Here is a 70,843-nt window from a genome sequence, read left to right as displayed (position 1 = left end):
GTCTCTAAAAATCCAACTAAAAGACAGTAACACTTCTGAAAAAATATTAAGTATAAATTATATATATTTTAATCTAATAATGAATATTTTTTTAAAAAAATACTTAAAAATAGAAACTAGATCATAAGAGCTGCTAACCCCAAATCCTCTGATATATGAAAGATGGGTTTTTCTCTTGTTCTTTAATTAACATGATATAAGCATACACTTGCAAATAACAAGTTAGAACCACAGTGAAGTTTGATCTTAACCTGGCAATAGCGAAATAATTTGAAGTTCACCTTTACATCACCTGTTGAGCAAAGGTACCAAGAAAGAAATGTTTTTTGTCATCGGCCCTTAAATTTACAGACCAGGGTATTGCTCCAACTCCCGTGGAAGTCAGTAGAAAGGTTTATAGTGCCAATGTGAGCTGTAATGCCTAGCCACTGCAGAGTGTGTTACAGAGAAATGTTCACATCCACCTTGAATCTGAAGATTTCAGTCAGAGCCATAACATAAATGGGCCTATCCTCAGGCAAAACTCCCCTTGAAGCCGCATCAGGCCTTTTGTTTAATTCTGCATGCGTGCAAATTTACTTTGACCAAACAAATAATTAATGTATTAAAAGGCTCTATGGGACATTGGAAAAGTTGTGTAAAATCATTGCCAAGGCAGTGCTGAGACACTGCTTTATAGAATTAGACCATAAAATAGTATCACATGTAATTGCATTCATGTTGTCTTTGCCTTTTTGTAAATCTCTAGAGATTTACAGCACCATAGATTGAAGCAATACTGCTAATACTTATAATGTTTCATTATTTTTGTCTGCTTGGAACAAAACCTATAGATTTATATAAAATCCAGCATGATGTGTCAGGAATAGCAGTGTCCACTTGCAGGATTTATAGCGGTTCACAAAACGCAGGCAGACACAATACCACAGTAATTGCAAGCTCCCAAACAGCTGCATGGCATTTACTCAAAACACTTTATGCATTTAGCACACTTAGCAAGTGGAACTTGAAATAGTCTCATTGTTTTTGGGGGAGGGAGGGTAAAGGGGGAATTTTATTTCTTTACTAGAATTGCAGAAAAATATATACAGGTCTAAAGTTATGAACTCCTTGCATTGTTCTTACATCAGTAAAAATGTGGTCAAAATCAAAAAGAGCTGAGGAGGGATTAAGGACTTTAGGAGTTTGTCTATAGAGACCGTATTTAAAAGTTATTTTTGTAACTAGTCCAATTGCAGTTGAATAGCTTTCATATCAGAAGTGAATTCTTTCCAGGCTTTCAATAGATTTATGCATCTTGACGTTTTGTAATGTATTCCTAGGAATACAAAAAGCATGGATGTTTATGACAGTTACTGGAACACAGAATCCAAATACTGCACAGACAGTGAAACATGTTCTCCTTACAGCTGGTGTCATTCTAAAATGCGGGTCCATGCTTTCTGAAGAGCAAGGTATTGATGCCAATGGGAGTCAGGCCACAGTAAGAAAGGGATTTTGCCCAGACTGAAAACACTGGACAATACTGTGATATTACCATTTCTAAATAAAATGCGTTAGTGGCATTCTTAAATGTACAGTAGTATATTTAATAGTAGTATATTTAATACCGCTTATTTGTGGTACTGAGTTCTGGAACCTGTCCTGAAACTGCATTTGTAAAGAATGAGAAGGCCAAATGCTCTCAATATCTTTCTGTTTTAAAATTAAAAATTACATTTAGGGTAAACCTCAATGTATAGGGAAGCTCTTCTGATAAAACCAGAAAGATCAAAAGCAGCTCTACTTTATGGCAGCTTTATTACAGTCAAACGGTCTGATTTTGCTTTCATGAAAACATTGTTCTTCCTCCAGTGCAAAGAGGATCAGGCCCAGAGCTAGCACACATGAAGAGAAATATCCAAATTGCTGTACAAGTGTTTACTGCATGTAAATTTTCATTTGACAAAGCACCAGTCTCACCATCAAATCCCAACATTAATAGGGAGTTAGCAGGATATATTTAGAAAAGACAGGTATAAGAATATTTTGCTCATATCTGCTAATCCTTGACATACGAAAGCAGCTGTAGTAATCTGGTGAATTTCCAACTTTTAGTCATAGGGCTGCAAGGGGCATCATAGTGGAAAGGACTAGAGCAGCTCTGGTAGTTATTTGCCATGTTTACTGAATATATATTCAAAGGCATCTTTGTGAACTAAAGATACATGTTTTCTCTGAAATTAATCATTAATCTTTAATCTAGTCCAAGAAACTAATTTATTTAAATTAACATGCAAATAATTTCCCATAACTAAAAACTACCACAAAACAGACAAAAATGCTCCACCTGTAAAATCATTTATATTGGTCTGCAGTTTACTATTAATTGAGGGCCTGATCCAACTCTCACTGAAATCAGCAGGAGCCTCCCATTGATTTCAAAGTGTGTTGGATTAAGTCCTTATTTCAGAACTCGTTCATTTCATAGTAAATGTAGTTACATCCCCTGCAAATCTTTTTCCATAGTGGCTAGCAGGAATAGTCAATAATTTGGTATCTGAGAAAAATACTTACGTGAGAAAATACAAACCATTTCATACAAAGCCTGAATATACTGAGTAATTACCAGAAGTATTACACTAGGAAGATAGTCTAAGTCAGAAATGTGGGAGGTTGCCCCTCCCCCCCAAAAAACTAAACTAACGCATACAAGAAAAGAAACTAGACAGGTGCTGAACTATGGTACCAACAATGTTCAATTTAGTAAAAGTCTTGTAAGCAAACTATTGTGAATAAAAAATAAATAACAAGAACCACACTGATTTTATAATGTGGCTGTCAGTAAAAGCGCTGTAAGTTGTAAGTAAGCATTGCAACTATCGTTCATTCACTCACAAAAAAGACTATGCTTTTGATTTAAACTAAGGCTCTAGAATTATGCATGTAATTGTTTGCATTCTGACTCCACATGCGGAATCTGAGATGCCTGTAATAAGAAGCCTAAAGGTTTCGGTCTTTTGAATAGTTTACCACAAACTGTAAATTCAAGACAAGTACAGAAAATTTGTTATGTTAAATAAAAGTTATGTTGATACAAAGAAACATTTTAAGTTAAATGATGTTGATAATACAGTATAGGGTATTTACAAACTATTGGTATAACAATTAAGCCTACAATGTGTCTGATTGGAACCGCAGACTTGGTAGAAATGTATTTGTATACAATGAACTATATATACGCATACAATACAACATACGATATATTATGCAATCTATGTTTGGTTTTAAGACATTTATTAAATTCCACTTCCTTTAGATAATAAATGAAAATATTCTTGTTCTCTTAGCAATATAAAACTGCACAATATTTTCTCATTTATAGTTCCAGTATGGTCTTCCTTCTTCGTACAGTTTAGTAAAAGAGTGAAATAAATGCAAGTCCTTCAAGTGTCAAACAACCTTAATATTCTAAGCAAGAGCCTTTTTGTTAAGAATAAGCAATATAAAATATCTAGGACATATTCTAACTACTTCTTTTAAAATAGTATTTCCAATTCAAGTGTGTGTCTTGTGTGATCAATTTAAAAGTCCCACTGAACAGCACCCTCTGAGAGTCACCACCCTCATTCCATCCAGACAGTGATTATTAGCAAAAATGTCTTGAAATTAGCTGTAGATGTTGGGCCTTATACTGCTGAAGGAAAGTTGGGCCTTATACAGCATTCAGAGCCTTACACCATTATACTTTATATATTTTCTGAATTACTGTTAAACATCTGAAGCATCGCTCATCTGTCCTTCTGTGTAGAGTGGAGTACCTGAAAACCTCTGCACAAACATGAAGAAGAAAATGAACCATTCCCAGAGTTCCTGGATCATATCTTCCTTACAGATAGGAAAGTTTCTGAGGGCACAGCCCAGGACTGAGCAGCTGAGGAAGAAGAGGGGGGTGGACTGTAGAAAGGCATATTTTTGCCCTTCTACTGGTTTTATTCAAATGATAACCAGCTTGGGAGAACAGCCACCTACAGCACATTAAAGGTCAGATGATTCAGTGAAATGTATAGCTGGAATCTGGCTTCTGAAATACATGTAAATGAGGGAAGGGGTGTGTGGGTGTGCATATATTTCATGAACATACACGTTTTTCATTGATAATATTATTAATTCCAGAGGAATAATTTCCTGACAAAGGTATAATATTAGAGCAAATTTTACTAAGCCATGAAATTGAGCAAATAAATAAAGAGTCAAATTCTATTGCCTCTCAGCTCACTGGCAAGACTCTTATTAGGTTCAGTAGAAGCAGAATCCAGCCCATAATTTATTATCAGAGATGGCTGATTAGAAACAGCGAGGCTGCTCTGCCTTGAGAGCCAAGCTTGCTTCTGCTGGAAGTTTCACCTGAGCAAGGAGAGCTGCTGGGGCCCTTGTGCCTGCCCCTTCCTCCACGCTGCAGGAAAGGACATTTCTGCTCACGTTTAGCTAGTCAAAATAATGCCCGCCACTGGAAGCTGTGTGCTTAATATATCAGGCACCATCCTCTTGAAAGCAGCAGCCTCCTGCTCTGCACTGGATAAGCTGGGACTAGTTTTATCAGACACATGATGTATTAAAAACTGAGCGCCTGCTTTCCCTTCCTTTTGACAACAAATTCAAGACGACAGACCAGCTCCAAAGCTGCCGGTGCCTGGCACCTGAGCTGTAAGCCCTGCACAACTTAACAAGAGAAACTTTGACAAGCTCCTAGAGCACGGTGGGGGCGATCGTTGCCTCTATGCCGACTTCCCCTAGGACTGGAACTAGCCTCTGTGTAATGTATGCTTCATCCCCCAGACAGTTGGGCACTCAGATTACTGCATCACCTCAAGGAATTTCAATAAAACTCTCTAAATAGCATAGCTATTATGGATAGCTGCATAGACACACAGGCATGGATGCATGTCTCTCTAGTAAATATTTAGGGATGCGTAGATTGACCTCACCCTCCCACCTCCAACATCCCAAGCTCAGTGTAGGTCCTGAACAGCGGTTGATTATTTTCTCCAAATGATGCCATTCCTTTTTTTGGGTAGGGCTCAGCTATTTAAGAACCCTGCATGTTTTGCAGCTCTGGAAATGCCAAAATAAGAACCAGCCACACCAAGATAAGATCACTCACAACTGGCTTTCCCGTGCAGGAAGGCACGAGCCCAACCCTCCCAGGCTGAGCTCAGCCTGCACCGCGAGCCAATTCCGCTTGGATGTAAAGAAGGGGGGAAAAAAGTGTAACCCTAGCTTTTGATCTCTTTTAAGACTTTGCAGCTTTGTAGTTGTTGTGCACGATGCGCAACACCCCCCAGCTTTACTAGAGAGTGAAACAGCAACACTTGTTAGCAGAGCTGGGACGCTAGTTTCACACGCTTGCTCGGCTCTGGGGTTTCGAAGAACTGAATTCATTAGGACGCGAGGATTGGGCTTATTTATAACCAGCCCCGAGTGCCAAGGTGCCAGCTCCGAGAACCGACAAACGCCATGAAGTCCCGGGTGCGGAACCACTCACTCCAGGGCCCGAAGGGCGAGGGACCCGCTCCCCCCGCGCCGCCCCCCTCCCCCCCTTCCTGCTGCTGCTCCTCTGCCCTCAGCCTCGTTCAACTTCCCGGCCCCCAGGGACAACTGCCTCTCTGCCTGCACTGGGATCTGGACCCTGGGGCTCCCTTTGCTCTGCTCGCTCACAGGGTATCATTTAACAGCCCCAACTCCCTAGCAGCCTCCTGCTAAACGGTGGCAACCCGAGACGCCCCCACCTCGCCCCCAGCGGAATCGGGACGGGCGCGTTCCCAGAGGCCGGCGGCTTCGGAGCCCCTGGTGCTGAGCGCTGAGGCGCCGGCAGACCGCGGAGTGGCATCGGGGCGTCTGCAACACGGGCGGGGGGCGGCGGGAAAGCATCGCTGACTGTGGAGAAAAGCCCTGGCGGCAGCTGCCTGCTCTGGGTGCTTCACTGCGGGCTGCTGTGCCATGTCAGAGCCGAGCCCGGGCTCCGAGCCGCCGCCCCCGCTCCCCGGCAGGCCGGACAGAGGGGGCCGCTCCGCAGTCCTCAAGGGAGGCCACGAGCGCGGCCCCGACGGCGCTGCTGGACGGGGGCGCGGGCGGGCGGGCGCGGGGAGCCGAGCGGGCCGAGGCGGCGATGGAGAAACGCGGCACTTACCGGGCCCGGGAGCTATTGCGGGGGACGCTGCCGTGAGCTCTGAGCAGGGGACTGAAGGGAAGCGCAAAAGGCAGAAAGTTGGAGGAGAGGATTTAGGGGGGAGGGGGGGAGCAGAAGCACAGCCGCTGCCTTCTCCCCGGCCGCCACCGAAACAAAGGTCCCGGAGTGCGGGAGCCCGGCTCTGCGGGGCCGGAGCCCCGCTCCCCCCCGCCAGGGTGGCTGCGGCTGGCCCGCGGGGGCGGGGGCGGGGGCACGGCGGTGCGGGGCCGAGAGCCCGGGGAGGCCGGGCCGCGAGCGGCGGGGGGCCGTGTCTCCGTGTCGGGCTGGGCACGTGACGCAGGTGTGCGGGGGCCCCTGCGGCCGCCGCCCGAGCCCGCCTGGGGCTCTCCCGTGCTGCTGCGGGGCCAGGCCGCCGGGGTGGGATTAGCGCTGATGCAGCGCCCTGCGCAGCCCGGCCTGCTCTGGCACCTCGGAGGTGTCTGGCTCGCGCAGCGGCGTCTAGCAGGGGGGAAGAGTCCCCCGGCGGGCGTTTGTTTCAGCAGATCCCAGACTCCCCCCTCATCGCCCCCCGCTGGGCTGGGGGATTTCGGCTCAGCCCAGCCCGGCCCTCCTGCTCCCTCGGCAGCGGACGCCAGTCGCAGCAGCTTGAGGGCTGAGGCCAGGCAGCGAGAAACCTGGCCGCAAGGCGCAGGTGTCGCAGGCGCCATTGGAGGGGCTCCGCGGGGGATCGGGCCTAGGAGGCTGCCACGCGCGGGGCGCAGGGAGATCGCAGCGGCGCTGCTGGGCCGGCCCGGTCCTCTAACCTGCTCTGTGGTGCTGCTCTCGTAAAAAAGGCTGAAAAAATCCCTGGGCGCCTAGGAGCGGTGCAGGCTGCAAATGGTGCCGCGGTTGCAGCTGCAAATGGACTCCATGCCCAGGCCGCGTGGGTGACTGGCACGCACGTGGTGAGGTGGGCAGCTCTGGCCCGGGCCCGGCGACGCCGGAGACGGGCTTCGGGGAAGAAATGCAGGAATCCACTCCCAAACCCCGCTCCCTTCTCGAGGCACTGCACTTCCTCGGGGGCTCCGCCACGTCCCCTGTGCCACATAGCGCCACGGAGAGCCACGCGGCTAGCGAACACCTGATCTGAAAATGATTAGTACTGAAGGATCCGGCGATTTGCTAAAGTATCCGTTAAATTAAATAGGTTGTATCAGTGCAGCCCGCCGTGGGGAGGGGAGGGAGGACACACGGATGCATGGCGTGCGGAGGGGAAGTCCTTCAAAAGCTCAAATGCCAGTGAACCGTTTCCAGAGGGATACGGATCCATGTAGGTAAATACTGGCTTCCTTTCAAGTGGGCAAGAACGTGAATGGGACTTGGAGCTCGGGACCTGCCGTGAAATAGTACCCGGTCTGTGACATGAGAAAGGGGGGAAGCCAAGCCCTCTCCGCTCCGCCGTATATCTCCTTCTTAAGCAATTACACGTAGACAAATCCAGGGCTCGCTTGATATAAACTAATCAAATTATTGCTCGGCTGCATGTAGAGCCCGTGCAGCACCAGCCAGACGCTGCTTATTAGAAACTCTGTTGATGCGCAAAACGCTTGAGCTTGCTACATTGTCTGTTTATCCGGGTGTCTCGTAGTCAAGGTTTATGACCCTGCTTTGCCTTATATTATGATCTTACTTAAACCATCGATGTCTGAAAACAAACACGTGCATATTCCCTACCAAACTATTTTGGGAGCAAAGCCAGCGGTTTTCAGATGATTTAGGCTCTGTGTGGTTACCTTCTCTAGACAGTTAGGAGGTGGTGAGAGTCATAAATATTCAACAGCACGTGGAGCCAGTGCCCAAGGCCGGGAAGTGCGCAGGCGCAGGAGGCTACATCTAAAGCCGAAGCACTGTGTGTACTTAAAAAGAGAGCAGCCTGTTTCATGTGTGGCATTAGAAACTCTTTCAGAAACACTGGCAGCCTGATGCAGCAGGCAAATGCAGACTCTTCAAAATATGGTCGTTTCTTGTTTTCTAGGAATCATCCTTAGTAAAGCAGCACCCATCACCTATCTCCAAATTCCCAACTCCTTCTTCCTGAAAGAGGCAGTATCGAAAAGAAAACACATGTCTGTGCAGCTTGAAAAAAACGTGTTTTTCAGCTTTCTGTGTTTCCAATGGGATTTTGCAAATGAGAAAGATCCAAAAAAATGGGGTTACGAAGCCTTAACCTGCGTTAATGCAGAACTTCCAGGTGCTACTAAAACTGCACCGGGAAAAAGCCACACAAACACACACAGACGTACACGTGTTTGTGAGTCGGTGTGTATTGCTGATCATGTGGTCTGGTTGGAGATCTACAACTAACGTTTTGTGGGGCCGGGGGTTGTGTGCGTGTGTGTGTGTTTACATTTTCAAACACACAAACTCACACATGTACACACGGACAGTTATAAAAAATATTAGCCGTTTCATAGGGAGCCAGTATGATCGCATGTATCCAAAAGGTAGTTAATTTGATTTATTATACTTGAAAAATCCTGTCTACAGTACGGGCGTCATCTGGAAACTTCATGCTATTTTATACTATCATTCTAAAGCCGAAATAAATGTTACGAATTGATGACAGCTTCCAGCTGCATGGTAAAAATAGCCCCCCTGGTTTCACATGATCGTGTTTCTTGTTATCGAAGATGAACCAAACCTGACCTAGAGAGTTCAGCAGGGGGAAAAATAAAATAAAAAACTTGGGCTGTGCTTTGTATATAACACACCCCATGGTTACAGTATGCTTGGGATAAAATGGAATAACTTAAAACAGTCACCAAAATTGAAGAATTTCTCACTATTTCTAGTCTGGAATTAGTCGCCCAATTACTAATCCCATTTTATACATTAAAATAAATATTAACTGTGTAAATATAATTAATTTATACTCATATCTACTGTATTAATCGCGCCTATGGAAAGACACCCCTACACTAACACAGCCAAATAGATCTGTTTTAGTTTAGGCCACAACTCAATATTTAAAACAAATAAAAACACGAATGGAAATCTCAATTGTAGTCCTTTTCTGTATCTGTAATAATGTGTGTATATATGCATCTGTGCGCGCGAGCACTTAGGTTTATATACACAAAATATACGCAGGATAGATATGCACCGTAAATCCAGCAACGTTAGTAGCATGTACAATTATGTATGGATATAGGTACTCAAACAAAATAGATCCCATAGCGAGATCAGATAGAAATCTGTGCATCGAATCGCTGCCTGGAATCATGGAACCGAAAAACATTTATTTTCTCACGTTTTTCTAAATGAGAATTTTTCTTGCCTACTCGAAGATCTCTGCTAATTTCAGCATCTCTGAGTGTGCGTTTTGCATGGAGCTGCCCATGAAACGGTTTCCGGGCGTTTTAGTGCGTTGCTCCATTCATTCAACAATAATGGAGTCACAAGAGTATTTTTGTATTTTAATGAAAATGTAGCACTTTCCTGTTTATACATCCTGGCGAAATGTCTGCGATTGGTTAATACGGCAGGATCGATATCCAATTCCGAAAGTTAAGTACCCGGCCCCCACGTGTGTGTGCGCCTTCCGCACACACATAAACACACCCACGCCTATATGTATAAAGGTGGAATAAGCATATGCATGTGTCTGTTATTTATGTATAGTATCGTATTAGATGTGCAGGTATAAAATATGTTTGTGTATGTGTGTGTGTGTATACACACACACACACATACACACCCAGACAGACATCTATGTATGTCTATGCACAGCGCACACACACATGCGAGCACACATGTATACATTTCGCCAATAGTTTACACCGTGGTAGCTATCAGTAGAGTACACTTCGATTCATTTACACCAAAAGACATCAGCTGCACTTTTCTTACTAAAAATTAGTTTGTTACCCATAGATTTAAATTTTTACAAGTCTCCCTTTTGGACATTTTACATTTAATAATTATTTGCAATTATTTCCCAGATGAAAGAGAACTTGGACTGATCACAGTGACAGCCAGTATGCTTTTTATAGTCTGCTATACACAAATAATACCCATTACTATCATTTGCAGAGAATTAACCGCTAAAAAGGGACTCTTGAAAAATGAACAAGTGCTTCGTACGTGTCAAAAACGTACACGGTTGTGACAATTTACCAAAGTAACCAAGATCTCAGCAAAAATAAATAAACAAACAAAATCCAAGTGGCATGCCCAGCAGTGGCGTGACTGCTATTTTTACTTCCAGTTAAAGCAAGAAAAAGGATAAGTAGGCAAGGCCAATTCGAAGCTTATATCTTTATTTCGGACGTGGCTCGCTTTCTGCAGGCTAACTTGTCTCATGAATGGTCTCGACTTTTTAAAAAAATGCAAACGATCATTCACAAGCGATTAAAGCGATTTGAAAGGCGATTCTTGAAGGGACAGAAGCGACCGATTGCTCTTCTGCCTTGATGTGTGTGCGTGCATATAACACAAAAGTGTGTATCTATGCTGTGAGAGGGTGTGCGCGCGCACACACACAATCTCTCACACGAGCACACATCACACAAGCATAATGGCACAGGCGGGGTGTGTGCGTATGTGCACACGCATCGAGGCACCATTTGACAAATCCTGCTGTCTTGCTGGATATCTTCACAGGTTTCATATTGACACTAGGGAACTTATCAATAACTTCTCGGAGGCAGAACGACCGAGCAGCGGTTTAAGCCCCAGCACATTGGCTCAATCAAAATACACAACTACGTACGAAACCAGTCATTTTCAGCACACTCTTCCGTTTCTGCTAAATAGAGTCTCTCAATATATTTCGCTCCTAACATTCATGTATTTCGAAACCTAATAGCCCATGAAGAAAAGTATGAAAAATACATTTCAAGAAGCAGACGTTAAAGGTAGGGACAAAATCACAGGCTACGTGTAAGTTTGAAACCTCTAGCGTTAATATTGTTCTTCTCGAGTCTTTGTTGTTAAGAGATCACCGTCAACTGTTAATTTCTAGTGTAAAGTTGCTCCAGTGATTAGCTAACCAGGTTAAACATCCGAAAGAATAATCACAATCTTCCTCGGAAAAATACCCCTGTGCCCTGAGGTTTCCAAACACTATCCTCGTCTCGACAACCAAAGAGACCACAGCAACTGGGAAGTGGATTTGAATTCATCATTAGCGATTAGTTATTTATTTATTTATTTCCACCAATATCCCCTAATTCTGACCACCGCTGCTGGAGCCATCGTTCATTATTTCACGGCCGTCACCGTGTCCAGAGCACCCATCCACATACACAACAACAAAAATGAAATCTCAGCCGTTTAGGATGCTGAAACAATTCTCAGAGAAAAAGCCTAAAAGAATAATCGTTAGCCATGTGTTCAGATGCATGTAAGTAATAGGTCCGCGCTAAGTGACCACTAGGGACTAGAATATAAGCTCAGAGAAACTTGCAAATGTTTTCTTCCAACTATTTAGCCCAACCTGGATTTCTGTGTCTCCTCTTTTAATTTACACTGCTGGCGATTTACATCTCCCACTATATCCTTCCTCTAAGTTATTTTTAAACGCCTTCCCGATCAAATTGATGGGACACCTACCCTCCGACCATTCGGAGTGTCCAACACTTTAGACCTATTCATCGATTCTGCTCCGTTATTTTTGTCTTATTAAATACATTTCTGCAAGTTGCAACAATTCCTGGTTAGGTCCCAGTGGTCTTGAACTTCTTTAAATCTCGCAAAACCCTGCAAGGTGGCGCTCTTTTCATTGAGAACTGATATTAGGCTTATAATAAGAATAACATTTTGTAGAAAGTGAAGTTAAACTATAGCATTTCTCTCGAGGTCTTTAGAGGCCAGGACTGTGTGCACAACTAGCTGCAGATTTTTCCCTCCAGTTTGACCAATTAAGACTTATTATTCTGATAGCTCGGGGACAGCAATATAAAAAGGTTCAGGGAGGCCCAAAATGCATTTTAAAAAAATAAATAAATCTCTCGGTGATATGCTCTGGATAGTTTACAGATCCACTGAAATTGTGAACGCATTAATATGAGCACAGGCTCAGTTTCCTCCTGCACTTCTAGCAGTTAATATGCCTATTGACTTGCTGTACACATAATATTTCTTTAAAGAAGCTGTTAAAGTGTCATCTTGGTCTACTGGAAGGTCAGTTTGTGCAATTCACTCTATGACATATCACAAGCACTCGCAGCTTTAGCCAAGCTCATGATTTGTGTTGTCTGTTGATATGTTGTCTGCTTAATGGGGCGATCATGCAAGCTACAACAAGGAACAAAGCCCAACAGTTCCAACAACCGTAGCTAAGTTAGTGGAAGCAGTACAGCCTGCAAATCTATCAAACTAAACTGCAAGAAAGACAATCTGATTTAGAGAAAAGGCGTTCTGCTACAGTCATTAAGCACAAGTAATTTAGATTTTTTATATTGTCTTCGCATTTACAAATTTACTGTATCAACGCCAGCCAATGGAACGAATTTCTTAAGTAAATGAGAAATAAATAAAAGAGATAGAAAGATAATCAAATTACATAAAATAATTCTTAGCCCCTAGATTTATTTTTTTTAGAAAGCTATTAACACTGGCAAAATTATAGTAATAATAATAGCACAGCATACGAAGTAATTGATTTAAATTAACATCACGTTTTAAAGAATATCAGCAAAAAACTGCCTTTCTGAACCTAGTGCTGTACTTCCAGGGAGAAAGGGGAGGGGGGTGGAGGGTGGGAGGGGAAGGCCCTTGGAAAGCCATGAATCTACAGCAGGAGAATTAGTTATGGTCATAAATGCTTTAAATTAAAATAGCAACTAAAATATCCTCTGTTTTAAATCTCCTAATATGTGTTATCCGAATTAATTTAATTTAGGGACATAGTATAGGCAGATTCATTGGTGGAGAGCGAGGCACTCCCTAGCACAATTCCCCCACATTAATATTTATGTAGCATATGCAATCTATTTCTGTTATTTTTATGGTTGTTATTCTGTGTCTGCAAAGGTCATTTAAATTATACTGCGGCCGAAAATTTGTTTCATAAATTTTGATATAAATACTAATTACACACTATACTAATGCCAGCAGGGATCCGTTCATTTATCACATTTATATCACCGTCGCTGCTTTAGTGATGACATAATGGAAAGCAGTGAAAAACTGGTACAGTTTTATTTTAATATCCTAAAGCTGGCTGAAGTTGCAGCAGGTTGGCTGAATGAATAAGACTTCCTACCACAATGGATGGGATTTAAGAATCTTTAATAAGGTACGAAATGTTACCAAACAGTTCTGTAAACTAAATTTTACATACCAATTCTTCTAGCCATAAATATTGAATATCTGTAACATGTATAACCGGACCTTTACATGCGGATAAATATGGAAATTAGGATTTATATACATTATGTTCTGGTATTTGCCAAAAGCAACGGACAGATATAGTTTATAGCTTTTTTTTAATATCACTTTACATAAACAAATGTAACAGTTTGACACGCAGATCCAGGCTTTCACTATACGAATTGCTTGACAGGACGTGGAACAACATTTTACTGCACTACTTAGACTGGACTTTGGGACGAAATGTTTGCACTTTATACAAAAAAAGCACATTAATACCAATAATATTCTGTTAGATCGACGTTTAGACTGTAATAATACAAAGTAATTCACATTTTGGTACACATTTACTAGAACATTCTTGCCATTCAGTACAAATAGTTGAATTTCTACCTCCTCCCTCTTCCCCCCTCCTCCCCCCACCCGGCACCTCGCCCTCCCTCCCCCTCCCCCCACATAAATGCAAAGACCACAATTCCACAGATTCCCCTTATTCAACTTGCGATATAACTATTTACAAAATCAAACAGTACATTTTAAGCTAATAATTCTGTATTTACAGAAAAAAGGCCGCTGCCCAAGGAGACATGCAGTTGGAGACCTCTAATCAGTGGTTCCAGCAAAGCCCTACACAGTTGGCATCTGGCCTGGTAACCTTGTCCTCTCATGCATCGCACTAACCCCTTGCCTACCAAGCCTCTCAACAAAACAAAACAAAACAAAAAAGATTCTTCATTTGAGTCAGTCCTGGGTCTACTGGCAGCTTTTTTTTTTTTTTTTTTATTAATTTTGATTTCAAAGTGTTCATTAATTTTGGAGTCTTTTAAATAGGGTTGGTTGGTTGTTATTTTTGTGGGATTGTAAAATTCTTTTGTTTGTATTGGGTTTTAAACGTACCATTCGTTAAAATTTGATGTAAGCGTGCTGTGGCTGGACGTGTGATGGACTGCTGAGGAAGAGGGGGATAAGGAGCTTGTGGTCTGGTTTTCTGTAGATGGAGACACGATTGTTGGGGGGGTCGAGGATTCGTAGCCTGAACTGGCGGCGGGAGAAGGCTGGGACCCCTGGGAGGATGACTCATGGACCTGCAAAATAAATACGGACATAAATAGATAACAGAGTAGAAAAGGGGGTGAGGGGCAGATATAGAAAATAGGAATACAGACTTCTAATCCCCCACCCCCACCCTGCGAGCTCCCCCATCCCCCCTCCTCCCCCACAGGGATCCTCTAGGCTGAATTCCCAACTTCGCCTCGGAAATGTTACGGACCGTTTTGCTGGGCCAAAGTCTGGGGACACATTGCATTGCTGGGAATGCAGGTTGCTGGGCGCATAGAAACGCGCGACTCGAGCTGTTTGCATAAACAACCTGCTTCCCAGGCTCCCGCAGGGCACTCCCATGTGAGCTGCACCCGGGCCTGGCACACAAAAGGGAGCGGATCTGCTGCAAGCCCCGAGCTGCCCCGCTCGCCGAGCCCGGCTCGCCGCGGCGAGAGCCCGGAGCCTGCTCCTCCATTGTGAGCCCGCACGTTCCGCTCGGGAGCACGCCTGCCCTTGAGCCAACTAAACAGCGCTTGTTTAAACCTTTCTGGAAGAAACCCAGCCCTGGCCAGGTTGCCCTTGTCTCTCCCAATTTTCTGGCCACTGAGCACTTCTCCCAAACGCTGCCTTACACCGCCACAGCCAGACGGAGAGCCAAACACAGGGCACTTCTTCTTCTTCTTCTTTTTTTTTTTTTGCAAGTCTCCCAGCCTTAGCTAGTTAAATAGCAGCGTTGTAAATCGCCAGGAAAGCGTCGGAGAGAAAGGCTGGGGAAGAGCACATAAAAGAATTCAACGTCCATTACCTTCATGTGTTTTCTGAGGGAGCTGGGGTGCGTGTAGGATTTATCGCACATTTTGCAGAGATACGGTTTGTCAGAAGTGTGCACATGCATATGCTTTTTACGGTCGCTGCTGTTTGCAAAGCGCCTGTCACAGCCCTCGAATTCACACTTAAATGGCTTTTCACCTAGTGCAGAAAAAAAGGGGGAGCCGATTAGAAAGCCGCATTGGCACCCTTCGGGTGGAAGAGGCAGGAAATCGCCCCCGCGGCGCGGAGCCGTGAGACGCCTGCAACTTCCCAACTCGCGATGCTGGCTCTCAGCACCCGGACCCACGCCCGGGCTTCACCTCCCCTCGCCGTCCCTTCCACGACCCCCTCCCCCGCCCCAGAAGAAGAGCTTTATTTTAATTTCCCAGCCCCTGGCATGTCCTGCTCATCACAATGCTCCAAGCGATACACGAGGCGCTACAGCGCTCAGACACAAGCCTCGGTGTCTAGGTTCCGCTCTTCTGACTCATTCTCGTGATATTTAGCCTGCCCAGCCCACACATTTTCATACAATATTGAAAATTATTCTGGCCGGGACCTGCTTTCCCCTTCATGCCTTCAAAGCTGCCGACATCGTTGGGAATAATCTAGGAAATCCCTGCCCGCTCCCTGGCAATGGCAAGATATGGAGAGCTGCAAAAGCAGGCAGCGAAGTCTATAGCTTTATATATCCTGCGATTTGGAAAAGTTTGTGCCCATCTCCAGGGCTCATTTTAATGCTACGATCAGAAAGGAACACCTTCGGCTCGGATTTTTTCAAATTACCCCTCGCAATTAAATATTAACCAACGCCGGATTTACAAAAGGGGATAGAAACTGGCTGCCTGGATATTTAGCCCAGTTTCTCATTGTGATACAGTCAAATCTGCCTGCGACCGATTAATTAAAACCTATAAATTTACCCAGGCAGGATGCTGCTATTTTTTTCTTTCACTCCCCTCCTCCTGCACAGTCGTTCTCCCTCTCTTTTCATTAACGTGAGGGGGGGGGAATATTTCTTTTATTTCATTTTATTTTGCTTCCGAGCCGCTCTGGAAATTGTTTCCACTCCCTTTCCCCCCTGCTCCAAAGGCATCTCGCACAGCTCCCATCCACATTTGCAGAAAGCAAGTGCCCCTTGCCAATGCTTTCCCCTCCCATTTTTCCCCTGACTCCCAGCCAAGACTCTTTTGGGAAAGCTCAGCTCTGCTAGCTGCAGAAAGAAAGCTACAGAGAAGGGTACTGTACCTGTGTGAGTTCTTTTGTGTATTTTGAGGTTCTCTGATCTGGCAAACACTTTCCCACAGCCTGGGAACGGGCAAGGGAAGGGCTTTTCACCTGTGTGGACTCGGATGTGATTTACAAGTTTATATTTGGCCTTGAAAGGCTTCCCCTCTCGCGGACACTCTTCCCAGAAACAGATGTGATTGGACTGCTCGGGTCCTCCAACGTGCTCCACGGTGACATGAGTCACCAGCTCGTGCATCGTGCTGAAAGTTTTGTTGCAGGACTTTTTGGGGTTTGACAATTGCTCGGGCTCAATCCACTTACAGATGAGTTCCTGTTTGATGGGCTGCCTCATGTAGCGGAAGAAGGCCCCTGCCCCATGGTGGGCTGCCATGTTCATGTTCATGTGGCCATAGCCGTGCAGCTGGGTCGATGCATAGTGCTCGGATCGGGGGCTCGTGACCTGGCCGTACTGATCGGGTCTCCCGTACATGTCTCCGGAGAAGCCCAGGCGCATCTGCCCGTTCACCACGTTGGGAGACGCGTGGCTCGTGGCTTGCTCGTGCAGCCCCGGGAAAAGGATGTGTCCCGCGGCATCGGTGTGGCCGTGGGGTCCGGCGAAGCTGCCGGCGGCGGAGGCGAAGAGGCTGTGCTGGGCGCTGGCCGCGGCCGCCTCGCCGAAGCCCCGGTTGCGGAACAGAAAGTCCCGGGTGGAGTTGAAGGCTGCGCTGGAGTAGGAGCTGACATGGGTCGGGTGGTGGTGGTGCCCCAGCGCCGCCGCCGCGTAGCCGGGCGCCTGCGAGGTGAAGGCGGTCTGGCCGGCCGAGGCCAGCTCGTGGGTGCTGGGGTTAATTTTAAAGGCGCCCATGCCATCGGCGAAGGGGTTGATCCCCAGCCCCACTTCTCTGTCCGTCACATCGCCCGTGGAGTGGTGGCGAGACGATCCGAAGGTAGTGACTCCTATGGCGGGATACTGCGGTCCAGCATCCAGAAGCATCTTCCCACTCTCGGCGCAGCGACCAAAAGCACACAACACGGAGGAGAAGCAGCAGCCAGCAGCAGCAGCGGCGGCAAAAAAACCCTCTCTGGAAAGTCAGCGACAATCACCACCAAAGCGACCACATCAAAAACACCCCCCTCGGCATCGGCGCGCCGGAAAAAAAAGGGGGGGAGGGGGGGAGAAGCAGAAGGAGGAGAGGGGGAAAGACCTCGCAGTTGCAAATAATAATAATAAAAAGTATTCACCACAAAAATCACTGTCTCTGCTCTGGCTTTGCCGGGGCTGCACGGGGAGGGGGTAGGGGGCTCGGCAGAAGCGGGTCGCGGATAACAATGCTGGAGAGAGATCAAGGCGCGCAGCAAAAACAAAAAACAAAACAAAACAAAAATAAACTTCCTTCAGTTCGCTTTGGGCTCTGGGAAGGCAGCGGAGTGGCCGAGAGATTTTTCTCTGCTCCTCGCCTTCCCGCACTCTCCCCGAGCTTTTTTTTTTTTTTTCCTCTTTTTTTTGGGGGGCCTTTTTTTTTTCGCTTTGCAAAAAAAGGCGCAAATCATGCACAATATTGTCTTTTGCGGTTTATCTTCCTGGGGAGAAACTTTCACCTCCTCAGCCGGGCGGTGAACGCGAGACTGATAGCGGCAATCATTCCTGCAGATAAATGAATTGAAAAGACGACACCGTCCCCCCCCTTGATGAATGGGAGAAAGGGGAGGAGCGACGTCAAGGCGGACGTGGGAGATCATTGGTGCCTGGCGGCTCCCCCCTTCCCTCGCGGCTCCCCCCTTCCTCGCCAACTAAGGGCGCGCAAAGCCTCCTCTCGCTCCTGATTGGCCCGCCCGGCTCATCAATCCCAGGTATTGTGCAGCGCGTTGACATCCCTTTTGACAAACAGGGCTTCCAGGAGTAGCAACTTTTTTTTTTTTATAAAGCCAAATTTTTTTTTTTGCACGAAAATATTTCAAACGCATCTTTTTGCGTGTGTGTGCGCGCGCGCGCTCCAAAACCCTGATCCATATTATTACTGGTATTTTTCCCCCCTCTCTTCACAATCATACTCTTAATGATGGTAATGATGATTGCCTGGAGATCAAGAATTTTTAACCACCCTGAGCAACTTTTTAGGGTGTGAAAAGGGAAGCCCTTTTGTGCCTGGCTTCTTTTGAAGTTGTGTTTTCTCCTTGTTTCAAACTGCAGCACTCCAGAGCATATGCCGATTGCGTTTGATTTTATCTTTAAACAACAAGCGTGATTTCTCGGGGTAACTGACTCTAGCCCTCGATCAGTTTTCTGAAATAAATCTTGTTTTCTGCACCCATCAAAACGCAGGTGGGTGAGAGCTCTTAACTTTCTAGTTTCTGTTGTTGTTGTTTCCCCCCTTTTTGTTATTGTGGTTTTTTCCCCTCCCCCTCCCCCCTTCCTTTTTTTCTTTTTTTTTTTCCACGAGATCCCTTTCATTCAGGTAAATTTCTCAAAGCTACTTTGTTTCCTCTCTGCTGCATGAAGCTCCCGGGTACTTTCTTTTTTCTACTTTTTTTTCTTTTTTTGGTGGTGGTGGTGGGGGGAGGGTAAAATTTATTTAAAATCCTCGATAGATCGGAGCAATGTAAATTTTCTGACATTCAAACCTTTTCTAGTTCACAAATCAGTCACCCTTGTCACAGTTATTGAAATTCCTCAACTTGCCACACCAGGACGGTGGAAAAAGCAGGCGGTGTCTTTGTTGCTGACCAAGCTTTTGATCGCCAGAGAAAATTTACTTACCTTCAGATGAGTGAGCAGAAAAAGAAATAACACTCCCTTTGATTTAGTTAGGAAAATGCAGACATTTGGATTCAGTGCAAACATACAACACTTGGTTGTTTTCTAGATGCAACCCTCGATTAACCTGTCTTTCCCCAGCTCAAAGTCTATTGAAAAACTGCGGATAGTTCCTTTTTGTTCTTGCTACAAAGCGCCATTGACTATATATTAAAATGATTGTTGAAAGGTATAAGTATAGCACTTAAAAGAAGAAAATCTTTGTGACTCAATCAATTAAGCTAAGTAACATTGGCACATTAATTTTAAATGATGCTCCGGCTTTTAAAAAAACTTACCAGATTTGCCTTTTACTGAGAATATTTAAAAAAAAAAAAATCCTGCAGGCTATTTATTTACTCAGTAGGCTGCATATTTATTAGGTCTAATTATTTTCTGCTAACGAAAACACAAAAAGCTAGCTAAGAGTCGGAATCCTTCAATTTTCCCTTTTTTTCAGCTCTCCACTTGGTTTCTTCGCAAGTAAATCTTACCCCTTCAAACTCTTCTTCCTAAATAAAGAAACTTTTAGCTCATCCTTTCAAATGAAAGGCATGAGGAAACAATCACCATCTCAGGTACTGGTGAATCGGACATGGGATCGGTTGAATAGTTCTCATTTTAGAACTACCTTTTTTTAAAGGGGATACAGAACTGCCTTTTTAAAGGGGATAAAGTGCGATTACAAAACAACATCTTCCAAAATGCATTAATAAATGTATCGCTGTATATTAGCTAGCTGGGCAGTTTGCATCTCTTTCATAGGTGAAGATGATTTTCAGTGCAGCCTTGTCGAATGATTACTCCTGCTCATTATGAATACCTGGCACAACATTTTTTAGCCTGTTTTGTGAAGCAAGCGTGAAAAAAATACAATTACAATATCTTAGAGCAACAGGTATAAACTATGTATGGTGGGTGTGTGTGTGTGTGGCGGGGGGAGGTCAGTGACTGCTTGCCTATCTTTTACTGGATGTTATATTACTGTTTATGCCTCCTGCTAAAAATACCAGGGTAAAGTGCATGGTTCTCACACCCTAATAATGAGAAACCTACAAGGCAGTGACACTGGGAGTGCAATAAACTCGACTGTCCACTCTTAGACTTCCTCCAAAATGCAGGGGGAACCCACTCCTCTGCAACCCGCGGGCAATCGAGGAGGAAGGTTGGCGAGAGGATAGTTTAAGGCAGCGCGTCTAAGTCTACAGAGTAAGAGGGGATGTGAAAAAAAAAAAGTTGTGGGTTGTAGAAGTTATCAAGTGGGATTTGCGGCGCGCGCTCTGCAGGGAACGAAAGCTGCTCCAGTTCAAAGCCACATGCACCAACGTGACATATAAGCCATTAAAATATCATCCTGACGGCTCATTTCTGCTTCATCATACATTCCCCAACTGCTTCCAGAAAGCCAGAAAAGAAGAAATGAAGGATGACCGCCTCGCTGGAACCGCCAGAGAGGTGGTGGGTTTTTGTTCCTACCCCCTCCTTTTTTTGTCAGTTCAGAAATGATGGGCAGAACTGAGGGAGCATCTTCAACAGGTCGAGTGGGGTAAGTGAGTGCGGGGCGGGGGGCACCGGCGGGCAGACAGGGACCTAGCACCCGCTACCCCCAGCCTGCCTGGGTCCTTGGCACCCCTTGGCTGACAGGAGAGGGGCCTGGCACCCCAAGGCGAGGGGGCAGGGCACCCATGCCCGCTCTGAGGAAGTGGCTTGGCATCCCGGCCCCCCACGTGGGGAAGGCTTGGCGCACCTTGGCTGGGAGAGGTCTGGCCACCAGCTGGGGCTGGCATGGAGGCTGTGGAGCAGGGCGGCTTCCCCTCGGGGGCTCCTGTCCCCCCGCCCCTGCCTCCCCTCACAGAGGGAAGGGGCTGCGTCTGCCCCAGGGCTCGGCTCCCCTGCGCCAAGGGGAAGGGGCTCCTCAGCCCTCGCTCCACCACAGCAGCGACATCCCCCCAGTCTGCCGAGGGGGCAGGGAGGGGCACGGGCTGCGCGCACCCCCGGGGGCAGGGGGAAGAGGCTTCTCCGCCCCCACTGGGACGGCCCAGGGTGTCTCCGCCCCACTGGGACCGGGGCACAGGCACCCAGGGCTGCCCCCTCCCCCGAGGCGCGGGCAGAGACCCGGGCCAGGGGGCCACCAGGGCAGCGGCTCGGGGCCACGCGTCGCTGCGCCCGCGGGCGCCGGGGGGGGCGGGGGACGGTCCCGGGGGTCCTCACAGAGCAGAGCATCTCTGCCCGGGGCTGCGGCCCGCGGCCGCCGGGGGGGTGGTCTCGGGGATCCGTCCCGCGAAGCTGCTTTCCTTCCCGAGAGGCGCTTCACGGGTTAACCGCTCCCCGCGCCGCGGCAGCGGCAGCGGCAGCGGCAGCGGCCGAGCCGGGGGGTCGCTAGCTCGGCCGGCGGCGGCCCCAGGGCCGGGGGCTCGGCCACTGCCCTGCTCCAGCCGTCGGGCCGCCGCCAAGCGCAGGCGGTGCCCTTCCCCGCACCCGCGCGCCGGCGCGCAGCGTGTGTCCGCACATGCTCCGGGGCCGGGGCAGACCCCGCGCGGGCCCGCAGGCGAAGCCGCGAGACGGCGAGAGCTCCGGGGCATCCCGGGAACACGCACAGGGAGACCCAGCAGCCCCAGCTCCCCCTCGCCGCGCAGCCAGAGCGGCGTGGACCATCTCCCCCTCTTTACAGCGGGGCTTGAATGCCCGTGAAATAACAAGCCTGTGGCTCCTGGGGGAGAGTGCAGCAGCCGGGGCTTGTGGCTGTTCTGAGCCTTACAGGTGAACTTTATTTAAAGAAAAAATAGAGCCTAGCTTCAAGGCAAACCATAAACCTTCTCCCACTTCCCTGAAGGGGTGCGGAAAGTAAGGGCTGACCTGGGCAGGAGCGGGGCTCGGGAGCGGTGCCCTTGATGCTGGTCCTGCCCGCGGCAAGGCAGGGATGACATGCGGGGGGAGCCGCCTGTCACCTGGGGCCCAGGGACGCGCCGGGGCAGCCGCAGCCGCAGCCTCCCGCGCAGCCCGGGTCCTGGTTCCAACAACATTCGCTTCCCCTCGCTGTGTTGAGTGTGGACCTGGAGGGTCAGCACCTTTGACCTGCAGCAGAAGTCAAAGTTTTCTAGGGGCAAACACCACCCACACACAGAAGCACCTTTCACGTTCACCGCTTGTCTTCCAGGTGCTGAACAGGTTCGCGCAAGAGTAAAAATTGTTGCTCACATTTCGCCATCGCTTGAGCATCTATTAGATTAGCACTGGGTCTTCACTGTTGCTGCCATGTGGATGGAGAGCTCTGGAAAGGTTAGTGTCGTCCAGCAGAAACTCTCCTTCCTCAGGCAGGAGGACTATTTACGTGACAGAGGCGTGAGAGATTTGCCCCGTGCCTTATACCCAAGACTTCTTTCCAGCCAGAGTCCTTCACCTTCGCTTTTGCCACCTGACGATCGTTTCCTATTCTAAATACGACACTGGGATTTTTGTCAGGTTTCAACAAGTTAAACTCGACGTTTTATGCATCGCCGAGCGCTAGCTATTACGGCACCCACAATCTTGAAAATTAACAAGTTAAAAATATAAAATAATAGTCTAGGTAAAGGAGAAGATATTGTTGATCTATCTAAATAATCAGCATTTGTCAAAGTTTAGACGTGTTATATTAAGTTTCGTGAGTAGACGCATACTTCTCTTTACTCCCGCACAAATTTTCCGTCATTGTGGTAAAAATGCTGAAGTGCATGTCAAATTATTTTTAAGAGAATGTCAGCATATATTCATTATATTTTTATGAGGGGTCATAATTAACAAACCTGTTATTTGTATTTGTAAATTCCTGGAGGACAAAAGAAAAAAATCCCATATACACAGGTTGATCTCAGATTTCCCTCTTTTTTAGTATATATAAAAAATCAGCTGCTGTTTAATTTTTGAAAAATCGGATTAAAATATTTCAATAAAAATCAAGTCTGCAGGAAGACCTCGTGTTTCCTAGAGCTAAAAGGGATATCTCCGAAGGCACCAAAGAGTACCATCTTCAGCAGGGAGAATGGTGTGTCTGGTACAGCGAGCAAGCTGATATCCACAGCCAAGAGTGTCAGCTTTGTAATGTTAATCTATGTTGATGAAATATGATTAAAAACTCGACAGCAACTCGGGTTGGGGTGTTGCAAGCAGTACGAAATTTAATTTTAGGAGGGAGAGGTCTGTATACAATATATTCAAGTTGGTAGAAACTCGCCTTACAATACACTGCCAGAAGGTGAATGCCAGATCAAAGCAGAGATGAAAAGATGTCCTTTCATAATTCCCCCCCAGCCCGAATCAACCATGGAAACTCCATTACTCTATAAAAGACGTGCAAGCTTCTTTTTGGTGGGGAGGGGGAACCTCCATTTTTCTCTTCAGTTTTGGAAAGGTTAAAGAAAGACTGAGTTCAACAAGCTTTAGATGGGTTCATTCTTTTTTCTTTTTTAATACCTCGTTGCATGATTCTCGAATCATATCCCTCCTCATCATTTAATAACTCAGGAAAATGGTTTTACTCTTTAACTTTCCACCCCTCTCCCCAAACAGGAACAAAGTCAGGAAATGAGACCCAAGACTTCCCTTGTAATGAGGAAAAGAAAACGACTTTACAGAAACATCCTGGAAAAGTCAAGTAAGTTAAAATATGTCTTTCTTGAAGTTCAAAGGAGACAATATTTTTTTCAGCTTAGTGTTTAACGTACTTGCATAAACACAAATCAGTGACACAACGCCCCACCAGCAGCTGCTTAATCCCGCTCAATGCCTATTCATTTGGAGGTTCTAGAATTAATATTTGACGACTCTCTCATTGAAACAACAACCCCTGACCCTATGTGATTGCACTGTCACATTATTCTATGACATATTCATCTTGAATTCATTTACGGACGATTTGATTGGAATGAGGTTTGACATGTATTGGATCCTATTAAAGAAGAAGACTTTGATCTTGTTGATGGGGTTTACATGATATGTATCATCTTTACCAGGGATACCAGGCTTTCACAATGTGGTGGCTACCAAGCTTCCACAATGTGGTGTCTAAGTAGTTAGTGACTGACATCTTATCTGACAGGAATACCTTAATCTTGAGGTCTTGAATGGAATATTCTATTTAAAATAAGCATATGATTTGGTTTATCTTGGGTACCCCTGGTTCCTAAAGAGCGGGAAAACAAAGTGCCATCACTTACTGGTTTGACTTCTGACTTTCCCTTTATTCTAGAACCCCGAAGCAAACTTATCTGACTAACAGGGCAAAAAGAAATAGCAGCAGAGAAAGAGTCTAATTTGATTAAATCCCCACCTTTCCTTTTTTTCTAGGAAAAAAATACCTAAAACTTCTCTCTAAGCTACAGTTCCCAGCGTTTATTCTGGCGGTGCATCAAAATATTATTTTGCTGCAATTATAGCTACAGGTCAATGCCATTTGAATCGGTGGCTAGTTTTAGTGCTTATTTCAAACAGATTCCTTCCTCTTCAGGCTCAGCCTACTTACATGTGTAGCCAAAAGCGAGGTTGATGGTTCAAGGATAGGTTATGGTGCCTTTTTTTTGGTAAACTGTGCTTGCATTTCTTGACCTTCCCATTTCCATAGTAAACACTGCAGTTAGGATTTTCAAGATCAAGAATAATAATCCTTATTGACCTGCTCGAGCCCTGAGATTTGAAATTTAAAGGTTATCTTTTAAATCTGTTATATGAGCATTCTAGTTCCTTACTCTCATTTCTGTCATAGTAATTCTCTCATTTCTGTCAGTATAATTCATAGAGGCAACTCAAAAGTTTCTAGCTACTTAACAGAGAATTGAATTGTCTAGAGAAATGTGGATGACTTAACAAAAAACCACACGCCAGAGTCTGCGTCCAAATGCAGCCGGACAAGTCCCAGTGAACAGGACGAGGGAAACTCCTCGCGGTTGCACTTAGTGTATGTATGAGGAGAATTCGGCCCTAATTTAGATCTCACAGTCCCAGTGTCCAGTAGGTTACGTGGGGAAGCTGGCAAACACACGAGGGAGGGTCATTATGCATGGAGAATACAGTTACATTTCCTAGCTAATGCGTTGCTGTTCGCGTATGTTTACACTAAGATTAAACTGAAATAGTGATGTAAAGCTGTAGTGCAAGTAGTGGAAATATTGTGGCTTAGATCCCTAGGTTTTTTTGCAAACTAGTAGATAGTGTATTTAAGATCCCGTATAGCCACGGCAGGTAGACATGGTTAGTTTAATGTGTGGGATGAGATGAGTTTTTTTGTGGGGGGAGTTCATTCCCCCCCTCCTCTGATTGCAAAGAAAACTGAAGCTACATTGATTCTAAGCGAGATTAAGAAAGCTAAAATGCCTAGGCTGTTTATGGTTACAAATGTTAACTCCATCTGCTTTTCCTGTACATTGTGAGGCGTGGGGCCTATGGGGGAATCACACAAAATACCACCGATTTCTAATAGGTTAGCAAATATATTCTTCTGCCCGTGAATTCTTTTTTTCATATCTTTAGCATAAGTCTAAAAGAAAAAGCTGATGCTCTTGTCCACAGCCGACTCCCAACGTACTGCACTCGAGGTGGGAGCCGGGTGGCTTCTGCACCCCCAACCGCACACCAGGGTCTTTATTCGGGATCTTATTTTTCTTAAGCCTGCAGAACTGCCCCTATCTCCTTCTGTGGCAGGTTAAGCGTCTGCTGTCTCCTACCCCTCTGGCCTCGTGATAAATCAGCTTATTCGTGTCTTGATCAAAATCCAGTGGAAGGTTGAGTCTCTGGTTTGACTGCAGAAAGATTCCGCGGCCACTTCATCTGCAAACGTGAACTTTCCATTGCTTTCTTGCAAGCCAGGAGGGAGTCCGGCTTAGACCCCTGGGAAGTAGGGGACCTCCCTACTCAGCCTCCGGGGGTGCTGATTCCTGCCCTTGCCACTGCCGAAGCCCCAGCTCTCCCTGCACACCCTCGGAGGCCTGGGCCCTAAGGAGATGGGAGGAAAGCAGCAGCATGGCTCTTCACGTGCCAGTCCCCGTTTATAAACAGCCCCCAGCCAGCGAAAGCACTGCCCTGGTCCCCCCACATCTTGTGATCTCTCTGGGGCAGGACATAACCAGAGTTACGCGGTCATGCTTGTCCCAGCAGACCCTCTTGAAAGGCAGTCCATGAGCTCCAGCGCTGGGACAGAAGAGGAAGTCCCCTGCAATGGCAGAAGTGGTTTATATTATAAACAGATACATGGGCAGAGGGGCCCTACAGTATCTGCTGTTGACAAGGGAGGAGTTTAAGAACTCGCCCAGGCTTTATCTGGCAAAAAGTTGGCTCATCTTGAGGCCATGATGAATGGGACCTAAGTGATCATTGGAGTGCTGGTCAGACAAGCTCCAAGTGCCAAAGGGCTTCATGAGCAGGCGTGCAAGTTCTCAAAACATTCTGCAAGAAATGTGTAACTCCGCTGGTTTTGGCCAGGTCCTCCCTCCTCCTTTCTAATTCTCCGCCTTCCTGAAGTCATGCGCGCGGCTCTTCTCCCCCTCCCTCTCCTGCACACACACGGAGACGCCTCCGAGGTACACAACAAATTCTAGGAGAGAAAATGCTAACTTCACCTACTATAATGAGAGACACCGAGGGCCACTTTTTCATTTATTTCAAAGCGAGCAGGAGCGAGAGAGTCCCTTAAGGAAGGGCCGAATAGAGCCATTAGCGTTTGACAAGAAACATCACAATATTTTAAACTAGCTTAGGCAAACTGGTGATAACATTTCTAATTGATAACCTGTTCCAGATGTTTTCTCCCTTGACTGAGAAGTGTCAGGATTAATGGATAACGAGTATGTAGAGATGAAGTGTTTTAAGGAGGGATGAGGAAACAGCTTTATTGGGAAGTCACACTCAGTGTCTTTGTAAGTAACAAATTCCTAATTCCTAACGTCTGTCTCTTTCGTGCCCTCCGGTCAGGGCGGCCAGGACTCGGGAATGTCCCAGCCAGTCGTGACTGAGAATAGACTGGGAAGTTCAGATATGGTGAAGCCCAGGGCCGGTGTGGGGTTTAAAATGCTGACCTAAACATGTTATGTAAGGAGGGAGACTAATTGCATCATTTGTCACTTTTCATCATCTGCACCCAGAAAGACGTACACAATAACTGATCTAAATTCTCTAGCTAAATATTGGCTTTATATTAAGGAACAAATAGGCCAAGCCAGCCATATAACCGGAACACCCAGCTATAGCCAATCATGGCTATGCAAAAGAGTAATACAAATGTGCCGTATATTTAGTGTACACTTTGAAGTTACGAGCACGCATCATGTGCTTGTAGCCTCTGTTATGATAATAACTCGATTTGGGTATTAAAATGCCAAACGACTTCTTGTTTTACTACTTAACATAAAATTGATCGATTGTAGCTTTAGCCAGGTACTGTTAAACTTTAATGGAAATGCAAAACGATGCGTCTAAACCTTTTTTAAAGTCCCAGGAAATTGCATTTCGGGGTTCTGACTTCACGTCTGGATAAATAGGATAAAGACGCCATAGACATTTCTATAAGTAATTGTTGCTTTGTTTTAATAGCTCTGTTTACTGATGGAACCGTGTTTGTGACCGGATTTGCATTTTGCTGTAACCCTGTTGGCGGGTGTTTACACTTGTGTTCTCCTTTCTCGACGCAGGTCTTCCTTCACTTTTTGTTTTTTAAAACCAGAGCTCAAAACTTCCGCTTTCTTCCGTGCGGAATCTCTCAGCTTCACTCAGCTTGTAAGGCCTGAGCGCGCAAAGCCAGACAGCGTGCACTAGGCGTCCGTCATTACCCACAGAAATCCCATAGCCAGTGTATTGTTCCTCTGCTAAGAAGCGTAAACAATATAGGGGGGTTGTGTGTGTTTTCGCGCGTATCTGGAGCCCAAGGGTGCTAGGCTGCACCATCCTGAACGAGAGAGAGAGAGAAAGAAAGGGAGAGACTCCCTCTTCTGGGTTAGCCACTAGAGTCAGGCTGGGCCGAGCGGTTTCTCCCGCAGGCAGCGAGGAGCGCCCGGCTCCCAGCCCGGCCGCCGGGGCTCGGCTCCCGCCTGGGCCGCGTGCGAGGGCTGCGCCCGCCAGAGCGCCTCGCCCCGGGCCGCGGGCCGCGCTGCCGCTCGCCTGCGCCTTTTGCAGCAGGAAGACCGGCGCCGCCAACAAGTGTCAGGAAGCCGCAGCTCTGCCCCGGCAGGCGTGCCCGCCCCGCCCTCCCCGCGGCAGCTGCTCTCGCCCGGTGCGGGGGGGGCCTGCCCCCCCTCGCGGGGACGCGTGGGGCTGTAAGGAAGCAGGGTCAGGGGCGGGGGGCTCCTAAGGGAGCCGGGGCTGGATGCGGCCGCTTGGCTCCATGCTTCTGGCTTCCAGCCCCGGCCGCGCAGGCGGGAGAGGGACGCGGCGGGCGGCCGCGCTCGGGGAGGCGAGGCCAGGCGGGACCGGCACAGCCCCCCGCGCTGCGTCCCGGCATTGGCGGGGCCGGTGCAGCACGGGGCGCCCCGCGCCGAGGAGGGCGCTGCAGGGCCCGAGCAGACGCCGCTCGCGGTGCTGTGGAGGGGCTTCGGCTTCCCCGGGAGCCCCGGCCGCGCGCCGGGCAGCGCTCAGCAGTGCTGCCGGCCGGGGGGCGCAGCAGCACCAGGCTGGGGGCGGGGAGGGGGGGGGGTAACCCCGGGCCAGGCGCATGCGCAGTTCCGCCCCCTTCCCACAAACACAGCCCGATAACCCCTTTCAGGCTTCCGCGGGACGTGTCATCGGTGACGTCACCCGCCAGGCGGCGGCCAATGGCAGGGCTCCGTGATTGTTTCGCTCTCCGGGCTGCAGCCGTGTCCATGAATCTATTCAGTAGCCTCCCAGCGTCCTGCTGCTGCTTCTCAAGCCTATGGGATTCCACGTAGGCATCTGGGGGGAAAGGGGGGCGAGGAGGAAAAATAAATAAATAATGGGAAAGTACAAGAAAAAAAGGAAGAAAGAAAAAAAAGACCCCAAAACAAAAAAGCAAGCAAGCAGAGCACCCCCCTCCCCCGCTCAGACCCGCAACCGGGAACCAGACTTGGAAAACTTTGAAAAAAAGTTTGTGCCTCTCTCTCTCCCTCTCTCCCTTTCTCTCCTCCCCGCTGTCAGGTGACTTTTTAGAATTAGAAGCTAATGAGCGTGGATGCTTTGGGGAGCCCAGTGATGGACCCTGCTGCACTCTCCAAACGGAACACGGCGCTGAGATTAGTTGACTTGGCAGGGGCTCATCACCACCACCACCATCATCATCACCCCCCTCAGAGCATGACAGGCTTCCCGGGCTTCGCCGGGCACCCCCACGCCATGGCTCCCACGCACCCTGGGGAGTACGCCGCGGAATCGCGCCTAGGGCCGAGTCCATTCCGGTCAGAGCACATGGGGCACCATCACCACCGCCATCATCCTCCTCCTCATCATCATCATCACCCCGCGGCCCTTAAACTCAGCCCTGCCCCTCATCCTCATCCCCACCACCAGCACCACCACCATCGTCCTCTGGCAGGCCAAGCTGAGGTGGTCTCTAGTCAAACAGGAGCATTTGGCCCGGCGCAGTCAACAACAGTCCCTTACCCAGTTTCTCACACAGCCCAGGCTATTCCAGCAGGTAGGGACTTTTTTATACGCAGAGATCTGACAGCCCCAGTCATGCCAGGGCTAACTGAGCAGCACACTGCTACAAGTTCTCACCACGGACTGTTTGTCTCAACAACAGGTAGCTACCCCGGACACCATGGTCACCACCACTCAGAAGCTGGGAATCATTCTCTGTTCACTGGACTCCATGAGCAGCCTCCCCATGCAGCTCCAGGTGGCCATCTAAACGGACAGATAAGACTGGGGTTACCTGGAGAAATGTACGCCAGGTCTGAACATTTCACTCAAGTACCAGCCTCCAGAACAGATCCTTTTGCTGCTTCTTCGCTTCATAGCTACGGTGGCATGAATCTGAACGTGAATTTGGCTCCACATCACGGCCCCGGCGCCTTCTTCCGTTACATGAGGCAGCCCATCAAACAGGAACTCATCTGTAAGTGGATTGAGTTGGACCAGACTCCCAAAAAATTATGCTCGAAAACTTTCAGCACGATGCACGAGCTGGTGACTCATGTCACCGTGGAGCACGTTGGAGGACCCGAGCAGTCCAATCACATCTGTTTCTGGGAAGAGTGTCCGCGAGAGGGGAAGCCTTTCAAGGCCAAATATAAACTTGTAAATCACATCCGAGTCCACACAGGTGAAAAGCCCTTCCCTTGCCCGTTCCCAGGCTGTGGGAAAGTGTTTGCCAGATCAGAGAACCTCAAAATACACAAAAGAACTCACACAGGTCAGTATGGAAAGCTCTCCTTACTTTCTCTATTTTATTCAGCATCCTGTTTAAGAAGTGTGTTGCTCGCGTTGTTAGTGAATGCACGCCAAATTATTCTTTAAAATACATTCTCAGCCTTGTTTGCTTTTTTCCCCGATTTGAAAAAAAAGCACCTCAGAAGTAATGGATGTATGTTTTAGAAACTAATGCAGACATTTGTAACTTGTGTGCATATCTGTCTGAGTAAATATTGTAAGTTAGAGGCTGTTTCTTTGTAAACACTAAGGCGAGGAATTTTTCCCCGGTAGTTTAAAAGTAGTTGGAGGGGTGGGCGGGGGGGAATGCAATGGTTATGCAAGCTGGCAAATTAAAAGTGAACAATGGAAGTTACAACTTGTCTAGTCAGTTTTGACTGATGTTGCCGATATGCTGCTGCCTCTAACATTGTGAGAATAACACAGCTGCGACCTTTCCGTTCAACAGTTCTGTTTTGGTCAGATGGAGTTTCAAATGTTTGATCTGAATTACACTGACATTTTAAATGAGCATTACCATCTTAACCACTTCGTGCCGCTGCACATACGGGGGTTTGATTCTACGGAGGAAAAAGAAACCCCAAACCTGGTAATGTTTCGGCCTGCACATTGTAAAATGTCATTTGCAGAACTGTTAAGTGAGATTGGGACATGTGTCAAAAACATCTGTTAGTTCTAGTTAACAGAAAGGAAAGGAACTCGCTGGAAGATCTTGCAAAGCTATGCTTGAACTCTTCCGGCCAGAAAAGCATCTATAATTAATGAAATTGCACGTAGAAAGTTTTCACACTTCCAGGAGCAGCCTGTGAAGTTGTTTTAATTAGTTTAGCAGCCGGTGTTTGTAGTCTCGAGCGCTGGCTTTTTTTCTGAGGGAGAAGATAAGGAATAAGCCCTTTTTGGAAAATTAAATCTGTTCCAGCATTGGGTTTTCCACCCCTCTCCCCCTCCCTCCTCTGTACAGTCTTATGCACTGCTAGGGAAACTACATAATCCTATTGTAGGATCTGCTTACAGCCAAGGGATTTTTTTCTTCCTCCAGTTTATAAAACTCCCCTCCCCCATGCTCGGTCTTCGCCTTGACCCGAGTGGAGCTGCATTTTACAATGCAACTCTCCGTGGTATAGTAGGCAGGCGACATGGGCTAATTTTGTGTCGATATAGTCTAAATATAGCAGAGCCACTTCATCCCGATTACGAAGCAGCATTTGGCAGGGCTGTGCGAACAGCTTATTTATACATCTATGCACGGAGGCTTGATGAGTCCAATACGCCTTCGATCCTCTTTCTTGGAGTAAAACAAGAAAGCCCACGGAAGAGTCATGGTGTCTAAGGCATCTTCGGGCTGGCTCAGAACAGGTAGAGCCATTAAACAGGAGAGCCTGTCCCTTAATGACAGTGTTTTTCTTAAGTAAACAAACTTTTACTGCTCTTTAACGGCCTCACTGTTTGAAGTCTGTGAAGCAGAAAATGGTTAAATTCTTGGTGAAATTGACCTACATCAGAGAAGCAGGTTCAGGGCATGACAGGAATCGTGGGTTTGGGTTTATTAAACATCATTTCGTACGTACTTTAACTTTCCCAGTGATTAATTGCTGCATTGTGAAAACTCCTGCAGGGCCTTTACGGTTCTACCGTTTCTATTAAACACCCATAAGTTGTCAAAAACAAAATGTTTCTGAAATCGTAATAGAACTTGCTACAAATTATTCATGAAGACAGTTCTAGATTCAACAGGAAAATAATTGCCTCCTCAAATATTAATGACTTTTCGTTTCTCTGAGGCTGGCAAACGGGGGAAGTGAGTGGATTTCTTACGATTTGAGAACTTTCGAGATTAAATTATAGTCATTAATTCACAAAGATACGGAACAGGCAGGGCTGGCAGGGATTCACTTTCTTCTTCAAGCTTGCCAGGAACAATAGTGAAAAGTCTGGGATGGGAAGGGCTTTTCCCAGCGCTACAACGTATCTTCCTGCATCTAGTTTCCAAAGCCAGCATTCACAGTGTTATGCTCCCCTCCTCCCCCTGAGAATTTTGTAAATACCTTAATCCACTCGCGGAGTTGGGGGATTAGGCTACAATCTCCAAGTTGAATTTCACTGAGCAGTTTTGCACAGCTACAAGTGTGGTTTTAAAATGGCGGTTTCCACTCTCCGTTTTTCCAGAGCCGTGGTAACTTTTTACATTTGGGCTTACAAAGGAAGAACAGTCCAAAGTCCTTTTTTCCTTAAAGGATAAATATTTGCAGGCAGGAAACCCTGCTCTCTACCGGGGACCATTGCACATTCCTCGGCTTGCTCCTAGTTATCGAGGCGCTCAAAGAATGCGAGCCGGGCAGCTGAGAAAATGTGCCTCTGTTTTCAACCCGAGCTGATAGCGGGAGGACGGAGCGGAGCGGAGCGGAGGGGCTTCCCACTCGCCGGATCGCAGGGGTTCAGCGAACTGGTGCATTTCTCAGCTCCGGAGAAATGAGATCTGCCGCAGCCCCTTTTACCTGAATACAACTCGCTTTGCACAAACCCAGGTTTACGAGGATGGCTTTCCCAGGGGTCTCCTAACTTACTGCTTGCTTGTACTACACTAATCTCCTTGATTTGTTGTCTCAACGTAGATGCTGAAGGTCAAACTGTTTCCTTACGTGAAACTGTCATTAGACTATCTAGAAACTACCCGTAGGTTCCTAAACCTACATTTATCGAGGCTATTTTGTTGCAGGACCTGAGCTGCACCGTTTTGTAAGTGATCTGATTTTTTTTTTTGAACGAGTGTGAATTTTGCCAGGTATTTGCCTGTTTTCTATTCAAACCTTAGCGCTACAGTATGGGAGAGACTGTCATTGATTATTACACTGAAAGGGACTTAGTTTAAATATGGAGCCAGGACTTTTTTTCCCCCGCCCACCTTTTTCAAGTGCATTTGCATTAAATATTTAGCATGCATTAATTTATTAAAGGACCGCTCTATATTCAAAATAAATATAATAAAGGTTGCCTCGCTCCGAAATTAGTAATTGCAAGCTGCAAATAAAAAAAATCAACATATATAAACACGCTACATCCTTTTGACCAAGTGCGCCATTATGGTGCACACAGTGGCTTTTGTTTGCACATCAAATCCAAATAAGTTCAGTCGCCTTTGCACACTGATACTATGTACTATTGAATCTTAAAAATAATATTCCCGCAGCTCGGATAGCAGAAGAGTCGTGCTCCTTTGCACGCATGTTTTGCGCATTTGTGTGATCAGTTAGAGCTCCGAATATCATTTAATGCTGCAATTGTCTTGAAACGCGCACCCTATGCATTACATTCTTGTAGAGAATTGTAGGTGTCCCCTCTCACGACTCAAGCAACGCGATTATATTTCTGCGATGTTTGACCTCACATATCACCACCGAAACGAGACCCGATTTACATTTCCTTCATTACTGGTTATGTTAAAATGGTGTAAGGCTCTTACCCTAACAACAACAGCAACAGCAGCAGCAGCAGCAGCAGCAGGCATTGGCCTAGTCACTCTCTCACTGAGACTGCATCCTTTAACATCTCACAATCAATGTGCTTTTAAGAGGACTCCGGTCTTTAAACATCTCGAGATAACGTGCGGTTGCAGCAAGTGGGGGGAAAAATCAGTCGTATATCTGAGCTACAATTGTAATCAATACAAGAATACCCTGTATCAGATGTGACTGAGCAAGGTTATGAATAAGACGCACCTCTGGGAGTGTGAGAGATGTATGTAATGTACAGACGTACCCAGGCACAAATCACTGACCACTCCTGCCAGAGCGCCATTGACCCCTGCCACACAAAGCGCACCCCGGTCACTTGTAGTGCGCACTCGGGCTTTAAGTTGTCCGGCTGCTTTGTCCTGTGCTCAAAACTGACTTTAAGCAACACTTTAGGGGAAGGGGAAATGACCAGCGTTCAGTAAGGGAGATAGGGCCGCTGGGGCGACAGCGGTGTGTGTGTGTTTGTGCGCGGTTGTGCGTGAGCCATTGTGCAGGAGGCAGCGGCGGAGAGGGTGCGTGGCGGGTGTATTGTGCCTGGTGCGGTGCGGGGCGGGGAGGTGCGTGATGCGGCGCGCGTGACCGGTGCTGTGCGTGTCGGGGGGGGCGAGTCCATGTGCACGGAAGGGCCCCATGGTGACGTGCTGCTGGGAGACGGGGGCGCGTGGAAAAAACAAAGGCACCGGCCCGAGCGCAACGTGGAGGCGCTGTGCGAGCCCGGGCGGGCGCAGGCCGGGGCGCGCGGGTGCTCCTGTCCCGCTGCTTGCGGCGGAATGGGGGGTCCCGGCGGAGGGGCCGGAGGACAGCTCTCCGTCCCGGGGCCACGCGGAGGGACTGCATGTTGTAAAGCCCTGAGGACCCCCCTCCCCCCGCACCCATTTTACTAATGTCTGTCCTCGTTAATTGCATTCTTCCAGGGGAAAAGCCATTCAAATGTGAATTCGAGGGCTGTGACAGACGCTTCGCCAACAGCAGTGACAGGAAGAAGCACTCTCACGTGCACACGAGCGACAAACCGTACACCTGCAAAGTGAGAGGCTGTGACAAGTCCTACACGCACCCCAGCTCCCTGAGGAAGCACATGAAAGTGCACTGCAAGTCCCCTCCGCCGAGCTCGGGCTACGAGTCCTCCACCCCGTCCCTCGTGTCTCCCTCCTCGGACTCCGGCCGGGAGCCGCCCGCCTCCTGTTCGCACGCCGAGCCCGCGGCGTCCTCGCAAAGCGCCGCGAACCTGAGCGAATGGTACGTGTGTCAGAGCGCGGGCGCCAGCGCCCCCCCGACTCCTCCCAGTCACTCGCCGCCTCCGCGCCCGGGAGAGGCCTCTTGCACGAACTGCGAGCCCAGGCCCAGTTGCTAAGCGCACACACCACTGAGAAAGGGCTTCGCCCGCTCCGCTGCCCGGATCTCCCCGCGCCTGCTTGGCCTCCCCTGGTCCCTTTGCCAGGCGGGAGCGGTGCACAGCGGCTGGCCAGGCCACTCCGGGGGAAGCCTCGCTAAGGGGGGGAGCAGGGCACAGAGGCGCTGCGCGGGCACACGGCCACGGGCCAGAAGACCCCTTGTAACATAGATTCAGCCCTTCCATGTTCCGAACTGTGTCCGCGGTCCCCAGCACACGTGAAGGCAACTTCCGTTGGCGCATCCTCCCCGCATGGCCCACACACCTCCGGCCGGCTCCTGCGACTCTGTTTACAAGCTCATCGATCTTAACCGTCTTTTGTATCAAAGAACCAAAGTGCTGCCACGCGGATTTCTAGCTGGACAGGTTTTGTTCTCCTTGGTACCTTGTGCTAGAGTGTTTCCTTAGCCCACGGTTTGCTGTGAGTGCCTGTGGTTTTCCTTCCTTCCCTCCTTCCTTCCTTCCTTCCTATCTCTTTCTCTCTCTATAAATATCAACTATTATTTGCTACCGAATTGTATAAGATGGATCAATTAAATTCTTTGATTAATTAACCAGTTCGCTGGACGTTTCTGTAAAGAATCTCATTACTTCTCCCTGGTGCAGTATCTACCTACATTTTCCCCTCCAGGTTATCACTAATAAAAAAAAATGCCCAAGGGCTGCTTCATGATTTATTGTCCATTTTAGTTTACACTAGTAATGACTTTTAATACATAAACATATTTCACCCCTCCCCTCCTCCCAAAAAGTGTCATTCCTGTTGAATTGTGGGTTCTTGTGATTTCTTAGAGGTGGAGGAAGAAAAACCATGTACGTGGGTGGGGGGAGTGGAGAGCTGTTATCGGTGACGTCATTGTGCTGAATCCACGGGGGCTGGGACTGTCCGAAAGGACTTGTGACTTGTCAATTTCTCTGAATGAATCATGTAAACTCGGTGCTGGTCTTATCTAAAGCGCACAATGTCCTGTAAAAAAAAATCATATCTATACATATATATGCCATATATATATGACAATACATTTTGTAAGAGCAAAAGCAAACAGGCTTTAGAATGTTCCTCGTAGCTAAGATCCTAAAACTTGCATCTCTCCAATCTGGCATGATTCACTCCTAGGGAAAAAATAAAATGAAAATAATCATGGGCGGGGACGGGCGACTGGTGTGTGTGTGGGGGGGGGAACCCTGCTGGGAAACCTGAAAATGCCCGATTGGTATAATTTTAATGACTTAACGTTGTTTAAAAATACCACGTAGGAAAGGCAAATAAGCAGCGAGCTGCGCTGGGAGCGGTTCCCCAGGCAGGCTCCATGCAGCCCCCGTGCCTGCGAGGACTGTTCCGTTCTTGTCCTGTGCAACCCACCCCCCTCCCCCAAGTAATGATCGGTTCAGTCAGGTAACCAGGGTTAATGCCGTATGACCCCAGGAAAAATTATCCCGACAGTTGTGAAAGAGAACAGCAGCCCAGTCACCTTCCTTCCGCCGCAGCGTTATTCATTTTTTTTGGACAAAGGCACTACTACCTAGTGATTTCACGTCGTCCTATTAAAAGATGGGCAACTTTTGTTTAATCCCCTCTTGCTAGTGCAGTTGGCAACGCAAATAATGATGACCCAGCCCCATCCAGAAGGCGAGGTCTACTTAATGCATGTTCTAGTCACACAAAAAATACCAGCAGCACATAGCACGATTGTTCCCCACTGACTGTTCAAACCATGAAACTTATCCCGTGGAAATTAAAAGGTAGGGAAGCGATCAGCGAGGGGAGAGGGGGTTTCCACCTTGTCTAGAGATCTGTTTATTTCTCTATTTCTTTATTTACCGAAGTGTTTGGATGTGCAAGCTAATCACCTTTAATTTTTCATGTGCTTGTTACAGATGTCTACCTCGGTGCTCTCAAGGTAATCTAGACAGACGCAGCTGAAAGCCTGATTCTTATGCCTTAGACATCAAAGAAAGCTCGCACAAAGAAGTATTTCTTCGCAACGGTGAATCTTCATGGTAAGTTAGGATTTCTATGGCAATAGGCAAGTCATACTTAAATAGTGAAAGGCGAAGTCTGGAGCCCGTCCAGTCTTTTCATCAAGGACATAATATTTACGTCTAACAGGCCCTTTTTCTTGTGTATACAAGTATATATTTTTGTTTGACGCGAACTAAATCATTTTCATTTAATTTCCGGTAAACAAAACCCACGCGAATAGGCACTTGTTCCAGATCATAATCAAAATGGATAAGAATGGCAGGAAGAAAAGGCCCGCCTGAACCGGCGCGTCAGCTCACTTTTGTTTCTGCTCTCTGCCGTGATCAGAGAATGCGTTTGGGATTTGATGGCGAGTTTCTAAAGGCAAGGAAATGGTTTTTAAGGGGGAAAAGAAAAGGAGAAAGGTCTAATCAAGCTTGGGTTGTTCAAAGGGTCTGATTTTGGGGTTGAAAGTGTGAGTTTTATGGTGCATCAACATGCCACGTTAGGATCGCTATGGTAATGAGCAGGGCAATAGCAAGCGGCCTTCAAAGGAGGCACACTCCATTTGAGACAGTCTATTAAGATACATTTGCACTGACCTTTGGTTTCATGCTAGCTTAATACAGTCAATCTGCTCTTCGTCAGAGATATACATCCTCCCCCTCCTACACTTTCACAAAGGTTTTGTTTGCCTTCACCCTAAGGTGGGCTTTGCTCTGGCACTCTTGCCTTGCGATTCTTCCCCCAAAGGAGGGGCTTCTCGCTACGCACCCGTCCATCCTCGAGGTTAGCACCAAGTCCCCTCCTAACCGGGGCAGGCTCCGAAGGATGAGATACCCCGAGTCGATAGTGCCCACAAAGGATTTCTCCCCCTCCCTCATACATGAGAAGTTAGGAAATTAAAGGGACACTGGGGCTTTCTCAGCCTAATAGACTGGGGGCATTTAAGAGTCAGCTTATGGCACCCTTCAAAACAAACAGGGAAGAGATCGGTGGCAAAAGTCCCCTCCCCTCGCGACAGGGGCAAGTTTGGAAAGTGGTAAGCGCCTGGCGGGAGGAAGAACTTGACACCCGGCTGGCCGAGGCCATGGGCGCTGGGTGATGGTCCAGGAAAGTTAGAAGTCCACGTTGCAGTAATTGTCTTGTTGTTTATTTTATCCAAGTACCCCAGTGAATAGGGGAAAAATAAACACGGGGAAAAAAATTCAAACAGTTGAGTCGTCTTTAGTGCCAGCCCTTGTGGCTGAATAAAAAGGATGGTCCAATTTCTATTGAGCTGAGAAATCTTTGAAGTGGGAGTTATTATCTGAGAAATTCCTGCTTGTCGTCCTAACAACGCTGATGAAACGTAAAAGGGTCTTTGTCAGCGATTTGTTCTCCTCTCTGTCAAACTCACCCTGCCCGTTAGCTCGAGACCGTTTCTAAAGAGATAAAATCAAACTTTTAAAAGGTGACTTCAGGGGCTCGAAGGAGACAGAAACTGCCAAAAAAGCCAGTGCTCCGTGTAGCCTCCATATGCCAGTGCATGTGTCCGCGTGGAGCCCCGTGCCGGCCGGCGGAGCCGGTCTCCTCTCTGCTCCGCGGGCTGAAACACGCTCCACTTCTGCATTTTATCTTCTGAACTTTTCTGCCCAATAAATTACTCCTCCCTGTTTGCTGCCCCGACTCCAAGCCTGGTGAAAAAAGCTGCAATGGAGGGTTGCATTAGCACCCGTCTGTAACCAACACATGTTTTCTTTCCTGTATAATGGATACACTTCAGAGAAAAGGCTTTGATAATTTTAACATTCGGATACCTATTAAGCATGTATATACTGCAATGTACTGACATTGTTACGCATTCAAGGAGATGGCTTCCATATGTTTCCATGTTTTATTGTTAATGAGTGTGAAGATAGTCAAATTGCATCTCTGTGTATCTTCATTTTATAAACATTACAGTGTGCAGTTAAACGGTGCCCTAATGAAGGCTTATGTAGGAGTTTTACATTTGAGATCATTAAATGCTATGTTTGTAAAAAGAATCCCCTGAAGTTGTAACTCATCAGTGTACTTCTATTTTAGTTGCCCTACAAGGCTTTGAAAGCCCACGCCTGCTCTTCTTCTCGGGCCCATTGATTTAAATGGGAGTTTGCCTGAGAAAACACTGAGTCAAACTGCAGGGAATTGGGTCCTTGGTTATTAATTCAAGATCCTGTCTCTTGGCATATTTCTAGAAGAATAAAATGTTCTCAATGATTGTGAGTATTCCAGCACAAATGCATCTTCAAAAGTCACTCGATAAAAGGGTTAAAAATGTTGGAATATTGTATCTCTTTCCAGACGTCTTCTAATCCATGGTTTTCTCCATCGCACAGTTATGAAGGGATTTTACTTTGTGTGTTTGGAAAAAAAAGTATTTATTTTTAATAATTGGATTTTTACAATAAATATTTATAAACGTACCAAACTTGTGGGGTTTTTTTTATAAACGTATATTTCTAAACACGTGTGCTTATGTCAGCTACACCAAGCCACTTCTAAAGGACACCCTAGATAAACCTTCTGCCTTTTAATTATACATTTGATGTGAAATAATAGTTTTAAAAAGCCCTACATCATTTGGACATAGTCTCCCAGCAATAGACAGCTCTGTTGGTTTGTAAAGCCGTTCAGTCTAAATTATTTTAGACAATGATTTCTTTTTTGTTTTGGAAATCATATTAGAAAACAAAGGCTTGCCAGGACTTCCGAGAATATTCTTCCCCCATACCTGAAACTTCAAGGCTAGCTGTAAATAGTGGCTGAGGGTTAGGGTGAGAAAGCGGGAAGTAGTGTCAGCTCTGTTCTTCCCTTCTCTTGTTTTGTCTCTGCTGGCTTTCTTTGCCAGTGCAAACGGATTCCTTCCAAATAAATTCCTCCTTTTGGATTTCCAGGATATTCCAGAAAATGACAAATGGCTGGGAGCTGGGGCTGCTGAGTTTTGCTCTTGTTGCTCAGGGAAGTGCCCACAACACACAGAGCCATTGCTACACTCACACTTTTTGCGAGCTTCCTCACCAGGGTCTGAGACACCGTTTGTTAAGACAAAATTAGTTTGTCAACAAAAATAACCGAAAGGTAACCATTCATTTTCGCTATGCATCTCCCAGATTTTGAATTCCGTAGGTTGCAGAGTTGAACAACTCGTGAGCATGCTCAGAATCGCCAGAACTTGACTTTTTAAATCTTATTTTTCCAATTATGAACGATGCTTCAGTCTTACGCACATAGCGGTCTTCAGGCCGCTTCTAGAGTGGCGCGCATGCGCACTAGCTTATATATTTTAAAGCAAAACTTGAAAGAAGTTGCCTAACGCAGAGACAACAGACGGCTAGCTTTTCCTCTGGCAGAAATATTGTCAGTAAAGAATATCTTAGAATATGGAGGGAGAGAGCGAGGGAGCAAGAAAGAGAGAAAGAAATGTACTGATTTTTAAAGACGGCAAAATTGGCACATAAAGAAAAAAGAGAGCTCTCACTACATGCTAATTAAAGTATACAATTCTATGGGCTATAATGATTGAGCGAAGACATGTAGTTATTACACTTGACTGTAGTCAACAAGGGACGGAATGTCCCCTTAGACAGCATGGGGAGAGACGTGTGGGCATTATTAGTGGTCCTTTTATAGACATTGCCTTTTCTTTCTCAATGCTGACAAACCATTTTGGAGGGATTCATCCCCTGTTGCTTCCTATCATGGATCCCCATGCAAGCCCCTGCATTGTGTAAGTGCATTAATTAAAGACCATTCATTTAACAAAAGAACATTTGTATGTTAAGGAAAGGAAGATTAGAAATATGAATCAGTAAAGCAAGACCACCGTTTCCACAGAGAGATCCCTGAGATGAAGACACAGGAAAGCGCCTCTGTTAAATGCACTTCACGCCCCTCCGCGCGCTCCGCACCTACTGCCGGGAGCTCGCTCCGGCCGGGCCCCCGGGACAGCGCACCCAACATTTCTTACAATTAGGAAGGATTGTTTTCAAGTGTCTAGAATGGCTCTTAGCATTTTGCATCGCGTTACTTAACCTTCAGCTCCAACGTGTCCAGCGAGCCACTGATGCTTAGGCTGTAGGTGAAGGCTTCCTGCTTGCCTCTTGCCTATCAACGTTTTGAATGCTGCCAGCCTGTCAAGAGTGAGTAACGCAGCAGAGATGTGTCAATCTTGCCCCCTGCTCCCGGTATAATAATATCTTTGGATAGAGACTGCACTGTAAAGGCAACACTCCCGCAAGATCGTATACAGCTTGGTAGAGAAGGAAATGCCTGAAACATAGCCAAGATAGCTCTGCGTGCGCGTGTGTGTTTACAGCTCTCCTCGTAAAGATCTGCACCGATTTTGTTTTGTTGAAATGAAAGTAGCTAATTCACTAACGACGCCCATGTACCCACGCGCGTGTGTGTGTGTGTGTGTGTGTGTGCGCGCGCGCGGGGGGGGGTGCTTGCATATCAAGCCCAGGCGCTGCTTTCACAAGTGTGGCCGCGCAGCCAGCCCAGGTCCTGCCTAGCACGTGGCCAGAAGACCACTATCTCGGTCATCTGGTGCTGCAATGCTGATCGGGACAAAAGCAGGGACAGTCGTGAGAAGATGAAGGAAAATGGCTCGAAACCGAGTCCATGTGGGTGCAGCGAGGAGCCGGAGTCCCCGTGTTCCCCACGTGACTTGTTAAGCGGCTGCAGCTCCGCTAAAGCCCTGGGCCATATGTTGGTGTCTTGACTCCCTCTGTCTTTTTTAGGGCGTCGTGTGGTGAATAGTATTCCTAGGATATAAAAGGAAAGGCATTAAAGTAAATGAACAAGAGAAAAGGCCACCTATCCTATATACCAGGTCATATATTTAAAGTCTAAGCCTATTTCAAGTACAGTAGAAGCAATCCCAGTTTTGTGTTAAGAGTCCTGGTTTGCATTGTACAATGACACATTGGTGGTAGGCTTGGGTTTTTCCTAGGCAATGATTTCAAGGTTCTGCTGAAATAAACTGGAAGAACAATAATAAAGACACGTTAACCAGCCGGAAAACGCCCCCCTAACACCAACTCAGGTGTTTGCTCATTGTGGCAACAGCTTCTGGAAACCTCCACAGTTTGAGTGCGTGACTGGGGTTTTTTTCAACGTTTCCTGCACTTCGAGGTAAAATCGGGATCCGAGAGGACCGGTGCCTGCCTTGTTTGCGTTCTTCAGCGATATGTATCTCGGTAAAGTGGAAGCGGTTGCAAATGTAAATAAGGATATTAGACGTGCTTTATTTCAACGGATATCATCCTCGCTCTCTGAATTAAAAAACATTTTGAGTATGTTCCTTCTGTTTATTTAAAAACAAAACAAAACACCACCCTATCAAACCCAGGTTATTTTAATGCAAATGTGAACAACCAGATTATGTCAGGAATTAATCAAAATAGGTCTTGGATCTGTAGGTTAGGAATGCGCATTGTACTTTGGCTCCAGAAGTTCTTATTGGGAATTGTAGGCTCAGCAAACCCAAAGCTAGTGAGATCAGCGGGCAACACACGAGGACTGAGGTCTTTAGAGACTCGTCCTTACGCGACTTTCTGTTTCTGAAATAAGACAGACACAGAGGCGTTTAGCGCCAGGTCTCCACCGCAATTCCGGTGTGTGCAATAATTAGTGGGTAACAATGGGCGCTGATTACACTCCAAAAATTTCACCTACGCTTGGTTCTGCCATTCTAGATATCTCAATCAAGAGTAGATGAGTCTAGCCTTCGTAAAATGACAAACGTCAGCTCAGAGTGCGTGTACCTGCCAGGGCTCACATTCAATGACCACGTTAGAGCCAAAACACTCTGCAACTTCTGACTAGTTTTACAGTTTCAGGACTGGCTTGAATGATAGGTTCCTACCTACTTTGCTGCCGTATGCATAAAGCAATGAGAGCAACCAAAGCTCCAGTCCCTAACAAACGGGTTTGTTCTCTTTTATTTCCAAATGCGGATCCTTGTTAACTTTTTTTTCAAATGAGGCTGTCCCACTTATTAGGTTATATCATATAGCTATATGGGAGAGGATGAGGTATTAAAGCATTGACTAAAATGATTAAATGTAGACTTTCCTAGAGGAATTCTTTTTTCCCCTCTACACCTGAGTATCTGTTAATCCTTGCATATAGTTGATAAAGTTGAGGATCTCTCCTAGAAATTGCTAGAAAAAATCGATAAGAAAGAAATTAGGAGTCAGTTGATTTTTATTGTCCAGAAGCAGGCCAACTTCTTTTAAAAGGGAGGAAAAAAAACTGTTGTAGAAATACAGAGACTCCTTTAAGTGTGAAATATCATTTCATTGTAAATAGTCAAAAAAGAATCGGTAATCCAACTTCCGGAAACTGTTCTGAATTATTTCAGCAGACTCTTTTAAAAGGGGATTAGCGGGGCTTTAGGGGCAAAATCCTTCTGTTTTATTCAATCTCTGATTTTATGTTATAATTACTAGATGTAAAGACTCTTGAATTAGTATGCAGGAGTCGTCCAGACATTATGCAGGTGCTATTCTAATCATTCAGCTTTTTAATTAAGGAACGAGGTAAGAAAACAGAATCATAAAAACACTTTTGTGAGAGCTGAGAAAATCGTGAGCGACTGCATGAATAAAGCCTTTATACCTTATCCTGACAGGTCAGACACCAATTGCCTGACTTACGACCTTTTCTTGATGAAACAATGGTTAACAGCTTTCTCACCTTGTTCCCATTATAGGCTTTATTCTCGTAGAGAATTTATGGAAATGCCCATAAGATGCATACATTAAAAGGGGAGGAGGGTATTGCAATTATAATTGATACGGATCCTGGACAAAGATACTGATCGCTCTGAAATCTCTAGGCAGCATATTTGTATGTCCGAAGGTCACACGCACACATGGAAGTGGGGACAAGTCAGATTATGTTTAGGGCATAAAATTCATATCTACAAGAAAAAGCAAAACTTTATGAGACGAAAACTGACCCAGGCTGACACGTACAAGGGAATCCATATTGCCTCTTTGTTCAAGACATCAACACGTACAATCCTGCTGAATCTCCTAATACAAACTTAAAGCTTTTGTGCTTCTGGGTTTTTTTTGTTTTTTGTTTTTAATTTCCTTTCCTCCCCCACTGTCTCCCTGGCACACACTTTGCTGCATCACGTGTATTAACATATGAATGAAACAACCACAGCCAATGCACTTAAGGTAATACCTATGCCCTGTTCTTGCCTGATTATCTTTTTCTGGAAAGTTACATTAACTGATGACATTTACATAAATATGAATAATTATTAAGTTGGAGTTTCTCCTCTGCCAGTGGCAGGAATCTTTTCTTCCAGGGAGCAGATACTCATGGACTTCAGTCCACAGCCGCTGCAGCCCCAACCTTCCTGACATTTAACACTGTATACAAATAGGGAGGAGGAAAAGGGCGGGGGGGGGGGTCCACATTTATATTGTTTTCTTTATTCAAATGTGAAACTTTTATCTTGTGTCCCGCTTTCATCTCCCCTCCAGACCTCCAGTTCTGTGCAGAGTTCAGTGGCTGTAAATGATCGGTTCCCAAAAGAATCAATCCGCACTCCTCCAGCACTTTGCAGAGAACAATGCAAGTATTAGGATATCAGCAGCACTCGAAATGATCACGCGTTAAATTATTTTGCTTTCACGGATGAGGAGGCTTTTTTCCAATGTAAATCAAGCGCTTTAGTTATTAAGTCTGAACACTAATCTCCAACAACCTTGACATAATGTGGCAGAATGTGCCACACCACTTCGCACCTGCACTCTGAATAGAGGCGCCTTTTCAATGTAAGACACGCTTGTTGGCCTTGTGTTCCAAAGGAGTTGTCTGAATAAGTCAAGCTTTTTGAATACCCATACTCGCTTTCTCTTCCTCCTTTGATCACAGAAAATGTCTTCTAATTTGTCCTTTTTCATTGTAACAACGTTTTCAAGTCTCTTTTTATTTTCCAAACCACATATTTATAAAGAACATAAATCGCCCAAGAAAACAAAAGTTCTTTCCTAGCCAACTGGCCAAGTAGCCAGGATCACTTTATTATTCGGGTGGGGGGTGAGGGCGCGGGGGGAGTTCTTGCAAAGACTGTTGCTTCTTGAGTTTGTTCTAAACAAATGCTTAACTTTTTTACACAATACTCAGCGATAAACAGGTTTGTTCCCTTTAAAACTAAGAGTAGCTCCAGCTGACTTTGGGATCCGCTCGCTGCTCTCACTGGGAGGATGAGCAGCTGTATTTAAATATTTATGCATCAGCAAGACGTGGAGCAGAGGAGGTTCGGTAGTGGACATTTTCCACACAACCTGGCACTGGTGCCATCTTCGGGTTCCCTGAGTTTAGAAGTCACATCATGGCGAAGCCTGGTTTCTAGAGCGTGTTTGCATAAATTAATACCTGGGCTGTCTGTATTAACGACCTTCAGAGATAATTATCTCGAATTTGCAACTATGTGCAGGATGCCAAAGTTAATGGGGAACAGACCCCTCTAGTTTCTGCAGAAAGGCGAATCTTCTGTCACTCGTATTTTCATTCCAGCGGTGGAACTGGGCATTGCCCTGCCCCTGGGTTATTACCGTGTTTGGGGGAGGGGGGATCTAGGAGATGCTGAATGCATTCTGGATATGACAGTAGTTGTTTCGACTTTGCGTGCTTTAGGAAGTGCTAAAGCAAACCGTAGCCTAAGTCTCGTGCAAGTGACATTAAACAACCCCTGTGCGTGCTAAGGCTGAGTCCGAGCACGCTCAGTGTGCTTCGGATCTACACTCCAGCCACCCACCCCTAAGGAAAGAGACGCGGCTAATCCGCGCGTCTGAGAAAGCTAGCTTCTCTGCAAGGGTATACCTTGAAAGCTCGGGGCTTCCCTCTTCTCACGTCTTACATCTGAATTTCAAGGAGACTCCTAGGTTATTTATCGGTTACTGTTAATTACCACGTTAATCAACTTTTTAATCCTGGCATACAGTTGCCATCGCGCTGCTACTAAGATCTCCACTGAAATGTGGACATATTTGCAGCTAGAGCATCATAACGCCAAAGCCTGCCTTTCCTGATGGCTTCCTCATACGCCAAGAGGCTATTTTGTTACATTACCCTAGGCTCCGGGTAAGAAAACTAACAAACCCCTCTAATACAGTTTAAAACACTTTGATGTCTTGCCAAGAAACACACTTCCTTCAAGAGACAAGTCAACATTTGTTTTTCACATTAAATGGCGTTTAGTTGCCACTGAAAAAATGATGCTAACGGACCACGTTTTAATTCGATGTATAACAACCGCGGGGGTCTAAGGGAAAATAACGGCGAAGGCTATAGACACAAATAACTAAATTACCAAAACGTTAGTATATCTCCTAGGTTCATTAATATGTAACAGACTCCCCAGTTAATCTCCAAAAGCCAGTGTTCCCCCTCTAAAATAGCACTCTGGGACGAATTGTACAGGAGATCAATCACTGCTAATGCAGGAAGGTTTACTGCAAGGGGGAAAAAAGGCTATTTACACCTTCAAATAGAAGCTTTTGAGATTTAAGAGTAAGGGTCATACATCACCAAGAATAAATGATTATGAATTGGTAAACGCGCCCTCCAGCCATTAGCTATGCGACGCGATTTATCATTTCTGGGTGTTTTTCTTTTTAAAATCATCTGGCTGTTTGAAAAGAAAAGCATGACGGAAAAGAAAAAAAACACCGCGGGAAAGTTTGTTTTTGCATATACTATAAGTCATCAAAACATGGCTATTCAGATATAAACGGGTCACTTATGAATTGCTTCACAGGAAACAATGAAGCCCTTTCACTGTACATTTTTATTACTAAGCGACTGGTCCGCCTGCTGGAGTTGATACCTCAGCAGCCTCCGAGCCTTTATTTATTTATTTATTTATTTACCTTCATTATTGTCAACTTGTGAATTTAGGAAGCAATCGGTTTAGGCAGCGATGAGCTTGCTTGCATAGGGCTAACAAGCAAAGGGAATATTGCTGCCCCTTTTCAGTTATGTTGACAATTGTTAACCTGCGAGTTAACACGCACGATTTAAAGCGAGCCCTTTCAGAGCCATATGATATTGATAACACATGTTTTGCATGTGATCTGAAGGGAGACGTGTAACACGACAATGCCGGTGAGGGGGACACGTCAAAGGATCCTTTGGGCTTTGATCGAAAACCAAGCAGTGATCACCAGGACATAGGAACTGACCCGGGGTGTTTATTTATTTATTTCGCTATAATACTTGTACAGTGATTAAAAAAATTATAATATTGGCGCAAAATGTTAAGCAACCCAATTCGAAATCTCCATTTAGAATACACTCGGGGCAGTGGGATGGTATTCATCAAATAGTCTAAAATAAATGCACTTCTTGAAAGTATGCAACGAAGTATTTCCCAAGAGGATGGCAGGTCACTTGTCCTGCTCCCTCCTCCTCTTTCAATACTGTTGGGTCCTGGCCTGTCTGAGCTTTGGGCTGCAGGAGAGTTATTTGGGGTTGGGGGTTGTTTAAATGTAGTTGCTGGAAAGTGCATGTTATTTTCATCTCTTGCCCAGGGCGCCTCGTTGCCAGAGAAGCCTTCTGACTGTGCATCGGGCTCCTTCCAGTGTCCGCCATCTGCAGAGTTCACGTTGCCACAAGGGCGAGGGAAGGATGAGATCACCTGCTGGCTCTTGCTTAGAAAGCTCAATCCACAAAAGTGGCCTAAGAGTGGCCCTGGTTTTCTCCGTGGAAGGCTTGAGCTAGGTGGGAACCGAGTAGTGCAAACATGCGACATGCCTCCTTGGAAAGAAGCCCTTATACACTTCACTCCAGTTGTTCAGGTTTTCGTAAGGCCTCTGGGGGAAAGACGTACTAGATACCTACAAGCAGAAGGACTCAGAGGTAAAATATAGGGTTCCCTAAACGGTTACATAGTACTACCCCATAAATCGGATTTCAATTGTGACAAGTGCATGTTTTCTTAGGGGAAGAGATTTAATATGTTGTGAAAAGGGTTTGTGGCAGTAAGTCTCTCAGTAGGTAACCAGCTCTGCTAGGGGGTCTTTTAGTGAAACTTCTAAAACACACTACTGAAATATTTGCAAGATTTGGAATAAAGCGACTTCCCGGTAGACCCGAGGAATAGTTGAGATTTCTCTGTTATTTTACAAGCCTGTTACAGTCACATTTGTCCAAAGGGCGCTCTTTATGTAAATACAGAATCACATAACGCCTTCTGTGGAATGCCGGGATCCTTGACAAAACTCTGCTTCATAAATTATTGTTTATTGGCTGTCTTTGAAAACACGACATCAAGTTTCATGCTATAGCTTTGTAAATCTTTACTATGAGAGTAAAAAAATATTGCTCGACCTGGAGCCATGTGTTAGAAGATCATATTAATCTTTCATTCTTATAGTTCATTTTCTGGGTCTCTTTCATTGTTCTTAATAGTTAGGAGCAAAATGGTGTTGTCTACTAAGCTATAAGATAATGGTTACATAAATATCAGAGAGAACTTAGCAGGCCATTGCATACATTACGAATGAATACTACTGGATTCTCGCTAAAGGCCCAATCCTGTTCCCTTTGAAATAAAAGGCATAATTCCCATTAACTCCAAAGAGGAAGAGTCAGCCCTAAAACGCATACACACTGTGCAGGAGTTGTTTACAAATATTACTACATTATTGCTGGATAATGGAAAGAAAGAAGGGGAAAAAACCTGCACCCTCATTTCAGCCAAAAGTCCTATTGAGGCATGGGCTGTCCATCTCCACCACACATACAAGGGCCCTGTCCATACGGCGGAAAACGATATTGGCACTACAATGACAATAATATAGATTCATAAGGTTGTAAGAATCTCGAAGGCCATTTAGTCCAACCCTCTGCACCTCTTTTCTTCTCTATCCACCCTCCTTCTTCATTAATTCAGTAATAATCAAATAATATTTACCTTGACTTAAAAGGAATTAGTTGGGTCAAATCATGTTTCCTTTATTCACTGCAGTGCTTCTACTACAGTCAGGCAGACTAGGTTTTGGACGGCAAGTCAGATATTAAAACCTGCTAAAAACCCTCTCCTTTTTACAAAGCCTGCCCAAAGTATTCAGGAAAAAATGCTATTAGGTTATTTCAGTCCTCTGGAATAGACGAAATTACCCCTTGAATACATAATGCTGTCATTCCAGTCCGAAGTATTATCCATTTCCTCTTTATTACATCATTCTGCATTTAATTTCTGTGATTTTATATTTTACTGCCGATCCTTCTTCCTGCAAAAAATATTTTTTCTTGAAATGAAGAATCCTGTGCATGCTATAGAAAGTCTCTGAAGATCCATAATGTTATTATTTATCTGACTTTTTGTGCCTCCAAGTGCTGTATACATTATATAATTGCTTTAAAATGTTTTCATAAATTACATTCAGAAATGTGTCATAGTAAATTACCTTTGTAATAAAATGTAAAAAATGCAAATGGCTGTTGTCTTTATTACGTTTTAAACCATTGGTTTATCTGCACTATTTCACTTGTCAGTTGCACAATATGTTGTATAAAGGGAAAGCACAGTTTGATAACAGATAGCTGGAACCTCGTGTGTAATCTAGCAGGCACGTACAGTTTGGGTCATTTCCTCATCTCCCGCAGAAAAGACATTATCCCTCTCATATTTACATACTTTTCAATATTTGTCAAACAATCATAAATTATAAATTAATGAAATGTTCGACAGTCTTCAGAGATCAGCCTAATGAAGGCATTTACCTTTTTGGTGATTTGGAGTCTCATCTTTGTAAGTTTAATGACATTTAGGCTCTCACGGTTTATTAGCCTTTATTAGATTTGTCCTTCACTCCTGCTGTCATTCAGATGTCTCTGCATCAGCATCACCTGCTTCAGGTACAAGAACAAATCGACTTCTTCCAGGAAGCCTTCAAAACACAGCAACACCCTCGGCTCTGCCTTTCAGAGTGAACACGGCGGTCTGTTGAGAAGGGGACTGCAACGTGCATTTCACTGATTTATTGCATACTCTAATAGGGTATTTCAACATTTTACCTGGGTAGCTATTCTCGTGCGTGATTTTAGTGTTTTTGCCAGGTGATTTATAACAACGGTCCAGTCTCCTAAATTGAACTTTCTGACTTGTTCAGGCTCTGCCAGTGAACACTGTGCAGTTTTGAGTTATTACTTACACTTCTGAGCCAAAGAAACCTGAAGGACTTCACTATCAATGAAGTCCAATCCAGGCAGATAAGGTCAACGTCTCGAAACCTAGTTGCCCATTTTCAATCTCATAACGTCTTCGTACTAAGCAAGGCCTGATGAGAAGGCAGAGAATCTAGTGCCAGCAAAGCGTGGGTTAAGAGTGCCATTGTCAGACACTGATGATTTGTTTTAACTCAATGGATCTGGGTCCCCTAAACCGCTGGTGTTACGGAGAAAGCGTCCGAGCAGTAGCCCTGAACCAGTTTCCATATGTAAACGTTTAATGCACGTGAATTCACTCTGATGGATGGCTACATACCTTTTCAATAAAATTATGGCTGACAAATTAAGTTCCTCGCAGAAAGGTCAGATGATCATCCCCTTCTGCCTTTGCCTCAAGATGCAGACAGTAAATCACACCTAACAGAGGCAAACGCTAGGAGCCTGCATGGTGCGAGCGATTGTTCTGGAGTCATCTTATTTTCAACAAAGACGTTGAACTCCTCCAAGGGTCCTGCTAGAGTCCTCCTAATCGAGTTTTCTAATTGCATTACTCAGGTTGCAGATTTCAGGAGCATGTGTTGGGAGACAATGTCTCTTCCGTAATTCCACTCACCAGGGATATCAAGGATGCCTTCCTTCATGGACCCTGACACTTCCCAGGGCACTGCCTGGACTGAAATTAAGGGGAGACCCCGCCCCCCTTCAATGATTAATTCTTTATGGGCCAGAAAGTGAATCGCAGATTCATGCGTGCGCAAACTTCGTGTCAAAATAGCGCGCGGATCAAGTCCCTTTTCCTCAAGCAGACTTGACGGCTCGGGGGGAGGGGCGGGTCGCAGGACCTCCAGCCCCGCAGGCTCGGGTATGGACCGGGTGTTAGCCTCTGCACGGTATAAAATATACATCAGGTATAAACCTGGAGCCGTTAAAGTACACGCTAAGAACCTATAAAATTGTTTGCAGAGACTTCCAAATATTTCCAAACAACGCTTTTTTAAAACACAATGGAGAGTTATTAAAGCGCTTGTTGGTAAAATGAGCATGTGTTCTGCAATCATCAAAAATTGATATGTACCGCCAGTAAAGTAATTATGCACCATCCTGAGGATACGAGAACAGTACATTGTTAATCCACTTGCACACCCGTTGACTTGCAGCATCAGGCTGCAAATAGCTTAATTAAGTCATACACGTGGAATATAACCATATTGTTACATTGCATTATGCACACTATATCTCAATTTATTGGGACAATTAATGCTAGTGATAGACCTCGGGCAAAAAATATTAACCGCAGAGCACTAAAGTTGCATTCTCCTGACATTTGCAGTATGAGGAGTAAACACTCAGACAAGTCAGAGCTTTTCACACAACTGGGAAGTAGTTCGGATTGTTTTTTTTCCTCTCCACAATACGTCTTTAGCTGGCAGCGTGCACTCCTGTACAATAGGATGCCGACAACGGGTCCCGGCTGAGGGACACTTATTGATGTCTCGGTCCTGACTGGAGGACTGGGTTCCGTGACAAGATGAAACCAAAGTCTAAGAAATCAGTGTGTCTTCGGGTCTGCCACGCCACGGCTCCCGAAATGTGCCAAAACGAGGGAAGCAGGAATTGGAACTGACTGGAAGTTTTACCAGTAGTTTACACACGCCTGTATTGCATCACAGTATCTTTGACTTGGTATCCCCGGATCAGGGAGCACACCCCAAAACGGGCAGGTGTGCCAGCCTGGTGCAGGCAAGCTCCGCTGTAAGTCGGGAAGGAGATGAGCACGATCATCCTCATGTAAAGACCATGTGATGTGCAGCCTCAAAATGATGCACACCGCTGCCTGCCTTCAGAGTTGGGAAAACCTAGGTGATTTCTTCAACTGGGTTTTACAACATCAGGAAAAACGAATGAGTTAAATATAAGGTGGAGGTTGTGAGGAGCCCCGAGAACTTGCACCTTTAAGGTAGCAACATTATCCCTTAATTTTCAGTCCTCTCTCGGGGGAAAACACCCAAACCAAAACAAAACCGCCCCGTCCCCGCTGAGGGGAGTGAGCTGGGTGAGCAGGGGCAGAGCGAGAACCTGAGGCTGAAGTCCGGGCTGCGCCCTGCGCTCCCCCCCGCCGCTTTTCCGCACCCGCGGTGGGCGCTGCACGGGGCTCTCTGCTGACCCGACCAGGGCAGCGCACTTCGGGCCGGGCGAAGGGACCTGGGTCTCCTTTCTTGCCATCCTTCATAACAGGCGCCACAGAGTCGCCTGTACACGGGGGTCCGTGTCGGAGTGACTGCAGGTGTGTGTGTGCAGGGCTCAGCTGCCCCCCCCCTCCCCGATGTCCAGAGCTGAGAGTCGCAGGCGGGCTCGTGTGCTGCGTGTCCCTCCCGCGGGGCCGTGCGGGCAGGAGCGCCCCCCCACCGCCGGCACGGGCACCTGGGCTGCCTGCGCGCCCCTCCCGGCTCCGCGGCCCCCGGCGCCTCTAGCGCCCCCGCGGAAACGGGGCTCCCCAACCCTGCGCCACCAGGCTGCCAGATGGGGGACCAAGTTTCCTCCCTAGGGCCCTCGACAATCGCTCAGGGGAGCCCGCGGCTCAGGGCGGAAAACTGCTGAGCAGCAGGCGAAGGCAGGGCTTTGCAGCAACAGCCCTCCGTGGGCAAGGGGTACCCGTGCCAGCTGGCATCCCCTGGGCAAGCGGGTTCCCCCGTCTCCCCGGCCGGCAGGGCGGGGCGGGCGGGGCGGGGCGGGGCGGGGGCACTGCATTGCTACCTGACGCCTGGCGCCCGCCGTTTTTATTCCCGCTCAGCTGCAAACTCCCCTCCACCCCACGCCCGGCCCCAGAAACGCCTGCAGGACTAATTCTGGACATATGCCCCCTGCTCCCGGCCACCAGCAGCCCGCCATCATCATCGTCGTCATCACCACGAGCACCGCGGCCAAGGGCGGGAGCCGGCCCCGCGCACGAGCGCGCTGGCCCGGCCGGGGGCGCCGCCGCCCGCAGCGCGCCCGCCTGGCCGCGGGTCCGGACACGGCGCGCGGCCCCCGCCTTCGCTCACTCCCGTCCGTCCCCCGCTCTGCTACCTTCGCTGAAGACTGGCTTTCAATCCCCACCCCCCAGCAAGCAAGGAGCCCCGCTCTCCTGGGGGAGTTCCCCTTCAGCAGCTCTTTCCTCCTTCAGGGGCAAGTCCAGGGCTGGGCTGGGTGAAGACGGCAAGCCTGGCAGCACAGGGCGCTAAGTGTGCATCACAGCCCTTCACAGGCGAGCCAGACAGACTGACCCCCCCCCACACACACACGCACACGCACGCACACAGAATAGGCATTCAACGAAGGCCCAGGGACATGCTGCAGTCCCCGGGGGGCGGGCAGATGTAGGTCTTAGGTGGAACTAACAGGTGGATGGCTGCGTTGTCCAGAAATGAAATCCCTCGGTGCCCCTCTCTGGTCCGGGGAAAGGCTGCACTGATCGCTGGGCAGCAGGCGCCATTCACCTGGCTCAGCCCCTTCGGATATCCCAGAACAGGGGTCACGGGGTGTAGCGGAGAGGGGGCAAAAGCTGCATTCGTGGAGGAACAGGTGATGCCTGCCTTGGTGAGCGGTCCTGAGGCCCCCTGAGGTGCAGTGGGTCCGCAGGGCTGCCTGGCGCACCTGCACTGTCACAGACCAGTCCGCCACGGACCTGACCCATCAGTGCCTAGCGCTAGACCCCAGGGCGAGAAGGGCGTCGTGTCTCCAAGTCTGCTCGACCTGCCAGTGCCTAGTGTCACATAGTGCCACGTTAGCCTCGCCTCGCAAACCCACTCGATCAAAGGGAGCAAGGGGCAGAGGTCAAGGGCATTAGCCTGATCTCCCCCATTCGGCAGTCGCAGTGACTGGCGCTCTCCCTAATCGTGACCCTTGGCAATTGTTTTCAATAACATGAATAAATACAAAGAGGCGAGGAGGAGCTGTCCTTGTCTTCACGCGGAAAAGTAAGAACTGGGAACAACCTGAGTTACTCTTTACTCTCTGGTAAATTACTCCTCGCTCTGCAAAAGCCGGCGCTGGGGGTAGACACTTCCCGGGGCCCCAGGGCATCAAAAACGTCCTTCTTCTCCCAAAGCAGGCGGTACAGTTGTAAGGGAAGTACAAAGGGTCACTTGCAGTCAGGGTCACTTTCTTGAAGTCAGTCATGGACTTCCAGTTCCAGTGCGGTCAATGAGCTTTCACAGGGGGAGTGCCAGGGCAGAACTTGAATTTAGTATTTGCTGCGGTTTATTTTAAATAAGAAATAAGTAACTTCCTATCCTAGAGTCTTTCTTTTTCACTAGGACAATTGCAGCAGGAGAATAAGTTTTTAAGTGCTGAGAACCCAGCCACTCCAGCTCTGTTAACTTTCCCTGTGTACAGGATCAAGGGAACTCTTTCTCTGGAGGAAGAGACAAGATGATGTTAAATGCAAATCAGCACCTTGCTAAGAAAAAAAAAGTGTAGGGGTTTTTTTGTTTTTTTGCTTCTCGCCCCCCCCCTCTTCAAAGTCCTAAAAGTTCCCTATCGGATCGGGCAGAAAAGAAGGCAACTTGTTAGCTTAAACATTTATTATTTCTTTCAAAAGCAAAATGCCTAAAGTGGGGGGAAATAAAGCCAGATTAGGATTAATAAAACTAAGAAGCTCCACTAGTGTAACTCTATCTTTCGGTCTGGGAACAGGGAGAGTCAGTCTACCTTTGGCCATCTGGCTGGTTTAAGCTTTGCCCCCATGCTGTATGATTTTCGCTTAAAATCTCTTCCGTTGCAGAGCCGCTTTTATTGAATTCATCAAAAGCAAACTTTCCCTGAGTTTTTTTTTTAAGAAGGGCTAAAATAATAAGTCGACCACTGTGACATTCTCTGGGCTTAGGCCATTTTTCATAACGCAGCTGATACGCTTTTGTGCAGCTAAGGCGACTAAACAGATGAATAACGAGAAAAGTCTCTCGAAAACGAAAGCTTCCAGCTTTTCTCATCTTTAAAAAGTTAACTGAAATGAGAGGTGCATGTAAAAAACATCACACCAAAGATCAGGGCAACACTTTTATACCCCTGAATGGCGACGATGCCTTTTAAACGCCTAACTCGGCTCACACACGCACACACACACACTCACACAAAACTTTAAAGCTTGTGAAACTGGCCAGGTGGTGTTTATAGAACCGTAGCCAGTGAGTTGTAAAGAAACAGGAGACAGTTGAAGTAGATTTTACTTTTTAAAAAATATGAAATCTTTTATTTTTTTAAATGTATTCACCGTCTTGAATATAGGGTCTCGAAGGAACAGTTTTCTGCAGCACTAAGGAAGATTCGCCCAAACTGTAGTATTTTGGCAGGTTGGGGTAAGTTTACTTTTTAAAATGTTTTATCATAATTTGTCTATTTAAAAATTCTGCTTTGCAAAGAAATGTTACCTAAGTGGTTTAATGCCATATTTGACACAACAAACTAATGTCATGCTTAGAATCATGTTTCAAACCGAGTTGCTATTTCTGGAACTTTATTAAATATCAGGATTGTTTATACACTGAATCAGGGGCTCCCAGGAGGGTAGGGTTGTTATATTGGTGTAGACAGATACTGTATATCACAAAGCAACAAGTAACAACTTCACTAGCCTTCGGGTGGGTTTATAAGCGTTTTAGCTGGAGTTATTTTTGCAACCTCACTGCCATGATTTTTTTTCTTTTCACGTGCGTACACTAAACCTGACTGCTTAAGACCACAACTGTGAAACCCGGGTTTATTATGGAAACTACTGTACGTGTAGCCTCGGTGGAAGCACAGCCATTGGTCAGACAAAGTTACTATTGATTCAAAGTCCGAGCCCTCGAGGCTGAACTGAGGAGACGGGAATGGTTAGACACAGAGAGAAAGTGAGCGACAAAGACTTTGAAGTTGTTAGTCTGACAACCATCGCCTACTACTTTGATTCATCTGCATTTTCGTGGACGGGACTGTGATTTTCCATATAAAATTAATAAGTGTCCTTGGAAAATCATGTAGGCAGATTAGCTTGCAAGAGATACTGCAGTATTTCACATGAAAAGCATTGAGTTATAATATTGAAGGTATGTAGGGAAGAATGACTAGTAAGAAATTCAGTTGCTTGGACACACACAAACGCACGCACGCACGCACGCACACACATACACGCGCGCGCGCGCGCCCGCGCTTTCAATACAGACTTAAATGGCACATTCCTGCCACTACTCTGTGGCTGCCTCATTTCACTCGGACTTGATAATATGTCTGTTTCCCATACATTACTGTTCCGGGCACTTTACATCCGATTTTACCAGCAATGGTCAGTTTGGGGGGTGGGAGGTGGGGATAAAAGAAAATACCACAATGCTGCTGCTTTCTAGTACAGAGTGAACAGACTCGGGGCAAAATAAAGGACTCAGCACAGGGCTCCTCATTTCTGAAGAAACTTTCCTTTCTGTACTGTAGTTCGTAGGAACTTCCATGGGATTTATCACAGGCGATCTCACTGCTAATAATGTCCTTCTCTGGTTTGGTCTGCGGTACTAGCATAAAATGCAACTTTTGCCCCATTGGTTAGCTAGGTGAATTAGCACACACTGCAACTGAACAGTACTTGACCTTTGCCTTTATGTTTGCTCAAATGTTTGCCTAAAACACAATCAGCCTTGACAAGAGAGCATGCTACCGTGTGACACTGCCTATTCAATAGATAGATGTTCCCTGCCACACACAACCCAGTTCAGCATTTTAAATAGCTTAGGTATTTGTAAAAGCCGTATAAATTAATGTCTGATGATTGCTAGTTGGTGGTTAAAGATACGACCATTTAACATGTAGAATACAGAAGGGATTTTTCTTTAAATCCCCGGAAAGGTCAAAAAACAAGCTTGTGGTCAAGGCAATCAGCATGTTCTTCGTGGAGCATATAGAAAACGTGGCTGTTTTAACTGTGCCGAGAGTTTAGTCTCAGGATAGAAAGATTGAACGGATTCTGACCAGACTCTAGATACTGATGACCATAGAAATACATACATTATGTGCAGATACAACGGTGCACCTGAGAAATACCTGGCCAATACAAATTGCACGACATGTACTGGGCATAGTAAGCTTCAAAGTAACTCCGAGCTACATGTTCTGTTCCTTCTGTATATCTTTTCTAACTCAACAAATCTTTCTTACTCGAATCGTAACAAACAACATAAAATCTAAAAACGCTGTCTCTGGAACAGGCATTTTGTTTTTGAACGTGATTGTTGAAGTCTGAAGTTCAGAGCATCCACCTCAAGTTTGAAATAGATGAGCCTCCTTGCTGTCTGGGGCTGGAATTGAGGGGCAGGCGCATTACGACTTTGGTAAATTAGAATAGTGTCCGTGTGATAGCCTCATCAGCTGTAAACACCGGAGGCACGGAAAAAAGGATGTTACAGAAAATGTTCACTGTACATATTTATCGGACACAATATCATTCATTAACAGAATGCCACCTGATGTGTGCGCTTTTGTTTGAAAGACTGCTTGAGTATTTCTAGACATGTGAGGAAGCTATTCTTTGGAACAGAATACTATCCTAACTGCAGTTTGCAAAGTAAGCTCATGACTGCAACTCCCGCTTGTGGCTTCATTCGATAAAATGCAGTGAAAGATAAGTTCAAAATGTATAAATATCCGCTTTTCATAATTTTTCATTATATTCTGCTTTTACAAATCTTTTAATGATACATTCTCATTTCCATTTTTTTTGGAAACACGATTCCTAACGAATGCGGTTCATTTTCGATCTACATTTTAGTTAACAACATTTTGAAAAGCACAGCTTATTAAAATATGTAACATCGACCCCTTATTTTTGATCCCCCATGAACTTGGCAACTAGAATCAAAATGATGCGTAGAAACTAGCAATGCAGCATTCATAGAATACTTATTTAATAGTATAATTTTAAAACACGGTAATGAGGTATTCAGCTGCTATTGGTTATCCATAGGATAATTCTTATCAAACTGTTTTCCCAGTAAATAAGACAGTTGTGTGTATCGTGTCGTAAACGCTATTTGAAAAAAAATATCCTCAGTGTAGGTGAATTCACAATTGTAAACTAAAGAAATCCAGATCTATTTAGTTAGATTACACTGCAAATGTGATCAGGTTATTTCAGCTTGCACAGATATCCACTAAACGGTCTGCTGTAGTTCTGAAAAACATTTTTTGCCTTCTGACTTACATATATTATTCAACCACTTTGATTTGTTAAGTTGCTTTTATTACAAGTGCGGTTTTGTGTCTTGGAGGTAGAGGCTTCATATCTGTTCAAAGTTTCTGTCGAGTGTTACAAACATTTCTCAGCAACACTCTGTTCTGCTTGCTTACACACTCAAACTTGACCTGAAAGAAGCAGCTTCCCTATAGGCTGAAATGATACGTTAGAGTATTTGTTTCTGTGGGGCCGTTTTGATGTGGACACAAGTTCACTTAGGCTTATAGGTCACTAGTGACTTAGAATAGCATAACATGTATCCCTAGAGGCATAACCCCCCAAGAGAATTTAAGGCCAGAGGATATTTAAAGCAAAGTTGCAGTAGAAACCGTTCACACTTTGAACTCTAGAAGGAAATATAGAACAGTATCTCTGTTGAAAAGCAAATCTATCAGCAAATGTGTTCAGATTTTTACAATCAAGGTACAAGCAACTCCTTCCAGTTGTTTCAGATTAACTCTATTACAGAATTGTGCTCTAAAGAAAAATAATTAATTTTCATGCACCTTTTAGAAGGCGGGTAGGACATTAACACAGTTTTTAAAGGGGTTCTCTAATACGTTGCTGAGTATTAGAATCTGTTTGAACAGGGAATTGCTGATTAAAAGACAAATATGTGATTTGACTGAATGGCAGGGGCAAAGTAACCTATTTCAGAAACCCATTTGTTACGTAGGAATTAGTTCAAGGACTATGGCAGTAATAAACGTGTTTTTTTCCCCTTTTCTGGTCCAGAAAAATAATTGTGTCTTTTATCCCATAATAAGCAAATTGATTCGGAAGATGGTAAGATTAATTTAAATTAAATACCTGATATGTATCATAAATGATCCCTGATGTTGTCTATTTTTAGCTGGGTATTCGTTTATATTGCTTTGTTTATACATTCAAGAGTTTTTTTCTAGCTATTTTGATAAAAGCAAGGTTTATTTTTGGTAAGACAGATCTGCAAAATCTTTCAAATGGCACAGAATCGACCTACCAATAAGAAAGTGCTTTTGAGAAGTATTACATAGGGGAGGGAATTCAAATTTATCAGTTGACATAAACCGAATCATCTTGAAACAATGTTTGTGTTTGTAGCTCTTGCTCTTGGTAGCAAGGGTTTAAAGCTTTAAAAGTTCTGAGGGATACATTTTCTGACCACAGGTCAAATTGATATCAGAAAAGTCCAAGTCTGGGTCTGTCTTATATTTGCAATGCTGGGCAGGTATCTCTCATTAGAATAAAGCACAACTACTAGCTATTGTATAGGGAATTTTTAACAGAACGGTTCCTTATTTGGTTCAGAATCTCTAACCACATCAGTTATACTCCGATTTCCGATGCCCATTATGTATACAATCAAGCCTGTAATTACCTGCTGATTTCTTTATGGTTGTTAGAGACTTTGTAATGTCTGGGCAATACTGTCCAGTCGTTATGTCTCCAAGAAGCTGTCATGAAAGCTTGAACATACTTTGTGCGATCTGTAAGTAATAAATAAAATTTACGATCTTGATGCAAAGGGGTCCCCCATTTCCTGTCCAGAGAAGAAAAATTGAGATGTGAAAGTTTCTGGGTCTCCTTCACAACACCTTTTATGTATGACTGTTGAAGTGAATGAACGTAAAAACGGATGGAAAAGCAAGAAGGGGTAACAGTAAGGCTTGAGCAGTATAAAAATAATGTAAACAGAAAATGAGTTGTGTGATATTTTAGTAAAAGCAGTCAATGAAAAAATAAATCTTTCCTCCCAGCTTGTGTACGTGTATGAATATTTGCGAGGGGGGGAGGAGGGGGATACACTAATGTGTTAAAATATCCCCTGTTTATTACTCGACAGGATTTTCTGTAGCAATAATACCTAATGAAACTGGTTTAGGGTCATCACGAAATTTTTGATAAGGTTGAAATATTCCCGGTTTGATGCATTGTGTTATATATAATATTAGTGGTAGGATAAGATACAACTACGTTATGTAACCGTGACAGTAAGGTGAAGAACTAGAGGTCTCTTTACTATGGCTACTTATGATCTTTTATAATACATTGATCTTGATATTAGGCATATCCCGTATCAGGGCAATTGAGAGCAACGTGATCCTTTTATTGGGACGAGTCAAGTAGCCAGAGTGATTTATTATGGTCAGTGGCATTATGCTAAATGAAACTACCAGAAGGTTACATCTCCTTGCTCTCAGTGCTTCTTGGTGCCATAACAAGCTCCTGATTCCTCCCAGTTCCCCTTGTCCCTGGGAATGGCAGCCCTGCGCAGCACAAGGTTTGCTCCCAAGGCACGGAGCTGAAGTTTGAATTACGCCCCTAGCCCCTCTCCTCCTCTGTACTGGTCTTTCCTCTGATGAGGGTTTTTACTGAGAATGCCTTCACCATCGCTAAAGCCAAGCCAAGAGGTGACCTCCCTAGTGCCAGGTTGCCGGGTTGCTTTTCATTTGCAGCAAGGGATACCCGGCGTTACCCCCGGGACGCAGGCGCGCAGTGCCCGGGGTGTCACCCAGCGCCCCCCGCCTGCCCCGCCGCCCAGTGCGGGTCGGAGGGGGTGGGCTTTGTGCGAGTGCCGGCGAGCTCGGGGGCTGCTGTTGCTCCAGGCATCCCGGTGCCTTCCCGAGCAGCGGCGCGCCGCGGCTTTTCCACGGCTCGGATTACAGTTGCGTTTCTGGGGTGCGCATGAGGGTGCGGCTGAAAGGCAGAGCCGCTTCCTCGCAGCGCAGGAGCCCGGATCGGGGCGCGCAGCCCCGCGCTAGGATCCGCTGTGACATAATGATGCTGCTGATCATAAATAAAGTTGGGCTGGGGCGCGCTGGGCAGCTTGAGGCCACTTGTAACCTCGCACAAAGGCGCCTCCGCCCCGGCCCCGGCCCCGGCCCCGGCCCCGGCCCCGCGATTCATCTCGCACCAGAGTGTGAGCAGCTGGGGGAGGCCGGAGAAGGGGAGGGGGCGCCGCCAGGGCACGGCTCCGGCTTCCCTGCGCCGCCTCGGCTCCTGGGCCGGAGCGGGGGCGCGGGGGGCCGGCCCAGAGCCCTGCTGCAGCCCTCGGGGCACGCCGCCGGGCTCAGGCCCTCGGGAGCCAGGGCCAGGCGCCTGCGGCCGGGCGGCGGCGTGGGGAGGGCCAGCCACCGAGGCGGCTGCGCGGAGCCGTCTCGGGGGAGCAGCCCTCCCGCCGGGCGCGGCCCCCGGGCCCCTCCGCCCCGGGCAGAGAGCCGCGCTGGCTTCACGCTGCACTTGAGTCCGGCGGCGGCCGCTCAGCCCCGCGGCCCCGCCCGCGCCAGGCGCCCCTCCTGCGGCCACCAGCAGGTCCCCTCCCAGCCGGGGCGGCCCCGCCACAGGCAGGCACCAGGAGCCGCCGGCCCGGCCCGGCCCGGCCCGGCCCCGCCCAGGAGGAGCCCGCGCTTTTGAACCAGGCGGTTCCCCCCGCCGCCGAAGCCAGCCCGGGAGAGGGCGGCCCTTAGCACGGGTCGGACATTGCTGCTTCAAAGCCCCGTCTGCACCCGCGCTGACACGCGGGGCCGTGGGCACGCGCGGCAGTGCCGGCCTGGAGGGGCTGGCGTCTTTCTTAGAGGTGCCTTCAGTGCAGCAGGCGAAGGTGCTGGCAATAGAAACGTGCATTTCCCCAAGCCCTGGCTTGTTCTGCAAGGACAGACCTTCCTAAGGGAGCATCTCTGAGCGCAAACAGGCGGGCTAGGAAGCACTTTTCCTCGGAGTGGGAGCCCCAAGTCCCAAGCGAGCCCGTGTGTGCCCGGCCCCACCTGGCGCGGGCTCGGAAGTCGTGTGAAGGGAGTGCGCCCGCTGTCTGTGTCGGTGGCAGCCCTGGGGTCTCACTGCAGTGCGACCCTTTCGGGGGAATTAGCATTCACAACAGAGGACAATACGGCCAGCCTCCGAGGCGTGTGCGTGTGTGTGGAGGGTTCTTCAAACTTTTTTTTTAATGTTAATCTTCAGCGTATAAAGCAAAGGGCAAGGCTCAAGCAGCTACTTGTCCCCAGGGAGAAAAAACACCCGGGCTGCAGACAGAGTTCCCCAGCTCGGGCTACTTCCCCTCAGTCCTGCCTTTGACGTCACCTTTTGTCCCTGAAGGACAAGTTAGGGCTAACGAGCTGCACATTTTTTTAATGGACACGCCACCTTTCCCCTGCTTTTCAAAGCCCCCAGGTGTAATTCCTTATTTCAAGAGCGGGTTTAGTGCGCTCTCTGGTGCGTGCTAAGCCCCACTAACTTCTGCACGCTTGTGTTCCTGGTGGTTCACACAGATCCGCCACAAGAAAACCACGCACCTCTGCAGCGTTGACTAAAAACGCTGGGAAATGTGCCTGGCGACGCCATCACCTGAGCGATTTCTTTTTCTGCATCATCATCATCATTATTTGTGTTCGTGCACCAGTCTCCCCCAGCTCCCCGCCTGGAGCCGGGCGCGGGCCGCGTAGCACCCTCTGGCGGCCGGCGCGGCCTCGCGGGGCTGCGGCCGACCCGCCACGTGAGCGGCCCTCAAGGCCGGGGAGGGAGAACAAGGGCTGGGCAGCACTCGGGGCTGCTTTGGGTCTTGGCTGGGGGCGAGGCAGCGACGCACTGGTACAAGCCACGGCCCAGGTTAATGGGGCTAGAGAAAGTCCAGGCACGGTTCCTCCCTACCCCTGCTTTCCACACACAACACCCGTGCACAAAAATAGAACCAAATTGTAAAAGCCTGCGTCAACACACACGCGCGCGCGCGCGCACGCACGCACACACACACACACACACACACACACACACACACACACTATTCTCCCCTGACTTTGTTCTTTTGATTTTTTATAGATCAAAGGCAGGATAGAGAAAAAAAAAATTGGCAGGCGGATAGACATTGTTCTAGTGACAAGATGAGGGTCCCGAAAGGAGAATGCTTGCTCCATCGGAAGTGGCTGCGTGGCAAAGCGAGAAACCTCACTTTTCAAGCCCCTTGCAAGGCATTGTCTGTGGGGCTGGCGCTGCTGCCATACAGTAGGGTCCCCATGGCAACGCAACCTGCTGCTGCTGCTGCTGCCCCTCTTCCAAAGTTGAAGGCGTTGAAAGGCAGCTGAAGTGACTGGGCTTAAAGAGCAACAGAATAAACAATATTTTGATTCATTGGGAGAAGGGAGAGAGGCTACAGCCCCCCTGCCCCCACCCCCGGACCCATGAATGCTGGTATTGTCCATGCTTTTCTGAATCTGATTTACCATATCATAACCCCTAGGAAGAAGAAAACATCAATATCCCGAAGGAATGGAGATGTTTCTATGGAAAACCTAGGAATTTTAGTCCATAACAGATCTGGTGTAAAAATCAAAGAGATCAAAGGCAGCGCTCCCAGGAGTATAGATGCGTCTCTGAATTAAAGATGGACGATGCAGACTACAAAGTACTTTTTTTCCACTCTTCTTTATTCAAGCCTCTGTTTCCATTTCAAGGGAGGCGCTGTCCCAACATCATATCTAAGCTAGACAGTCAACGTGAACAATGCCTGAAACAAGCCAAAGAAAACAATCATAACAACAAACCGGGGCGCCTTTCCCTCATAAACCTGAGTTCAACAAGTAATAAAGAATAATTACAACAAAGCTATTAACATGCACGGGAAAGCCTGCTGGGGGGAGGAAAGCACTCCTCGTCCAATACGTTTTGCCCCCGATTCCAGTCCACAGGCTGGCACTTCTGCCCCTCCTTACTAAATAGCAGCCTGGCACTGCCTTGTGGCTCTGATACCCTGGTGGCATCCTCCCCCAAGCAAGGCTAGGGTATATCCGGAGCTCTCCTGCTCACACGGGCCGGCTGAGCTAGGAGGAAGCAGGATGGGCCACCATTCCTTGTTATGTCTTTATGGGAGTAGCTGCAATCAGGGCCGGGAGCAGAGCGGCTGGGCAGTCCGCCGCGCCGGCTGGGACCCGGCCATTCCCCAGCTGGCCGCTCGCCCGCCCGCCGGCCGGCCTGGCACAGTGCAGTCCGGGGGCAGGTCCACTCTGCTGCTTCCTTTAGGAGAACCGTGGGTCAGGCTTGCGCCTGCATCTGTCTGCCAATTTCCTGGCAAGAAAAAAGGCATTCAGATGCCCTTTGTAGATGTATTAATCTTTGGACGAGCCACACTTCATTTCACTGGAGACTGGCAGCTGTGGCTGCCCATTTGCGATAGTCCATGGTGCCTGCGTGCTCGCCCAGCCTGGCTCTCTAAAGCTCGGAGTGGGGAGGCTGCCTCTGAGGCTGGCACCAATTTTTGGCACCAAGAAACAAAACAAAAACAGACCAGAAAGCACCTTTAAATCATCCTCGGAACCGTCATGCTTTACAGATGAGCTGCCACCTCATCAACACATACACACATACGCACAATATTCAGGGTATTATCTCTGGTTTTGTGTCTATAGCCGAAAGGTTAGCACAATGTAAGACCGCCCCTTGTTAAGGTTTTGTGTTTGCTTGCTTGCTTGCTTGCTTGCTTCTTGTTTTTTCGTTGCCCGATGCTTGTCTCATAAAGGCAAACAGATTATAAAGGAGAAGATCTTCTCTTTCCATGCAAAGATCTTTTTCTTTCTTCTTGTCTTTTATTTCTCTTTTTAATGGAGGTGGAAACATGTGGACAGACTGTTTAAATAAAGCCCTTCTTTAGCACTGAGGAAGATGAATATTACAGAAGTCAATTAAGTTGTTTGGAAACACAGCAGAAAAAGTGCTGGGACTAATGTTATGAAGAAAGCCAATTAAAATGGTTTGATAAGCATATGTATTAGCAACAAGTGTAGCACAGAGGTCAGAAACAACACTAAGTAAACAGAGTTGACAGAAGAGTGAATCTTTTGTTGAGGGTGTGCAGCTGTCCAGCCTCCCATTGTCCGGGCTGAGACTGGGTGCGAGCTCCCTGCTGCCCCCTCACCAACTCAATGCACAAAAACAGATTGGGATGTTCTGCATGCGTAGGCAACATTGCAGCTCCAGTCCTCCCTTTTCTATTTCTTCTTTAGGAGACAGGGCTCTCCAGACATTTTTTCCTGACAGTAACAAAGCAGGGCTGTAAAACAGTTCAGGAGAGGGGGGAGAAAGGAGAGAAAAGAGTCCCCAAGGGGGAAAAAAAGCGCCATGTCACAGGACAAAAGGATAGGAAGTTGAAAATAGAAATAAAACTGAAAGCAAGAATTATCTTGTTAAACAGAGGTGCTTTTTGTCCCGAGTTGTCTTTGTGGAAGTTTTTTAAGTATCATGACGTGGAACGAGTGTGTAAGTGCCCACACATTCTTCAGTCAAAGATTCATGAGCTTTCGAGAGCCTTGATGACTTATTTATGCCAGAAAATTCTTCTGTTTAAATATATTTTTAAAATAGATGCAAGATTAACTAGAGCTCCTAATGAATGGTTTGAAATGCGGCGGGTGGGTGGAGAAGGAGAATTTTGAAAGGCAATTCCGGACAAATTAAAGGACCAGGTGCTAACAAATGTTTTACAATTTCTTTTCAATTATCAGTTGTCATGCTGGTCATGCTATTTTTGCTAGTTGCAGTTTGTTAGGATACTTGGACTATTTTCAGCTGAAAGCAAGTGATTGAAAACGAGACTGGAAGGACTAAGTTAAGTAGATAATCTTTTTAGGCAGATTCCTAGCTCGAAGGTCCTTTTTTTGTGTGTGTCCAGGATCAGCTGAATTTCTCTGAGACCTGGATAGCTTGGGCTGGGTATGGACTACCCTGGTACTTTTCAGAATAGAACCTGATGCAGGAAACCCGACCATCATCTCCAGCCCAGCTCAGTGTGAAGGAGGCTTCAGTGGGCATCCAGCACCTCTTACACAATCAAAAAGCTCTTATTGTGTCTTTCTCTTCAGGATTGCAGGTTCCGAAGCTGAAAAAGGACCTGTGTATACATAAGCATACCTTGTTTTTCAAACAGTTGTTTTTCACATCCAAACACAAAAGGAAACGCCTGTCTCAGCAATGTCCCGAATACAGCTATAATCAATCCTTTAGAAACAATAATTCATTTTTACATTAATTTTAGGGGTTACGTTTTGGAGAAATTATGGATCTTAAAGAATTAAGGTGGGAATAAGATGAGTACATTTCTCCCTGCCATCCAACCTATTGCTCGAAATACCTCTATTGTGCTTATTCACTAATTTCTCTTTTCACTTGTATGCATCATCATAGTCAGAGCTAAATAAACAACAGATCTTTTAACTTTCAAGTTTAAATGCATATTAGATACCTCACCACCATCACCTTTAATTGCCAGTTACCTCCATACTTGTTTCCAATTTCGCTCCTTTCCGAAGTATACTTATTCTGAAAATCATGGGGTAGGGGGCGGGGGGAGACCCCCTGCCCAAAAAAGCAAACAAAAAGGAAAACAGTAGCAACAACAAACCAACCAAAACCGCCCTTTCCTAAAAAACACCTAGCAAGGCAGGTACAAAATGTCACAGAAATAACCGCTACTGCACTTTAAGGAAAAACTTTATTCGGTTCCAACTTTTCGTACTTAGGGTGTGTAGGTACACTCGCATCATGTGAGTTTATTGTGTCGCTTAGTTCCTAAAGGCAACTCATCCATTGCAATGTTAGTCAATTAAAGATCAGCTTAAGCGTTAAGTTACAGGTTAATGAGGAGTTGGGGGTGGAGGGGAGAGAGGGAGAGAACTCTTTCCCTTACTCTGTGTTTTGCCCTTAGTCTGCTGTTTATTAACGTTGTGGTTTGGGGAGAAAGAGCTGGTAAAGACTACGGTTTAGTACGGTGAACAGAAGATGAACCCTTGATTTTGAACTAAAACTCACCGACATGTAGTTCAGAGACACTGAAAATCAGAGGGGAAAATCATTACAGTCTGTCATTGGAGTTGTGTCTTTGAAGTCGACTCCAAGCACAAACTTTACTGATGTCTTGAAGTTGTTGAAGTTCAGTGAAGATGAGTTATGGCTAAGCTTCAAAACATAGTACAAATGCTTATGAAAAATCGTCTCATATGTGGGCCTTTTAGAAGCGTTGTGTTTCTCGAGCGGAAATTAAATATTTAGGACATCCAATGCGTGTTTCCGTTCCTAAAGTCTATCTTGCTGGTTAATTTATAATCAGTTTTTTGTTTCAAGTCTTTCACTGGAACAATTGACCGAGAATATTTGTTTTAAAGGAATTATTTCACAATCTGAGACACAACTGAGTAGACTTCTACTATTTCATTCTTTCAGAAACACGTTGAAACGCACGTGTTTGTGCATAATTGTTTGGAAAACTCTCTTTGGTAAACGGAATGATCCGCTACGGTCTTGTTTCTCGTTTCGAGGGTAAAGACAGATACTAAGTAAACACTGTAATTTCCAAGGATGTCAATGAAGCGCTGTGAAAACATGTAGAGCAATGTCTATTCTTCCCATCTATGCCTACGAAATTAATCAACTCAAACTCTTTCTTCCTTCAAATCCTTCCTGCGTGTTGTGTGGTGGAATTCCTGGCCAAAGGTCCCAGGGAATCTGCTCCTGTGCCGGGGACCTGCACTGCTCGCCACATCAATCAGCTCTCTTGTGCCAGGTACCATTCACCCTGAGTAGATGCTTTGCTGGCCGCGACTCCTTTTTTTTTTTTTTTTTGCCCCAGAGAGAAGAAGGAAGAATCAGGGATAGTTTTTAAGTTCTGCATGACTTCAAGTAAACAACTGAGTTTCAATGAAACCAGATGCTGGTATTTGAACTAATACTAGTAGTATGCAGCTTCTATAACCATTAAAGCACTGATTTAATTAAGTTTTGCGCTTTTCTTTCTAAGTCTGCTACGATTGTTTTTATTTCCCTGAATAGAAGGCGGGTCGGGGCAATTAGGCACATTCATCTAATACTTTTCAGAAGTTTGTCTATAAATTAGAAAACGTTTTTAATGAATCCGACTTGCTTCCCTGCCAGGAAGCCTTACAGGGCAAAGTGTGAGGACTGAGGCAGTACAAAGTCAGTGCGGCCATGCGAAGACCAGCAGAGCAGTGTCTCAGAAGTGCGGCTCCTCAAGCAGGCACAACTTTGACACCGGTGTCATTTTAAGATCTGCTCTCATTTTAGAGTCACTCCTAATAATCCCCACCCCCCCGAAGATAGCCAGCTTGGCTAAGGGGTTAACATTGCAAATAGTTTAAGAAAAGGGAGTTGGCTGGAGATCCCAGTTCAAAAAGAAAAAAAAAGAAGGTCTCCTGGAGGACTTGAAAGCCTCGCTGCCCTTGTTAATCACCCAGAACGTTAAACCAGTAGCTGAATAGCTCCATGCGAGTGGGGAAAGAAATATACTTAGGGGAAAACTGAAACAAGGGCATTTCTGCTGAAATCTGAGGCACCTGATTAAAAAACAACCCCCCCCACAAACAACTTTGTACCAGATAAACAAATGGATTCGATTTTCCTCGGGTTTACAAAGGGCATCTCAAAGAAAAGCTGCATCAGATGTAAACACGCATTCAGAAACCCCCTGGTTCTAGGCCCCTGTAAACAGCAAAGGCAACTCTGCTAAGTAGAAAATGCAGGTACAACTGTCCCTGCTCCCGGGTGCAAGGATCATGGAGCGAGCGGGATGCCGATCCGAGTGTGGCTGGAATAGTGACTTGTTTGGCAAAGCAGGTTTAATATTTTTTTCACTGTTTTAGCCAGCTTTAATCCCATAGCTGCCACTGGACCCTGCTTCCCTCCCTCCCGGGGCGCTTCAAAGCCCGTTCTCCTTTGTGGGCTTCCGCCGGCCCTGCCCCGGACTAGCAGCCCCGCGTGTGCAGACCCCGGCCCCGCGCCTCGCACAGCGCTGCTTCGGGAGAAAACAAGACACAGCAGCCAAGTTTCGCGAAGCCTTTAGGGAAGCAGTGACAGGCTCCGTTCCTTCCCCGCGCTATTCCGAGGCAGGGTTTCTCTCAGGACACACGGAAGGTTCATTTCAGTAGACTTTGTACAAAAAAGGCGGCGGGGGGAAGAGTTGCTGCCTAGGACACGCTATTTGCAGGGAGCTGTGTGCAGCAGCAGGGATGAGTGCACAGCAAGTTCGTTATTCTTCCCATGCTTCATCTCACTGCCAGTGCCCCGCGCCGGAGCCCCTGCGCCGCCGCAATCAATTCCCGCGACAACCTAACTGCACCAAGCGCCCTTTCCGTGGCCCTGGGTCCCTGTTCGGCTGGAAAACTTCCCCTTCTCGCGCTGTCCTGGCTCGGGCACGTAGGGGCACCTAGCACAAGCCGGGCCGGTTCGGCCCGGGGCACGACCCAGTGGTCTAAGGGCGATTTCCCTGGGACCGAGGCTTGAGGGCGGACGGGTGGCAGACTGCACTGCCATTTCCAACGCAATTTAAGCGCTCTAAAGACCCGGTTCTTTTCTTAGCACCGGGGTTTGATGGAAGTGCCCGCGCAGCCCCTCCCCCCGCCCGAGACCCCCACGGAGGAATTCGACGGGCGTCGGTAAGGAGGAGACGTTTCCGAGGGTAATATTTCTAATGCCAAAATGCTGTTAATATTTAATTCCATTAAGAAAAAGCGATTAAAGGATGCAGTTTATCGGAGTAATGCAAGTGTATTTCAAAGAAATCAGCTACCCAGAGTTAATCAATATTCAGACACTCCAGGCTACGGGAGTAGGTGAAAACAAAGCCTTTTTCAGCAGAGTAGCACTAATGTACAGCACCTGAAGTAAGTCACTGTTGGGAAGCTCTGTTAGACAGTGCTAATTAACCTACTTTTCAACTTGAGCTGATGTCAACTTTTTGTAAGGGAGGAGAGGGGCGCGCTCAGCCTTGCCAGTGCAAGTCCTGCTAAGGCTTCC

At 46.7% G+C, this 70,843-nt stretch overlaps 2 protein-coding genes and 1 long non-coding RNA gene across 7 annotated transcripts; 1 reads left to right on the top strand and 2 right to left on the bottom strand.

Annotated features, from left to right (window-relative positions):
• Positions 1–13,954: 13,954 nt before the first annotated feature.
• ZIC1 (Zic family zinc finger 1) lies at positions 13,955–17,727 on the bottom strand. The gene is made up of 3 exons (XM_090052079.1): positions 16,622–17,727; positions 15,369–15,532; positions 13,955–14,607 (listed from the first exon to the last, which is right to left on the bottom strand). The coding sequence occupies exons 1-3, from the start codon at positions 17,595–17,597 to the stop codon at positions 14,410–14,412; spliced, it is 1,338 nt and encodes a 445-aa protein (XP_089908205.1). The 5' UTR covers positions 17,598–17,727; the 3' UTR covers positions 13,955–14,409.
• Positions 17,728–18,333: 606 nt separating this feature from the next.
• Positions 18,334–39,975, top strand: ZIC4 (Zic family zinc finger 4). 5 transcript variants are annotated; one of them, XM_090052078.1, is made up of 6 exons: positions 18,334–18,926; positions 20,799–20,943; positions 22,555–22,676; positions 23,946–24,030; positions 30,115–30,726; positions 35,170–36,255. In XM_090052078.1, the coding sequence occupies exons 3-6, from the start codon at positions 22,653–22,655 to the stop codon at positions 35,607–35,609; spliced, it is 1,161 nt and encodes a 386-aa protein (XP_089908204.1). In that variant the 5' UTR covers positions 18,334–18,926; positions 20,799–20,943; positions 22,555–22,652; the 3' UTR covers positions 35,610–36,255. The 5 variants fall into 5 exon arrangements, with proteins under 5 accessions (XP_089908204.1, XP_089908203.1, XP_089908202.1 ...); XM_090052077.1 differs by lacking the exon at positions 18,334–18,926 and having other exon boundaries at positions 20,494–20,943; XM_090052076.1 differs by lacking the exons at positions 18,334–18,926; positions 20,799–20,943; positions 22,555–22,676 and adding an exon at positions 37,527–39,975 and having other exon boundaries at positions 23,944–24,030; positions 29,511–30,726; positions 35,170–35,494.
• Positions 29,065–34,679, bottom strand: LOC149862949 (uncharacterized). Its single transcript, XR_016443011.1, has 3 exons — positions 34,204–34,679; positions 30,090–30,218; positions 29,065–29,288 (listed from the first exon to the last, which is right to left on the bottom strand). It is a non-coding gene; the product is annotated as an uncharacterized LOC149862949 (long non-coding RNA).
• Positions 39,976–70,843: the final 30,868 nt, after the last annotated feature.

This window comes from Crocodylus siamensis, chromosome 6 (genome assembly GCF_052110815.1).
Source record: "Crocodylus siamensis isolate JL-2025a chromosome 6, ASM5211081v1, whole genome shotgun sequence".
In the NCBI taxonomy this organism is placed as follows: Eukaryota; Metazoa; Chordata; order Crocodylia; family Crocodylidae; genus Crocodylus; species Crocodylus siamensis.
This window is presented reverse-complemented; position numbering and strand designations above follow the sequence as displayed.

What these genes read in the sequence shown, in the direction of transcription:
- ZIC1 (XM_090052079.1), bottom strand. Translation starts at nt 17,597, where the DNA reads ATGCTTCTGGATGCTGGACCGCAGTATCCCGCCATAGGAGTCACTACC. An exon ending in ACACAAAAGAACTCACACAG is followed by an intron (nt 15,533 to 16,621) that starts GTACAGTACCCT and finishes TTTCTGCACTAG; the next exon opens with GTGAAAAGCCATTTAAGTGT. An exon ending in CCCTCAGAAAACACATGAAG is followed by an intron (nt 14,608 to 15,368) that starts GTAATGGACGTT and finishes TTTATTTTGCAG; the next exon opens with GTCCATGAGTCATCCTCCCA.
- ZIC4 (XM_090052074.1), top strand. Translation starts at nt 29,535, where the DNA reads ATGAGCGTGGATGCTTTGGGGAGCCCAGTGATGGACCCTGCTGCACTC. An exon ending in ACACAAAAGAACTCACACAG is followed by an intron (nt 30,727 to 35,169) that starts GTCAGTATGGAA and finishes GCATTCTTCCAG; the next exon opens with GGGAAAAGCCATTCAAATGT.